Source organism: Heteronotia binoei, chromosome 3 (assembly GCF_032191835.1).
Source record: "Heteronotia binoei isolate CCM8104 ecotype False Entrance Well chromosome 3, APGP_CSIRO_Hbin_v1, whole genome shotgun sequence".
Taxonomy (NCBI): domain Eukaryota; kingdom Metazoa; phylum Chordata; class Lepidosauria; order Squamata; family Gekkonidae; genus Heteronotia; species Heteronotia binoei.
In genome coordinates this window covers 155,920,389-155,992,477 of record NC_083225.1, presented here as the reverse complement: position 1 = coordinate 155,992,477, position 72,089 = coordinate 155,920,389, and the positions used below count along the sequence as shown (strand labels likewise).

At 44.3% G+C, this 72,089-nt stretch overlaps 1 protein-coding gene across 1 annotated transcript; it reads left to right on the top strand.

Annotated features, from left to right (window-relative positions):
- The first annotated feature begins 30,614 nt into the window (after positions 1-30,614).
- On the top strand, positions 30,615-60,855 carry SERTM1 (serine rich and transmembrane domain containing 1). The gene is made up of 2 exons (XM_060235169.1): positions 30,615-30,684; positions 60,240-60,855. The coding sequence occupies exon 2, from the start codon at positions 60,395-60,397 to the stop codon at positions 60,716-60,718; it is 324 nt and encodes a 107-aa protein (XP_060091152.1). The 5' UTR covers positions 30,615-30,684; positions 60,240-60,394; the 3' UTR covers positions 60,719-60,855.
- Positions 60,856-72,089: the final 11,234 nt, after the last annotated feature.

The following is a 72,089-nucleotide window of genomic DNA, read 5'->3' as shown; positions in this document are numbered from 1 at the left end:
TCTAAAATATAATTACAACAAATTACAATTAGTTATCTTCATTCGTTTTCCTATGATTAGCAGCAAGCTTCTTTTCTGGCAAATCTATTGTGTGCAATGCTTTCAGATCCTTTAAGTGATGGATGGTTTCCCTGGGAGATGTTACATTTGACAAAGATATATAGATTGGCGGCAGGGATGTTGCAACAGTCACTGAAACAGTGAACAAACCAGAATGTTGAAGTCTCATTTTTGTTTCTCTTCCACTTCTGTGATTTTTACAAGGCTCACACCACAAAGTAATGTTTGTTCAAATTCATCTTCCTGGAAGCAAGTGCCGCTTCACACTGTACCTGACAACTATGTTTGCTGTGGCTACAGTGGTGCTGGGAGGGAAGGTGTTGTGGTATAGCCCAATTCTGTCAGATCACAGATGGGTCAGCATCTGGAAGGGAGACCACCAAGGAGGCCCCTGCAGAGGAAGCACCTCTGCTTCTCACTTCCTTTGAAGACCCCTTGTTGGGGTCACCATAAGTCTGTTATGACTTGACAGTGCTTTATACACTCACAGACAGCGAGAGTGAGAGAGAGAAGGAGGGAGGGAGGGAGATAGGGAGAAGTATTGCAGGGATGTGCTCTGCAGCAAAGAGATGAAGTGTGAACAGCTGCAGGACTATACCAGGGATCCACCTGAACTCCCTAGTTCATCATGTCTGTGCAAAGAGAAACTCACAAAAAACAGCATCATTCATTTTTTGTTACTGAGCACCAGGAACTCCTTTGCATATTAGGCCACACCCTCTTGATGTAGCCAATCCTCCAAGAACTTACAGTAGGCCCTATACAAAGAGCCCTCTAAGTTCCTGGAGGATTGGCTACATCAGGGGCGTGTGGCTTAATATGCAAACGAGTTCCTGCTACAAAAAAAGCTCTGCTGAGCACAGTTAGAGTGTGAGGTCCAATCCCCCCAGCATTCCTCAGATGTTACTGCTACAAATTTAATGGCAGGGTTCAGGCTGCTGGGGTGGGGTAGGGGCTAGGGGAATAAGGTTCCAGGGGCCCAGGTCTCTCTCCACGGGGCCTCTCAGAATTAGGTAAGGTGCTGCTGTAGAACTGTAGCAGCATGTGTGTGTTCTAATCAAGCATCCTGTCTGTGTTCTTCTGGCTGGGGATGATGTGAAGAAAGGCTCAGGGCGAACCCTTATTTAGGGGCCCTTAGCGGCTCTCCACAGCCCTAGCAAGGGACTGGATCAGTGCATGACTGCTCCTTTTCCTTTGCTGAAGCATTTAGAAGGTCATACTAAAAAAAGTCACTTGTACAGCAGTTAGTGCATTATTCTTGTGGCAAGCTTAGAAATGTTTACAGAAGCCCTGGTGCAGGTAAACATAGTCATGAATAAGTCCAATTGAAATAAATGCAGAAGGGAAAGGAAGGGAGGCTTAAGTTAAATTTATGTAGGAAATTTATATGCTGCCTCACCAGCCCTGCTGAAGGCAGCACACAACAATAAAACAAAACCCCAATCAATACCACAAAGGAATTCAGTAAAACAGATCACACAACAACACAAGTCCATCTAACAGCCAACCCAGTAGAATGAATGAATAAATAAAAGCAGATAAATACAAACATGCTGATAAAAACAGGCCACGGCAGTGAAAAGAGCAAGACCATAAAAGCACATGAAACAAATAGAGCAGTCTAAAGCAACATTAACAGGCTAGGCTAGGAGCAGACCACAAGGTAACTAAAACAAAAACAAACCCTTGATTAAAGCCTGGGTGAAGACAACTGCTTTGGCCGGGGGTCTAAAGTAAAGTAAGGTAGGCTCCAGGCAAGTCTCAAAGGGAGGGCATTCCAAAGGTGAGATGTTACTATCAAAAAAGCTGTCTCTGGCCATCACCCACCTTCTCTATGCAGGTGGGCACCCAGAGAGCACAACTTGGGAAAATAATCATTAATTGGTGAGAGACAGTCCCTCAAGTACCCTGGCCCAGGGCTTTTTTTGTAGCAGGAATTCCTTTGAATATCAGACAGCACACTCCTGATGATACAGGACTCTTACAGGGCCTACTGTAAGCTCTTGGAGGATTTGCTACATCAGGGGGGTTTGGCCTAATATGCAAATGAGTTCCTGCTACACAAACAGCCTGCCCTGGCCCAACTGGACTTAGAAGAATTAAATTTTAGGATGGCATTGCAAGCTAGTTGTGACTTATGAATGACTTTTTCCAGGATCCTGGCCCACGTGTATGGAATCTGCTGCTATATCAGTAGCATTGCTAGCTCTGGTTTGGAAAATTCCTGGAAATTTGGAGACAGAATCTGGGGAAGGCAGGTTTTGTGGAGGGGAGGGACCTCATCAGAGTATGATGCCATAGAGTCCACCCTATAAAGCATTCATTTTCTCCAAGGGAACTGATCTTTGTAGTCTGGAGATCTGTTGTAATTCCAGGAGATCTCCAGCTCCCACCTGGAGGTTGGTAACCTTATGACCAGCCTACAGCTCTCCATTTGTCTTGAAGTAAAACATGAGACATTGCAGGCTTCAATTCTGAAGCCTCTGTTGGTTGCTCTTGGATCTGGTTTTATGCACATAAACACGCTGTGATCGGTTGGATACTAAACACTGTGAAAATACTTACGTAAACGCAAAAAGAATAATTTACTGATTCAATGCATTACAGCACTGGATATTTTATACTGATGTACATATGTACTGTGAGTGATGGATCCTGCCATCTCTATGAGTGTGTGAATTTATATAATATAATTGACATTGCCGTGCTTTTTGGTGGGCTCTTGTTGAGACACGTTGCATCTCCGGAGCTTACTCTGGAAGGGAAGATTCTTCAGTGAATTAACAGGAAGTATGGTTGGACCAAAAGAACTCTGAAAGAACTAATCCAAAAAAATGCCTGCAGATAAACACCAGATAATTAAAATGTGTTGGGAGGCTGGGCTTAGTCCTAATATGCAAGCCTGCAAGTACAGAGTAAATGTCATTTAGAATCTGCAGGTTGGGTTTGTGATCAAACAACAGCAAGACTGGACATTAGCTTCTAATCCCTTCACTAAGTGTTTCAAGAAGGGAGTATAAATGGGCAGTTTTCACAGTGGACAGTGGTAAGCAGTGGGATACCACATGGCTTGGTACTAGGTCTGGTGCTTTCTATCTTGTTAATTAATGATTTGGAGTTGGGAGTAAGCAGTGAAGTGGCTAAGTCTGTGAATGACACTATGTTGTTCAGGGCGGTGAGAAGCAGGGAAGACTGTGAGGTGCTCCAAAGGGTCGGCCCTGTCACTAAGCAAACTAGGTGATTGCCTAGAGCACTGGCCTTCTGGGGGCATCCAATTGGGCACCCCCATGTTGACTCAGTGACATTATCAGTGCGGGGGGGGGGGGGTTGCCAGAAGTTAGCCTTGCATAGGGTGCCAGACAGTCTAGGGGCCAGCCCTACTGTCAAGGCTGGATGAGGGGTATCAATGTGGCAAATGAGATTCAACATGGGCAAGTGCAAAGTAATGCACATTGAAGCTAGAAATCCTAACTATAAATATACATTGATGGGGTCTGAGCTGGTGGTAACTGACTAGGAAGGAGATCTTGGAGTCATGGTAGCTAACTCCCTGAAGATGTTGATTCAGTGTGTGACTGCAGTTCTTAAAAGGTAAATGCTCTCCTGGGGATTATTGGGAAAGGGATTGAAAGCAAATCAGCCAGATGTCGGAACTGGCAGAAATGGCTAAACTTACTTTTTTGATTAAAGAGAAGATATTATCTACCTCTATTGCTAACTTTGAAGCCCCTTATTGACTTTCCGTATGCAAATGAAAAAAGTGAACTGATGATTTGTGGATTTGATGAGTAAAGAGAACTTTACATTTTAGAAAACTAAGATAATTGGTGAATTGGTTACAAGTGATTATTTATTGTAAATGTAGCAATAAGTGATTGTATTTGGCTTTGTCATCAAGAAACTTTGAAATTTTGGAATCTTTAAGATATCTCTGTGATTTTCTTCCTTTTTTCTTTCTCTTATTGTTTGTTTTTGTCTTTCTATTTTTCTGCTGTATTGTTTTTATAAATAAAAAAATCCTCAATAACTTTTTTTTAAAAAAAGAAAGAAAACAAATCAGCCAATATCATAATGCCCTGAATAAATTGATGGTGCAACCTCATTTGGAACATTGTGTACAGTTCTGGTCACCTCACCTCAAAAAGATATAGCATTGGAAGCGGTTAAGAAAAGGGCAATTGAAATGATAAAGGGGATGAAACATCTTTCCTATGAAGAAAAAGTTAAGAGGTTAGGGTTCTTTAGCTTGGGGAAATGATGACTGACATGACAGAGGTTTATAAAAGTATGCATGGGATAGAATAGGTAGAGGAAGAAGTACTTTTCTCCCTTTTTCACAATACAAAAATCTGTGGGGACTCAATGAAATTAATTAGCAGTAAACTAAAACAGATCAAAGGAAGTATTTCTTCATCCAAAGAGTAATTAACACATGAAATTCACTAGAAGAAGAAGAAGAGGAAGAAGAAGAAGAAGAAGAAATTGAATTTATATCTCATCCTATACTCTGAATCTCAGAGCGGTCACAATCTCCTTTACCTCCCTGCCCCCACAACAGACACCCTGTGAGGTAGGTGAAGTTCAGAGAGCTCTTACAGCAGCTGCCCTTTCAAGGACAACTCCTATGAGAGCTATGGCTGACCCAAGGCTGTTTCAGCAGCTGCAAGTGGAGGAGTGGGGGATCAAATCCAGTTCTCCCAGATAAGAGTCCATGCACTTAACCACTACAACTAAACTGGTAGCAGCAGCTACAAGCACAGACAGCTTCAAGAGAGGATTGGATAAATATATGAAGCAGAAGTCCATCAGGTATGGAATAGATAGAATACTATGTCTGGAGCAGCGATGCTTTATATTCTTGGGGCTTGTGGGGTAACAGTGGAAGGGCTTTTGGAGTCTGACCCCACTGGTGGACCTTCTGATGGCACCTGGTTTTTGGCCACTGTGTGACACAGAGTGTTGGACTGGATGGGCCATTGGCCTGATCCAACATGGCTTCTCTTCAGTTCTTGTTACCATGTATTATTTACAATTTGTTTGCACCTTGTTACAGTAGATAAGTATGTTGCATGTCAAAGGAAGCCTTGTGTGTATTCACCTACAAAATGAGTAGCATGCACCAAATATGTTCAGTGAGTGTGGTTCATCCTATAGAACAGCAATATCCAACCCTTTTGGTACAGTCACCCACCAGTCCTAATTACTTGGTATGGTGACCAATCCAGGGCTGGTGTAAGGATTTAGGGGGTTTTTTGCCCTAGGCAAGCTATGACGACACCCATCTAGTTCAGCATTCCATTTTCTAGAGTGGCTAACCGATGTTTTTGAAAAACCAACAGATACTGCAGAAAGAGCACAGCTGCCCCTATGAACCTCAAGTGAGTGGCATTCCAACATACACAGCTTTTGCATATGGAGGTTACAGGGCAGATTGTGGTTTAAAAAATACAAAAGAGAGTAATGGGAAGGGCCATTAGGGAGGCTTGGCCTGTGACTCACTTTCAGAGCCTTATGCAACCTACTTTTAGGTCCTCCTGATCCACAGATCAGGAAACACTGCTATAGAATGTAATGTTGAGAGGGGTGGTAGGCTTGCCCTCATGGAAGTCTTCAGGCAGAGGCAGTTTGTTGGTGGTACGCTATGTTGAATTTCTTACATTAAGCAGTGGAGTTGAACTAGAAGGTCTATAAGACCCCTTTCAGCTCTACAAAATGCCACATTGGGTGGGATCACACTGGGAATTTGGTGTGGCAGTACCCTGGCTTTGAAAAAAATGGTGCTCCTTGATGCATGCTGCTGCAATTACACAGCCCCTGCCCTGCCGATAGGAGAGGCATGGGCCACACATGCATAAGAGGAGCATTCAGAATGTTCCTGTGTCTGTGGGGCATGTGCATTGGGCACCCTAGTAATTCAGACAGCTGGGAAACATGCCCTTCATGTGCCTTAGAGAAGCCCCAGCAGCCAATCCAAAGCATGCATTTGTAAAATTGCAAATGCATGCTTTGCAGGGCTGTTGTGTAGTTAATGGCTGGGCTAATCCCCCAGCCATCAGCAACATTGTTGTTCTTTTGTTTACTTGGGTATCCAAGTAAACACTGTTCTCTGGCCAATCACAGAGCAGTGGTATTTTTTGAAACTGCTCTGTGTAGGGCCAGAGAACTTTTTAAAGAAGTCTGCCTGGCTGGACTCCATTCCATTGTGTTGGTGATGGTGTGTGAGAAAGATTATACCACACTGGCCTTGGCCTCAGCTGCTGCTGCTCTCTCTCAGCCTTGCCTGACCTGCCTGGAGAAGAGAAGACATCTAAGGTAGGACAGTTTTGGGGGTCTTGTTTTTATTTTAGTTAGGATAAAAGTAAAAGGACTTTTTAAGGCTCAGAATTCCTTTTCTTATCCAGATTTGGGTGGGTGGGTACTGGGTAGCTTATTTGGGGCTAGGGTTAGGGGGTTCTGCTGGGGCTGGGGGCCTGGGGTGGGGGGATTGCCAATTTGCCTATATCCTCTCTCAAGTTATAGGGGACACCTGATTTCTAGTTTGCAAGGAAATCCGGTTTGTCTCAGGATCTAGTTAGGAGAAGTTTAACTAGGAGAATATAACAAGGATTGCCTTAATCTCAAGGTAGCCTTTTAAAAACTGTAGCCAGGTAGAGGCAGGATCATCTAGTCTCCTAAACTTTACCAGACTACTACTACCGCAACCCAAAGAAGGACAGGTTAGGGACCAAAAAAACAAACAAGTTTTGGTAGGAGGATTTTTAAAAAGAAGTCAGGGCACCTGTTGGTTCAGGGTACAGTGTAGTGAGTTAGGTTCGCAAAAAAACCCAGTTCAGGTTGTGTGAGACTGGCCAAGGGTGACATGAGTGACAGGCAACAGAAGAGGGGCCCTGGGGGCAAGGTCAAGGAGAAGACTAGAGGGGTGGAGGGGAGAGGGAGGACCCAGTCCCCCCCCACACCTGTGTGTAGGGCCACTCCAAATCCACCTTCCAGCACTCCGACCTCTGGCTGGAGTGTGATGAAGAAGGCCCACCTTGGGCCTTTCATTGAGGCTGCTACTGGGGCGCCCCCAGCAGAGGTGCCATTAGGTGCTGGCACTGAGCAGGGGTCTGCTGCTAAGGCAGTCTCTCCTCCAGCTGATGTTGCTTGGTCTCAGCAGCTGGAAGAGGGGCAGCAAGAACAGCCCTCCTTGGTGATGAGCTTTCGGGACAGTTTTTTGTCCAAAACCATCACCCCAAGGAGGGTGCAGAGTGTCGTGCAGGAGCTGGAGGAGAAGCTGTTTGAGGAGGACCAGCCCCCTTCTTTGGTTCCTTCAGGCACCAGCAGTCCTTCAGGGGATGGCCAGGAGGGGAGGCCATATGGGGTGGAGGGGGAAGAAATGGAGACACACAAGGTGCCTCCAACTCTGCCCACTTCCCCCCCGGCGGCCAGCCCCTCCTGCCACCCCAAGACACGATGTGTCTGCCCCGAGCACCTCACAGGAGGGGGCTCCGGAGAGCCAAGCTGCCGGTCAGCTTGGGTATCCATACACCTCCAAAGTCTGGAAGCATTTTCAACTTACGGAGGATCCATGCTATGCGCAGTGCCAGCTGTGAAGGGCCCAGATCAGTCGTGGTTGGGACCCTACCCACCTGACTACGGGGGGGATGCGGAACCACCTGCAGAAGCACCACCAGGTGGTGCTTCTTAAGGGGGAGAAGCAGGCTGGTGCTGGGGTGCCCAAGCGGCCAACACCACCCAGCCAGGAGGTCCGTCCCACCGCGACAACCTCCAGAGCTCCCCAAGAGAGTTCCGCAACAGGGCAGGGATGCCAGGCATCTCTGCCTGAGATGTTTGGTGGGGGTGGCACCTGTGTGCCAAGAGGGGGAATCAGGTACAGCAGGAGGATGATTGCCTGGAACCTTGCCAGGTCGGTCACCCATGGGCTTCCATTTTCAGTGGTTGAGAATCCTGGGGTGCTAGGTTTGCTCGAGTGCCTGGTGCCCTGGTACAAAGTTCACCATTAGCAGGACCATTGTGCCATCTGTTTTCAGGGCAATCAGATCTGCGGTGAAGGAGCATTTGTCCCGTGCTGCCAGGGGGACTGTTCATTTCACCTCAGATATCTGGAGCTCCCAACATGCATTCAAGGGGTATCTCTCCCTGACTGCACATTGGTGGCAACCCAGTGAGCTGCAGGGTGGGTGTGACAGGCAGGGTCAGGGCCCCCAGGGCAGCTATTGCTGGGCCTTGCTGCACGCCGAAGCAGTTGACGCGCTGCACATGACGGACACTCTCGGAGCCATCCTCTCATGGCAGTTTGAGGGCTGGGTAGTCAGCAGGGACGTCACCACGGGCTTCGTGGTGACTGATGGTGGCTCCAACATCAAGACGGCTGTTCAGCGTCAGAGCCTAAAACGCCTTCCTTGCATGGCCCACCTTCTCCACCTCATGGTTAAGGATGCATTGGGCCAGACGAAAAGCCAGGATCAACGGTATCTAGACACGACCCATGAGTACCAACTTCTATTCCAGAAGTGTCGGCACATCACAGGTCACTTCTCACGCAGCAATACAGACTCGTATCTGCTGCGTGAGAAACAGACACTGACAGATCGGTGATGTCAGCACACGCTGGAACTCCACCTGTGCCATGCTGGAACACATGGTGGAGCAGAGAGCAGCCCTGGATGCCTTTGTCTCTGAGACAAGGGTCTTTCAGGATGAGAACCGTCTCACCCAAGAGGATTGGGTGGTCATTTCTCAGACTGTGGAGGTTTTCGGCCCTTCAAGACCCACACAGAAATGCTCTTGTCTGACATGGTGAGCATCACACTGGTCGTCCCCATGGTCCACATGGCCCGTGAGGACCTGACCATGTTTCTAATGCCAGCTCAAGGCCATGCAGATGTTCTTTCCTGGTTGTTAGGCTGCAGGAAGGGCTTGAGGCTCGCTTTCAGACTTTCACCCAGGATAAGGTCTACATGATGGCGACCATGTTAGACCCGCGCCTTAAGGGCATGATCACCAAGCGGGCCAACGAGTTCTATCACTAGCGAGACGAGCTCTCCCAGAAGGTCAAGCGCTGCAGAGTCAGGGTGGGCCCAGTGCCGGTAGCTGAGGAGGAGGGGGGTGGAAGCAGCTCATCTGCCACTTCCATTGCTGTTCATCCCCAACCTCCCCGGCTAGGCAGTGTTTCCCACCAGACTCTTGCCAAGAAGAGTGCCGAGATGACATTCATCGTGTGGCTCATTGGCCCCTCTGGGAGTGGTAGGCCCCTGAGAGCAGAGACGGGTGATGTGATGGCGAGGGACTATCTTTTGGAGCCCAACGAGTCACAGGAAACATCTCCTTTGGACTACTGGGTCGCGAAAGAGGGGGTCTGGCTGGCCCTCTCCTCCATGGCCAAGGTGTTCCTCTCATTCCCACCAACGAGCGTGCAGAGTGAGCACATCTTTTCACATATGGGCAACGTTCTCTGCCCACATCGCAGTTGCCTGCAACCCTGGACAGTTGAACAGTTGGTCTTCCTGAAGGTCAACTTGCCTCTGTTTGACTCCGTGAACGTCAACTTTGAGAGTGAATGAAGTGAGCACCTACTTGTGCCTGCATCCTCTCTTGGTCCACGCTTGGAAGGTGGTTGTAAAACGCTCTCCCACTAAACATAGACTAGAGTCCAAAGACAGCCCAAAAACTCACTCACAAATTGATTGGCAGTGCACCCCCCAACCCTCATCCATCCCCAAACCAAAAGTGAATGCTGATTTAAAATCTGCAAAGCAATCCAAATTTCTCCAGTCCCCATCCACACATGCCTAATAATACTGAAAGGGCCATTGCAGCCTCCAACTATAACCGACAGCACCCACAGGCCCAGCCAGGATAACCCAGTTTTTTTTTTCATGGGCAGGAGGAAGAAAGAGGGAGGTGCCAGTGATGATGACAGGCAGTCAGCGGCCATACCAATGCTGAAGTCCCTCTAATGGGACAGTGATAGCTGGTGTGTTGCTGCTGAGCTGAGAGAGAAGGAACGGTTCCCTTCCTCTCACACAATCTGAGGCCCTCCCAGTGATCTTCCTCATTTGGGGTGCAACTCTGGCTCGCCTCCTCATGGTGCACCCTGGGTAACACAAAAGAGCCTGGACTAGCCAACCATCCGTCACTCAAGGTAAGTCTAAATGCTTCTTGCTTTGTGTCAGATACAGAATGATGTGGAGCTAGGTGTGGTCCACCGCTTCTCTTGTTTGAGAGTTGTGTTGTTTGGGGCAGGGCTGGAGAGCTGGCATCTGTAGATTGTGTGTTCTGTGGCAGGGAAGCTGGCATCTGGGTGAGAGACCCAGAACCAGCATGCTTGTTGTGCTTGGCCAGCTCCCCCGCGTTGTTTGGGGCAGGGCTGGAGAGCTGGCACCTGTAGATTGCACATTCTGTGGCAGGGAAGCTGGTATCTGGATGAGAGACCCAGAACCAGCATGCCTGTTGTGCTTGGCTAGCTCTCCCCGTGTTGTTTGGGGCAGGGCTGGAGAGCTGGCATCTAGGTTTGCTGCAGCTGGAGACCTTGAGCAGATTGTGTTTTGTGTGGCAGTGATGTTGGCAACTGAGTTTATATTGGTTTCAGGCCAGCAGGGTTCATAGAGTAGATAGATGGATGTAGAGCAATTGGGATAGAGATTCTCTGGTGTGAAGTTAGGCTTGGCTTTGGGTGCCCCAGGAATTGGACCCCCTGATCCAATTTTTTTTTTTTTGGCCTTGCGGGTTTTGTGTGTGAGACAGTGCCCTGAAGCTGCACAGCAGTTTGGGGGGCTCTCCTCAAAACCCCCTGCTCCCCAGAGCCACTTTTCCCACGATAATTACAGTGGGGGATGTCTCTCTAATTGGTTTTTTCTCATCATTGGGAACAGTGTTCCTTTTGGGGTGCCTACAGATGGGTGCAGTCTTTCTGGGCCAGGGAGGTTGCATGTGGAGGAGTCCCCTGAAGCTGCCCTGCAGTTTTGGGGCCTCTCCCTCAAACCCTCCTCTGGCCAGAACTACTTTCCTCAAAGCAATTATAGTGGAGGAAATGGCTAATTGGGCTTTCCCCAGCATTGGTGGCAATGGGCCTTTTGGGGAGCCCAAAGAAAGAGACCTCCTGGCCCAATCTTTTTGGGACTTGGGGGTTTTGTAGGGGAGAGTCCCCTGCGGGTTCCCTGCAGTTTTGAGGGATCTCCCTCAATCCCCCTGCCCCCCCCCCAGTAGCCTCTGATTATGCCCTATGTTGCTATTGATTTCAATGGCCCGTAGTGTATAATGGTGGGATAGGGGCACCCTCTTTGGGTGCCCCTGGAATGGGAACCCCTGGTCCAATCTTTTTGGGACTTGGGAGGTTCGTAGGGGAGAGTCCCTTGCAGGTCCCCTGCAAATTTGGGGGCTCTCCTTCAAACTCCCTCCCTTCCAGGTGGCTTCCAATATACCCTATTTTGCCCATAGGATATAATGGGGCCGTATATTTAGAAATAGCTGTACATTTATCATATATACAGCTATTCCAATTACCGGTATTCGGAAATATACGGTATTCTGAATATTTTGGCCCCATATATTTCCGAATCCGATTATTTCCGTTTGTTTGTTTTTTTTGCACACCCCTACTGGGAAGTTCCTGGGCTGTCCTAAGACAAGGTAAGGACAGGTGGAACACAGGAGTAGATGTGTGTGTGTGATCACGCACATTAAATCCAGAGGGGCACCATGGCAAGGTTGGGCCAAATCTCTCGTGCAATCACACACATTGTCTTGTTGCTGTAAGGGTCATGTAGATCATCATCCATATGGTTAAGAATCTGATAGGATTATGATTTTGTGCTTCCTGGAGTAGTATAAAATTCCTTGAACAGCTGCTCTTGGGTCTGTTTTCTTGTGAAGAGAGACGACTGTTGACTTATGGTGTTTTTGTAACATCTGTTTATTTACAAATGCACAGCTGAACATAGAGAAAAGGCACCCTGACCATGCTCATCTGTCAGCATTAGCTCCCCCCAGAGCTAAAGACATCCCTTCCTCTGCCAGCTGCAAAAACTCAGACTTCTGTCTCCTTTGCTGGCTCCACTCCAGCTCCAGCCTGTTTCTCCCCAGTCTACAGCCAAGAAAAAGGGATTTGATATAGATCGTAAGCACCATCCAATTAGAGATGATTAGACTAGCACCTTCCACTAGCTCAGGCCATCCACATATATAAACGTTCTCTTCACTTAGCACAACACAGTAGTGTTTCCATTTTTTAAAAACCCTCTCATGTTGCTTTGTGTGGTTTATGACAAGGAATTGGGAGAGTTAAGGTACAAACCTATTAAGGAATTGGGAGAGTTAAGTCCCACCAAAATGGTAAAGACCATTAGTTTAGTTTATTTTTTTATATCAGTTTAACAGATCCTGGCTCATGGAGCTATCAAGAATTAATCCTTAACTCCATAATCACTCCTCCACATAGTGACCTATTGAGTGCTCATTACTAGGACAGCAAACTAGGACCACACAGACAACCCATTTCTATACACAAGAGAGTCCTTGGGCATACATGAAATTCAATTATACTGATTTTTTTTAAAGAACTGTTTCCCCTCACAACCAAATTCCTACTGAGAAGAAGAGATTGGATTTATACCCTGTGGTTCACTAGGAGTCTCCACCTACCCTGTGAGGTAGGTGGAGCTGAGAGATTTCTCACTGCTCTTGAGAGAACAACTCTGTTGAGAACTTGTGGCTGTTCCAAGGTCACACCAGCAGCTGCATGTGGAGAGTGGGGAATCAAGCCCTGTTCTCTCAGATAAGAGTTTGAGCACTTAACCATTACATCAAACTGAGGCAAGTTGTGGATCATATAAAATGGGAGGGGGAACATAAAGGGACAGGGAAATTGGCTTGCTTGATCCTCAAAAGACAGAATGCTGGAGGTTGTAAGGCATGCATCCTTCCACATATAAAAAAAGTTTCTCACAGTACATAGTTAGAGAGTAAAGGTTTCACTCAGGTTCAGGGCTGGCTCATGCTCTCCTAGACCCTAATGTAATCAGTACAGGGCAAATGCCCCTCAGTTCAGTAGTCTCCGGTCATGGAATTGCCTGTTGATCCCCCCATCCCTGTTCCCTGCAGTCCTTTTCTAACGTATTTCCTCTAATATCTAAGTTGATGGCTGAGTGCCTGCCTATCAGACAGGCAGCAAAACTGGGCTGCTCACCGATAAGGGGAACATCTCAGGTATGTAGGAAAAATGCTTTGTTAAAAAAAAAAGACCCTTCCCCACAAAAAATATGACCATGAGTCTCCTTTGGGCATATGGCACATTCAGCCTGATCAGGGAGATACAAAATATTGAGGGAAACCAAGAACAACTTAAATGAAAAATAGAGGGGAAAGGGAAATTGGCCTAACAGAGCCCATAACATCTGAAATTTTCCTTAAGGGTAAGATTTGGGCCAGGTGATGTGAAGTGTGCATTTTCTAGGTCTATTTAATTACCACTCCCAGTCTGGGTTATAATATACTATTAGGGTGGTTGATATAAGACAACCTCTATAAAGAACTGTGATAGAAAGAATAATTAGTATATGAGTAAAGGGAGTCTTCTCATCCTAAATAACTGGACCCTACAAGGATTCTTGAACCCCTAACAATATCCTGACAAGAGTAAAAGTAGGGCTGGGCCACATACACCATGAGATACACAATGTTGGACCCTTCTTCTCCCCCTTCCCCAATTATCCAGTGCAACATGAGAAAAGAGAAGCAAAAATATCCCCACAGTCTACTGCCCAGATTGAGGGGCAAAATAAAGCAACCAGGACAACTGCACTAGATTGTTGAGGTAAAAGCCAGGGCCGGGTGAGGAGGAAACTTTTTATCTAGTCCTATAGCTCAGCATAGTCCATGCTTTGTGCCACTGAGGCAGGGGTTCTTAACTGCTTAGTCCTTTCTTGGTTCCTGTGGACCCCATCTTGCTATATTTTATAGCTAAATGAAGCAATACATCTGAGTCCCAAATGGAGAAGGCAATCACCTTATGAACTGTTTGTGAATTGCCAGAGGCATCTGGTTTTAGAAACAGAATGGCAGTCTACAGTAGCAGTCTTCAGCCCATAGGTCAGGACACTGGGTTGGTTGAGTCATACGGGATATGCACCCCTACAAAGCTGCCATCTCCCACTGCTGTTGGAAGGACCTGCTTGTAGAAAGCAAGGGTGCCACCCTTCCTGCCTCTCTTTGTATGTATACTGAGAAAAGCAGCAGGACAGCAAGGTGAAATAGCTTAGTGGTAAAGAAAGTCCATGGATGTGACCCTTGGCTTATCCCTCAATATAGTACACCTTCTGGTGCCTGGCTTGCATTTCCTGCACCTAGATTCAATTCCCAGCATCTCCAGTTAAAAGGATCAGGTTACTAGGTGAGTAGGAAAGACATCCACCAAAGACCCTGTACAAAAACTGGCAGTCTGAGTAGATCAGGGTTCTCTAATGTGGTGCCCGGGAATAGCATGGTCCTTGCCAACACCTTTCCTGGTGCCCACAAAGTGTTTTTACAAAGTATCTGGGGCTAAGTGGGCCTTGTGCCCAGCAAGGCTTCTGATTAGCTGTGCAGATTAGAAGGCATTCCGTTAAACAGGGTTTCTGCCTGAAATGTTGAAGTTATTGTTAGAGTTATATGTAACTTCACTCCCTGACATTTTGTGATTCGCCCCTGCTCCTGTGGCAGCCATTTTGTGGCAGAGTTCTAAAGGTGCCTGCAAGGACTGAAAAGTCTGGTCAACCCTGGAGTAGACAATACTGATCTTGATAGACCAATGATCTGAATCAGTATAAGGCAACTTCATGTGTTCATATTCGTGTCATGTGTCTTCTTGGTCTGTGTTTGTTGGTCAGAGGATCCCACAACCGGAAAGACCGAAGATCACTTAATTGGATGGATCCTGGTTTGAAAAAGCAAGGAAGTTCTCAATCACACCAATTAAAATTGGCCTTCTTCAGGTAAATACAGATTTAGTTGATCAGACTGCCCAATAAAACTTGCAGCTCTACTGGCATTAACTTACTGGACATTTTCAAGTCTCACTGGCTGAAGGGGGATGCAATTTGTATAAAGGAGAGTCCTGAAATGTCCATGCTGGGTGTGATCATACTATGCTGGATACTCAAGACACATATAAAAGGTGTGGAGTGGGGAATGACAGAAGGGAAAGCATTTTCTGCAGGGTTCTGGTGCATTCTATTACAGGCTCTGCATGAAGAATTGACATGTTGACCAGGCTTGACAGAGAGAGTCATTCTCTTCCTAACAGCTCTTCTGCCACTGCGATGGTTTGTGTCACTGAGGAATTCACAGCCAATAAGCAGCTTATATAAAAACCAGCCGCATGGCAACAGTGATGAACTCCAGTCAGGGTGTGTGATTTCAGGGGATCATTACCTAGAAAACAGTGTTTAGGGTAACCTTTTAGGGTACAGCCTCAAAATGTGTTTTCATTGCTGAGTCTCAGCACTGAGGCAAGTTTAGTCTCAGAGTACATCAAGTAATAATGAAGAATATGACCTCTAAGAATATAGAGTGCCTTTCAACCTGTGAGTTTTCACAATCTGACCCAGCAAAATGCCAACCCATGAGTGGTATATTAATTTGTTTAAATTGTTTTATTATTTGATATTTATTGCAATTGTTTTTATAGTTTTAACATTGACAAGAACCTCTCTGAACCCATTCACAGGAAGGATGGGATATAAAACTAAATACATCTAAGCCAGGGGCCCTCTCTTGTGGCAGTAAGTTCCACAAAACAAACTATGCACTATATGGAGTACTTTTGACAACTGATCCTGAATCAAGTTCTGCACAAGTGTGCTCCAAATGTGAATCAATTGGCTTTGCAGTAGTGATTGCTCTCTAAGAAGCAATCTAGTGAATTCAATCTGAGGATGGTTACATTTGTAAGTAGAGTTCCCCACCTCCAGATAGAGCCTAGAGATCTCCCACTATCACCACTGCACTTCAGATGACAGAGATCAGTTCCCTTGGAGAAAATGGCTGCTTTGGAAGGTGGACTCTACAGCATTTTACCCTGCTGCGGTCCCTTCCCTTCCTAAATTCTACCTTCCCCAGGTTCCACCCCCAAAAATATCCAGGTATTTCCCCACCTAGAGTTGGCAACTCTATTTGTAAAGCCAGTCTGAGCTTTTAAAATATGAAAAGCAGAGTTTCTCTGAGCATACACACAAAAATCTGGATTTTATATTTTAACCAGAATTCTGTTCTTCCTCTCAGAAGGTCCAAGATACAACCTGGTTCCAACTCCACTCAGCACCATTTTATCTATTCAAACTGGCCTGGGATTTTACCTGGAATGCAAACCAGAGGCTTTAAGATCATAGCTGAATCCCCCTCCCCCGCCCCAGTTCTTAATTCCTGATTGGAGAGTTTGCATTGAAGAGTTTGCATGCTGTGTTGTGTTAGTCATATATCAGAGACAGCAAAGATTTTATATCTAAAATTGAAGGTTTGAATGTTCCACAAGATGCATGCATAGTCACCATGGCTGTCACGTCCCTTTACATGTCCATCCCTTTGAATGAGGCAAGAGTAATAGTGGAAGAGCACTTGTTGGCCAGACAGGATCAAACCCTTGCAACATACTTCCTAATGGAACTGGTAGACATAATATTTGAAAAGAACTTTTTTAGGTTCTGTGATGATTTTTATTTACAAGTTCGAGGAGTAGCCATGGAAAGCAGCCTGGCTCCCTCAGTTGCCAATTTGTTCATGGCTTGCCTTGAGAAACAACACATTTGTAATTCTAGCAATCCTTTTTTTGACAGCATATTAATATATTTTCTATTCATTGATTATTTATTTTTAATTGTGAGTAATCAACAAGTGGTGGCTCCACTGTTAGCTTGAATGAATGAGCTGCACACTACAATTAAGTTTACAGGCAAGAGTGATATTTCTGAATTGCCCTTTTTGGATGTTACTGTATATAAAACGCCTAAAAACCAATTGGCTGTACGACTTTACAGGAAACCTTCTGATAGAAGTTCCTTTCTTCATTATCATTCCTTTCACCCTTTACATTTACGAAGGAGTCTTCCTTAGAGCCAGATGTTGAGAATTAAACGCAACTCAACAGAATCAGGAGATTATAGAAGGGATAGTAGAGATCGAGCTCAGGATTTCATAAAATGGGGTTTTCCAGCCCTAGTAGTAAAAGAAGCCATTGATAAGGTGGACTCTATTGACAGAGCATTTCAAAACTGTGAGGACAAATGGGGAGAACAATTAACGTTTGCTTTTGATCACATTCCCCTTTCTAATAAGATTCGGTCTATCATTAATAAACACTGGCATCTCAAGTGGCATCACAACACTGGCATCACAACAAGTGATGTGCCAGGGTGTAGGAATATACCTTATATGGGACTTCAAAGAACTTACAGTATAAAGGACCTGGTTGTACATTCTGACATGCAAACTCAAGATTTAACAAACACAGAACCAGATATTGGGAATTTTCCTTGTGGCAGGCGCAAAGTCTGCCCCCTAGCGATACAGACTAAAGAGTTTGTGCATCCTGTGAATGATATTAAGATTAAAATTAGGCATTTCAGCTCCTGTTTGTCAAAAAATTTGGTGTACACAGTCCTGTGCAGCTGTCCAAGGATCTACATAGGCAACACAACTAGATAAGTAAGGGTCCGGATCCTGCAGCACCAATCTCGCTTTCATCATAAAAACACGGAGGCTCCTCTTATGGAACACTATGTGTCTAAAAATCATACAGAGAAGGACATGAGGTTTTGTGTTTTGTATAATATCAAGGGACTAACAAAAAGTGAAATTCAAAAAATACTGCTTAGGGAGGAGGCTGCTCTTATTTTTAAAATGGATGCGTTAGAACCCATGGGTTTAAATTCAGCGCTAGATTTGTCATGCTTTCTATAATGTTATTCAATTTTGCTTTTGAAATGGTGCAGGGCTTCCAGCTCTTTTTTTCTATTTCCGTTTGGTTAAATGTTACTTTAAATGTCACTTTAAATTTTTACCAGTTTTTAATTGTGACAAAATAAGCTAGAATGTGTGGGAAAACCCTTTGAGAGTTTTCTCCAGAGCTAGTGCTACAAGAAGTGCTTTCTTTGTGTGTTGGTAAGTTGTTATCTGACTTGGCTACATTGGATTAATTATTGGTAACATATGCTGGACTGATGTATGTCTGATTGCAAATGAGTGAGAAATGTCTCATAGATGAAGGAAAGTGAAACAGTATTACAGGCAGCTTTACTGTTAGAGGCTGTGAAAACCCAATGAATTTAAAATTGCTTTAAAAAGATGGAAGTTTTAATAGAGCACCTGCAACAGAAGAAACATCTTTGAAAAACTAAAATTATCTTGAAATCTGGTTGGCACTGGCACTTTATTCTTCCCATGGAGCCGGAGCCGGGTGAATAGTCATTGAGCGCTTGAAGTCTGAAACTGACATGAGGAACTGAAAGAACCTGTAAACTTGTTCTCTTGCACATTTACCTTGTTTTTTGGAATTTATGATGATTATTAATATTAATAATAACATTAATGATGATATTGTTTAAGTAGTTGACTAATCACATATATTTTTGAAATAATTTTCAGTCTTTTTCATTATTTTTCCACAGTTTTTTGCAGCTTTATATTACGCGTTGTGTTAGTTTGGCTGGTCTTAGTAAAAGGTATTACAAGACTTTTGTTCTTGGATTTTGCTTAGGATCAGTGTTGCTATCTGAAACCTCTTTCCTCCATCACTGGCTTGGATAGGGAGCATAATGCGATGGCGATGAGGTGAAGTGACTACCATTTCAGGCTGCAGGGGTGAGATGCCACAATTCAAAGGTTCCCTACCTTAATAAATCTCTGCAAGTGGAAAACTGACTCAGCATGTGATAGGCTACGCTAAACCCTTTCTCCATGATGTCTGAATATTTATTTGCATGGGAACTTTAAAAGTGTGGCTCTTCTCACTTGCAGTCTGCAGGATTGTAATACATTCTACTACTTCAGGGTTCCACCACAATAAAACAGGATGCCCGATGCAACTTGAAGATATTTATTCCAACATCTGTGCTGACAACTAACTTTTATTCATAAGCATTCATGAAGACATTTTGGAATGTGTGATGTTAGTCTTTAAGAATTCACTGGATTCTTGTTTTATTTTGCTGCTACAGACTAACATTATCTGGAAGATTCTACCAGCTGCATTCTTCTGCAGGCCTGGGTGGCCATTCCCTTAAGGGTTATCTGCCTGAGACCAAGGCTTTTGGGAAGTGGGGTTTTTCCTACTTTCCCACAGCATTGTGGGGCATTTATGTACCTTCTCCTGGGGTTTTCCTACATTTTCTGCAAAGTTTCTCAAACCTGCTCTGAAGTTTTAGCAAAAGAGCAAACATTTTGGGTGGCTGATTGGTATTCCCACCCACATGGTAGCCATTTTTCCCCTAACCCTGTCTCTGTAGAGGCCATTTCTGCCTTTTTTATTTTTTGAAAATGGCAATGGAATATCATTATATAACAAATTATAACAACATTAAAAAAACAACCTAAGTATCAGGGTCTCTAAACTCCCAGCTTTCATTTCAAGTATTTAGCCCCTTTCATTGTAGATACGTGCCTTTCCCTTTATATCTCTGAAATGAAACAGGATACTTAAAAAAAAAAAAAGATGGAAGCTGGACATTCATATATCTATAGAATATTATATTATTTTAACAATATTCTACTTCAATCTTTTACAAAAAAAACATACAACCCTGCAAAATTTCTTATGACCAAGGCAGCTGACTACTGCTGAGGGCTTGTGGAAGTCAAACCAAAGATACCACAGGGAATCGCCCTCTGATGTTGTGCTTTATCAGCAGCCACACCAGCAATAGGAAAACTGTACAAGCATACCTGCATCTTCATCCGACAACAATTAAAGTTAAACGTCCCCAACCCGCAACTCACTTGTGGTAACCTGTCAAGGGGGCTTCAAGGCCAGAGAGGAGCAGAGGTGGCTTGTCATTGCCTTCCTCTGCACAGCAACCCCAATCTCCCATTCAAATGTTGCCCGCCATGGCTATTCTTCTTATGCACCTGAGATTTAAGGGCCAAGGATCAAGCAGGCTGAAGTCCTGGTAACTGTTTTTCCTGAAATCAATCCAAACTCCTGTTACACTTTAAAAGCCAAAATCCTCTTTTGAGGGATGAAGAGTTATTCTCAGTCGGGAGTGCGGCCCAGACAGGAGGAAATACACGAAGTTCGTCAACAGGGGGTTCAACAAAACAGCTCCACCAAAGGCGCGCAAGACTCCAGCGAGGCGGGGGGGAGGAGAGGCGCAGAGGCGAGGGGACGGGATTCGTGTCCAATTTAGGGCTGGAGGCGGTTGGTGATTGGACAGCGGCGGCCTCTCTCCTCCCCTGGAAGGCTCGGCGGCTCAGCCCCGCCCTTCAGGCTATTGGCAGCGCTCGGCTGTGGAGTGCGTTGCGGCTGTGTTGGTGCTTGGGGAGTAGCACAGAAGAGATCAAATCTGAGTTGGACTGGTGCTAGTCCCTTCCCATGTAGCCTCTCCCGGAGACAGCGGGACGTTCCCTCCGATCAGGTCAGTGAGCTTGCCGCCGCCTCCCTCGACTGGTTTCCCCCTTCCCTATCGCTCCGGATCCTTCTCCCTTTGCTTGCTTCTGCTCGAGGCAGTTTTTAAGCCTTGCAATCAGCTACAGCATCTCCCCAGGAAGCCCCGGGAACAGCTTGCAGAACGGTTGTGCGAACCTTGGTCCGAAAGAAAATTTATACTGAAGGAAGCGCCGTTCGAACTTATTTCGAGCGGTTTAGGGTTTGTAGCCGGGCCGCCAGGTCGTGTGTGTTTTACTCAGAAGTCTCACTGGGTTCGACAGGATTTACTTCCAAGTAACGTGTACAGAAGGTGTGAGAAATCGGATCTTGGGTTTGTTTTCAAAAGTGGAGAAGGTGGGGTGCTGTGTGTCACTGTGTGTATTGAGGCAGGGTTTTCTTGCATTGGGGAAGGGGTTGGTACTGCAAGTTTTAGGGAGGCTGTAAATCCTGTAGGGGTCTAGCTTTCAAGAACATCCAACATGGTCACTACTATTGACCCAGGTTGTAATTGCATCACATGTCATTCTGGAACCCCAACTGCTTCCTCCTGTTGAAGAGCAAAGCTCTTCACAGTTATAATAGTTTGCCCTCTGGCTGGTGTCTAGAGGGCAAAGAGTTCTGGCCACTATGTTTTTGTACCAGCTGCATCATGCACATGTTAGGGACCTATGCACATCTGACTGCCAGGTCTGTCTCCTTCAGTTGCCCAAACACAAAATAATCCAACTGCTGACCTGCATAGGGGGGGATTTTTTGGGGGGGGGGGGGGGGGTTGTGTTAGTCTGGTGTGCCAAACCTGCCTTAGCATGAATCAGCCATCATAATGCATTACATTGGGCAGCGGATGAGTTAACGTTTTCACATTCTCGTCTGGAATGCTAGGAGTGACTCTCCAACATTCAGATTACTGTAGGTTCATTTTCTTAAAGTTCTGATTTTCATATATTTTCATAAAGTTCATATATTTCCGAATCCGATTATTTCCGTTTGTTTGTTTTTTTTGCACACCCCTACTGGGAAGTTCCTGGGCTGTCCTAAGACAAGGTAAGGACAGGTGGAACACAGGAGTAGATGTGTGTGTGTGATCACGCACATTAAATCCAGAGGGGCACCATGGCAAGGTTGGGCCAAATCTCTCGTGCAATCACACACATTGTCTTGTTGCTGTAAGGGTCATGTAGATCATCATCCATATGGTTAAGAATCTGATAGGATTATGATTTTGTGCTTCCTGGAGTAGTATAAAATTCCTTGAACAGCTGCTCTTGGGTCTGTTTTCTTGTGAAGAGAGACGACTGTTGACTTATGGTGTTTTTGTAACATCTGTTTATTTACAAATGCACAGCTGAACATAGAGAAAAGGCACCCTGACCATGCTCATCTGTCAGCATTAGCTCCCCCCAGAGCTAAAGACATCCCTTCCTCTGCCAGCTGCAAAAACTCAGACTTCTGTCTCCTTTGCTGGCTCCACTCCAGCTCCAGCCTGTTTCTCCCCAGTCTACAGCCAAGAAAAAGGGATTTGATATAGATCGTAAGCACCATCCAATTAGAGATGATTAGACTAGCACCTTCCACTAGCTCAGGCCATCCACATATATAAACGTTCTCTTCACTTAGCACAACACAGTAGTGTTTCCATTTTTTAAAAACCCTCTCATGTTGCTTTGTGTGGTTTATGACAAGGAATTGGGAGAGTTAAGGTACAAACCTATTAAGGAATTGGGAGAGTTAAGTCCCACCAAAATGGTAAAGACCATTAGTTTAGTTTATTTTTTTATATCAGTTTAACAGATCCTGGCTCATGGAGCTATCAAGAATTAATCCTTAACTCCATAATCACTCCTCCACATAGTGACCTATTGAGTGCTCATTACTAGGACAGCAAACTAGGACCACACAGACAACCCATTTCTATACACAAGAGAGTCCTTGGGCATACATGAAATTCAATTATACTGATTTTTTTTAAAGAACTGTTTCCCCTCACAACCAAATTCCTACTGAGAAGAAGAGATTGGATTTATACCCTGTGGTTCACTAGGAGTCTCCACCTACCCTGTGAGGTAGGTGGAGCTGAGAGATTTCTCACTGCTCTTGAGAGAACAACTCTGTTGAGAACTTGTGGCTGTTCCAAGGTCACACCAGCAGCTGCATGTGGAGAGTGGGGAATCAAGCCCTGTTCTCTCAGATAAGAGTTTGAGCACTTAACCATTACATCAAACTGAGGCAAGTTGTGGATCATATAAAATGGGAGGGGGAACATAAAGGGACAGGGAAATTGGCTTGCTTGATCCTCAAAAGACAGAATGCTGGAGGTTGTAAGGCATGCATCCTTCCACATATAAAAAAAGTTTCTCACAGTACATAGTTAGAGAGTAAAGGTTTCACTCAGGTTCAGGGCTGGCTCATGCTCTCCTAGACCCTAATGTAATCAGTACAGGGCAAATGCCCCTCAGTTCAGTAGTCTCCGGTCATGGAATTGCCTGTTGATCCCCCCATCCCTGTTCCCTGCAGTCCTTTTCTAACGTATTTCCTCTAATATCTAAGTTGATGGCTGAGTGCCTGCCTATCAGACAGGCAGCAAAACTGGGCTGCTCACCGATAAGGGGAACATCTCAGGTATGTAGGAAAAATGCTTTGTTAAAAAAAAAAGACCCTTCCCCACAAAAAATATGACCATGAGTCTCCTTTGGGCATATGGCACATTCAGCCTGATCAGGGAGATACAAAATATTGAGGGAAACCAAGAACAACTTAAATGAAAAATAGAGGGGAAAGGGAAATTGGCCTAACAGAGCCCATAACATCTGAAATTTTCCTTAAGGGTAAGATTTGGGCCAGGTGATGTGAAGTGTGCATTTTCTAGGTCTATTTAATTACCACTCCCAGTCTGGGTTATAATATACTATTAGGGTGGTTGATATAAGACAACCTCTATAAAGAACTGTGATAGAAAGAATAATTAGTATATGAGTAAAGGGAGTCTTCTCATCCTAAATAACTGGACCCTACAAGGATTCTTGAACCCCTAACAATATCCTGACAAGAGTAAAAGTAGGGCTGGGCCACATACACCATGAGATACACAATGTTGGACCCTTCTTCTCCCCCTTCCCCAATTATCCAGTGCAACATGAGAAAAGAGAAGCAAAAATATCCCCACAGTCTACTGCCCAGATTGAGGGGCAAAATAAAGCAACCAGGACAACTGCACTAGATTGTTGAGGTAAAAGCCAGGGCCGGGTGAGGAGGAAACTTTTTATCTAGTCCTATAGCTCAGCATAGTCCATGCTTTGTGCCACTGAGGCAGGGGTTCTTAACTGCTTAGTCCTTTCTTGGTTCCTGTGGACCCCATCTTGCTATATTTTATAGCTAAATGAAGCAATACATCTGAGTCCCAAATGGAGAAGGCAATCACCTTATGAACTGTTTGTGAATTGCCAGAGGCATCTGGTTTTAGAAACAGAATGGCAGTCTACAGTAGCAGTCTTCAGCCCATAGGTCAGGACACTGGGTTGGTTGAGTCATACGGGATATGCACCCCTACAAAGCTGCCATCTCCCACTGCTGTTGGAAGGACCTGCTTGTAGAAAGCAAGGGTGCCACCCTTCCTGCCTCTCTTTGTATGTATACTGAGAAAAGCAGCAGGACAGCAAGGTGAAATAGCTTAGTGGTAAAGAAAGTCCATGGATGTGACCCTTGGCTTATCCCTCAATATAGTACACCTTCTGGTGCCTGGCTTGCATTTCCTGCACCTAGATTCAATTCCCAGCATCTCCAGTTAAAAGGATCAGGTTACTAGGTGAGTAGGAAAGACATCCACCAAAGACCCTGTACAAAAACTGGCAGTCTGAGTAGATCAGGGTTCTCTAATGTGGTGCCCGGGAATAGCATGGTCCTTGCCAACACCTTTCCTGGTGCCCACAAAGTGTTTTTACAAAGTATCTGGGGCTAAGTGGGCCTTGTGCCCAGCAAGGCTTCTGATTAGCTGTGCAGATTAGAAGGCATTCCGTTAAACAGGGTTTCTGCCTGAAATGTTGAAGTTATTGTTAGAGTTATATGTAACTTCACTCCCTGACATTTTGTGATTCGCCCCTGCTCCTGTGGCAGCCATTTTGTGGCAGAGTTCTAAAGGTGCCTGCAAGGACTGAAAAGTCTGGTCAACCCTGGAGTAGACAATACTGATCTTGATAGACCAATGATCTGAATCAGTATAAGGCAACTTCATGTGTTCATATTCGTGTCATGTGTCTTCTTGGTCTGTGTTTGTTGGTCAGAGGATCCCACAACCGGAAAGACCGAAGATCACTTAATTGGATGGATCCTGGTTTGAAAAAGCAAGGAAGTTCTCAATCACACCAATTAAAATTGGCCTTCTTCAGGTAAATACAGATTTAGTTGATCAGACTGCCCAATAAAACTTGCAGCTCTACTGGCATTAACTTACTGGACATTTTCAAGTCTCACTGGCTGAAGGGGGATGCAATTTGTATAAAGGAGAGTCCTGAAATGTCCATGCTGGGTGTGATCATACTATGCTGGATACTCAAGACACATATAAAAGGTGTGGAGTGGGGAATGACAGAAGGGAAAGCATTTTCTGCAGGGTTCTGGTGCATTCTATTACAGGCTCTGCATGAAGAATTGACATGTTGACCAGGCTTGACAGAGAGAGTCATTCTCTTCCTAACAGCTCTTCTGCCACTGCGATGGTTTGTGTCACTGAGGAATTCACAGCCAATAAGCAGCTTATATAAAAACCAGCCGCATGGCAACAGTGATGAACTCCAGTCAGGGTGTGTGATTTCAGGGGATCATTACCTAGAAAACAGTGTTTAGGGTAACCTTTTAGGGTACAGCCTCAAAATGTGTTTTCATTGCTGAGTCTCAGCACTGAGGCAAGTTTAGTCTCAGAGTACATCAAGTAATAATGAAGAATATGACCTCTAAGAATATAGAGTGCCTTTCAACCTGTGAGTTTTCACAATCTGACCCAGCAAAATGCCAACCCATGAGTGGTATATTAATTTGTTTAAATTGTTTTATTATTTGATATTTATTGCAATTGTTTTTATAGTTTTAACATTGACAAGAACCTCTCTGAACCCATTCACAGGAAGGATGGGATATAAAACTAAATACATCTAAGCCAGGGGCCCTCTCTTGTGGCAGTAAGTTCCACAAAACAAACTATGCACTATATGGAGTACTTTTGACAACTGATCCTGAATCAAGTTCTGCACAAGTGTGCTCCAAATGTGAATCAATTGGCTTTGCAGTAGTGATTGCTCTCTAAGAAGCAATCTAGTGAATTCAATCTGAGGATGGTTACATTTGTAAGTAGAGTTCCCCACCTCCAGATAGAGCCTAGAGATCTCCCACTATCACCACTGCACTTCAGATGACAGAGATCAGTTCCCTTGGAGAAAATGGCTGCTTTGGAAGGTGGACTCTACAGCATTTTACCCTGCTGCGGTCCCTTCCCTTCCTAAATTCTACCTTCCCCAGGTTCCACCCCCAAAAATATCCAGGTATTTCCCCACCTAGAGTTGGCAACTCTATTTGTAAAGCCAGTCTGAGCTTTTAAAATATGAAAAGCAGAGTTTCTCTGAGCATACACACAAAAATCTGGATTTTATATTTTAACCAGAATTCTGTTCTTCCTCTCAGAAGGTCCAAGATACAACCTGGTTCCAACTCCACTCAGCACCATTTTATCTATTCAAACTGGCCTGGGATTTTACCTGGAATGCAAACCAGAGGCTTTAAGATCATAGCTGAATCCCCCTCCCCCGCCCCAGTTCTTAATTCCTGATTGGAGAGTTTGCATTGAAGAGTTTGCATGCTGTGTTGTGTTAGTCATATATCAGAGACAGCAAAGATTTTATATCTAAAATTGAAGGTTTGAATGTTCCACAAGATGCATGCATAGTCACCATGGCTGTCACGTCCCTTTACATGTCCATCCCTTTGAATGAGGCAAGAGTAATAGTGGAAGAGCACTTGTTGGCCAGACAGGATCAAACCCTTGCAACATACTTCCTAATGGAACTGGTAGACATAATATTTGAAAAGAACTTTTTTAGGTTCTGTGATGATTTTTATTTACAAGTTCGAGGAGTAGCCATGGAAAGCAGCCTGGCTCCCTCAGTTGCCAATTTGTTCATGGCTTGCCTTGAGAAACAACACATTTGTAATTCTAGCAATCCTTTTTTTGACAGCATATTAATATATTTTCTATTCATTGATTATTTATTTTTAATTGTGAGTAATCAACAAGTGGTGGCTCCACTGTTAGCTTGAATGAATGAGCTGCACACTACAATTAAGTTTACAGGCAAGAGTGATATTTCTGAATTGCCCTTTTTGGATGTTACTGTATATAAAACGCCTAAAAACCAATTGGCTGTACGACTTTACAGGAAACCTTCTGATAGAAGTTCCTTTCTTCATTATCATTCCTTTCACCCTTTACATTTACGAAGGAGTCTTCCTTAGAGCCAGATGTTGAGAATTAAACGCAACTCAACAGAATCAGGAGATTATAGAAGGGATAGTAGAGATCGAGCTCAGGATTTCATAAAATGGGGTTTTCCAGCCCTAGTAGTAAAAGAAGCCATTGATAAGGTGGACTCTATTGACAGAGCATTTCAAAACTGTGAGGACAAATGGGGAGAACAATTAACGTTTGCTTTTGATCACATTCCCCTTTCTAATAAGATTCGGTCTATCATTAATAAACACTGGCATCTCAAGTGGCATCACAACACTGGCATCACAACAAGTGATGTGCCAGGGTGTAGGAATATACCTTATATGGGACTTCAAAGAACTTACAGTATAAAGGACCTGGTTGTACATTCTGACATGCAAACTCAAGATTTAACAAACACAGAACCAGATATTGGGAATTTTCCTTGTGGCAGGCGCAAAGTCTGCCCCCTAGCGATACAGACTAAAGAGTTTGTGCATCCTGTGAATGATATTAAGATTAAAATTAGGCATTTCAGCTCCTGTTTGTCAAAAAATTTGGTGTACACAGTCCTGTGCAGCTGTCCAAGGATCTACATAGGCAACACAACTAGATAAGTAAGGGTCCGGATCCTGCAGCACCAATCTCGCTTTCATCATAAAAACACGGAGGCTCCTCTTATGGAACACTATGTGTCTAAAAATCATACAGAGAAGGACATGAGGTTTTGTGTTTTGTATAATATCAAGGGACTAACAAAAAGTGAAATTCAAAAAATACTGCTTAGGGAGGAGGCTGCTCTTATTTTTAAAATGGATGCGTTAGAACCCATGGGTTTAAATTCAGCGCTAGATTTGTCATGCTTTCTATAATGTTATTCAATTTTGCTTTTGAAATGGTGCAGGGCTTCCAGCTCTTTTTTTCTATTTCCGTTTGGTTAAATGTTACTTTAAATGTCACTTTAAATTTTTACCAGTTTTTAATTGTGACAAAATAAGCTAGAATGTGTGGGAAAACCCTTTGAGAGTTTTCTCCAGAGCTAGTGCTACAAGAAGTGCTTTCTTTGTGTGTTGGTAAGTTGTTATCTGACTTGGCTACATTGGATTAATTATTGGTAACATATGCTGGACTGATGTATGTCTGATTGCAAATGAGTGAGAAATGTCTCATAGATGAAGGAAAGTGAAACAGTATTACAGGCAGCTTTACTGTTAGAGGCTGTGAAAACCCAATGAATTTAAAATTGCTTTAAAAAGATGGAAGTTTTAATAGAGCACCTGCAACAGAAGAAACATCTTTGAAAAACTAAAATTATCTTGAAATCTGGTTGGCACTGGCACTTTATTCTTCCCATGGAGCCGGAGCCGGGTGAATAGTCATTGAGCGCTTGAAGTCTGAAACTGACATGAGGAACTGAAAGAACCTGTAAACTTGTTCTCTTGCACATTTACCTTGTTTTTTGGAATTTATGATGATTATTAATATTAATAATAACATTAATGATGATATTGTTTAAGTAGTTGACTAATCACATATATTTTTGAAATAATTTTCAGTCTTTTTCATTATTTTTCCACAGTTTTTTGCAGCTTTATATTACGCGTTGTGTTAGTTTGGCTGGTCTTAGTAAAAGGTATTACAAGACTTTTGTTCTTGGATTTTGCTTAGGATCAGTGTTGCTATCTGAAACCTCTTTCCTCCATCACTGGCTTGGATAGGGAGCATAATGCGATGGCGATGAGGTGAAGTGACTACCATTTCAGGCTGCAGGGGTGAGATGCCACAATTCAAAGGTTCCCTACCTTAATAAATCTCTGCAAGTGGAAAACTGACTCAGCATGTGATAGGCTACGCTAAACCCTTTCTCCATGATGTCTGAATATTTATTTGCATGGGAACTTTAAAAGTGTGGCTCTTCTCACTTGCAGTCTGCAGGATTGTAATACATTCTACTACTTCAGGGTTCCACCACAATAAAACAGGATGCCCGATGCAACTTGAAGATATTTATTCCAACATCTGTGCTGACAACTAACTTTTATTCATAAGCATTCATGAAGACATTTTGGAATGTGTGATGTTAGTCTTTAAGAATTCACTGGATTCTTGTTTTATTTTGCTGCTACAGACTAACATTATCTGGAAGATTCTACCAGCTGCATTCTTCTGCAGGCCTGGGTGGCCATTCCCTTAAGGGTTATCTGCCTGAGACCAAGGCTTTTGGGAAGTGGGGTTTTTCCTACTTTCCCACAGCATTGTGGGGCATTTATGTACCTTCTCCTGGGGTTTTCCTACATTTTCTGCAAAGTTTCTCAAACCTGCTCTGAAGTTTTAGCAAAAGAGCAAACATTTTGGGTGGCTGATTGGTATTCCCACCCACATGGTAGCCATTTTTCCCCTAACCCTGTCTCTGTAGAGGCCATTTCTGCCTTTTTTATTTTTTGAAAATGGCAATGGAATATCATTATATAACAAATTATAACAACATTAAAAAAACAACCTAAGTATCAGGGTCTCTAAACTCCCAGCTTTCATTTCAAGTATTTAGCCCCTTTCATTGTAGATACGTGCCTTTCCCTTTATATCTCTGAAATGAAACAGGATACTTAAAAAAAAAAAAAGATGGAAGCTGGACATTCATATATCTATAGAATATTATATTATTTTAACAATATTCTACTTCAATCTTTTACAAAAAAAACATACAACCCTGCAAAATTTCTTATGACCAAGGCAGCTGACTACTGCTGAGGGCTTGTGGAAGTCAAACCAAAGATACCACAGGGAATCGCCCTCTGATGTTGTGCTTTATCAGCAGCCACACCAGCAATAGGAAAACTGTACAAGCATACCTGCATCTTCATCCGACAACAATTAAAGTTAAACGTCCCCAACCCGCAACTCACTTGTGGTAACCTGTCAAGGGGGCTTCAAGGCCAGAGAGGAGCAGAGGTGGCTTGTCATTGCCTTCCTCTGCACAGCAACCCCAATCTCCCATTCAAATGTTGCCCGCCATGGCTATTCTTCTTATGCACCTGAGATTTAAGGGCCAAGGATCAAGCAGGCTGAAGTCCTGGTAACTGTTTTTCCTGAAATCAATCCAAACTCCTGTTACACTTTAAAAGCCAAAATCCTCTTTTGAGGGATGAAGAGTTATTCTCAGTCGGGAGTGCGGCCCAGACAGGAGGAAATACACGAAGTTCGTCAACAGGGGGTTCAACAAAACAGCTCCACCAAAGGCGCGCAAGACTCCAGCGAGGCGGGGGGGAGGAGAGGCGCAGAGGCGAGGGGACGGGATTCGTGTCCAATTTAGGGCTGGAGGCGGTTGGTGATTGGACAGCGGCGGCCTCTCTCCTCCCCTGGAAGGCTCGGCGGCTCAGCCCCGCCCTTCAGGCTATTGGCAGCGCTCGGCTGTGGAGTGCGTTGCGGCTGTGTTGGTGCTTGGGGAGTAGCACAGAAGAGATCAAATCTGAGTTGGACTGGTGCTAGTCCCTTCCCATGTAGCCTCTCCCGGAGACAGCGGGACGTTCCCTCCGATCAGGTCAGTGAGCTTGCCGCCGCCTCCCTCGACTGGTTTCCCCCTTCCCTATCGCTCCGGATCCTTCTCCCTTTGCTTGCTTCTGCTCGAGGCAGTTTTTAAGCCTTGCAATCAGCTACAGCATCTCCCCAGGAAGCCCCGGGAACAGCTTGCAGAACGGTTGTGCGAACCTTGGTCCGAAAGAAAATTTATACTGAAGGAAGCGCCGTTCGAACTTATTTCGAGCGGTTTAGGGTTTGTAGCCGGGCCGCCAGGTCGTGTGTGTTTTACTCAGAAGTCTCACTGGGTTCGACAGGATTTACTTCCAAGTAACGTGTACAGAAGGTGTGAGAAATCGGATCTTGGGTTTGTTTTCAAAAGTGGAGAAGGTGGGGTGCTGTGTGTCACTGTGTGTATTGAGGCAGGGTTTTCTTGCATTGGGGAAGGGGTTGGTACTGCAAGTTTTAGGGAGGCTGTAAATCCTGTAGGGGTCTAGCTTTCAAGAACATCCAACATGGTCACTACTATTGACCCAGGTTGTAATTGCATCACATGTCATTCTGGAACCCCAACTGCTTCCTCCTGTTGAAGAGCAAAGCTCTTCACAGTTATAATAGTTTGCCCTCTGGCTGGTGTCTAGAGGGCAAAGAGTTCTGGCCACTATGTTTTTGTACCAGCTGCATCATGCACATGTTAGGGACCTATGCACATCTGACTGCCAGGTCTGTCTCCTTCAGTTGCCCAAACACAAAATAATCCAACTGCTGACCTGCATAGGGGGGGATTTTTTGGGGGGGGGGGGGGGGTTGTGTTAGTCTGGTGTGCCAAACCTGCCTTAGCATGAATCAGCCATCATAATGCATTACATTGGGCAGCGGATGAGTTAACGTTTTCACATTCTCGTCTGGAATGCTAGGAGTGACTCTCCAACATTCAGATTACTGTAGGTTCATTTTCTTAAAGTTCTGATTTTATGTAGGGATGATGTGAGAGAAAAGGCTAAATGGATCTGTGGCTGGCAGATTTCCTCCTAATTTCCTGAGACAGAAGTTTAAAGGCTGGCTCACACATGCCTGTGTGCCTCTCTGGAGGTTTGTAGCCATTTCTGGGTGTGGATTGCATCCATGTAAAAAAAAAGTACTGCATTTGAGGGGATGTCAGGTGGTAGGAAAACAGAATCTGCTCTGCTGAACTCTATGAGTGTGTTTCCCACAGCCTAGTGTCCCTTTTATGCTGCAGATTCAAGGTGCTGCCATGCATGTCTGAACTCAGCCCAAGTGTGGCTTCCCGTGAACTGTTGTGAGCAGCAGAGAAGTCCCTTTGGACAGCAGCTTAAATAGAACACAAAAGAGAATATTGCTCTCTACATGAAAAATATCTGGGTTGTTTTAATTTTTCAGCTGCGTTCTCTCATCAAGAGCATTTGATGTAGATCTGGCTAGAAAGGCCTCTGAAGTAGAACATTTGGTAGCTCCTGATGGTTATTTTATTCCTTCCTTGATTTTTTTTCTGAAAATGCTTCCTTATCTGCATTTGCACATGCAACATTTAACTTAAAATTGGGAGGGGGGATACTGTTCAAGCATTTAGACCCAGATCTGCTATATATATAGGAAGACTGGAATTCAGAAGAACAGAAGTGAGTAATACTTATAGTGGAATGCGAATTATTCAGAATAACAGCAGGTTTTCTATCCTGTGCCATGAAAACAACGTTTTGGTTTTCATTGATGACCTCCATTGTCAACATTCTTTTATGGTCAGCTTGCTGCTGGCAGTTATCTCAGTTACTGCACAGAGCATACGTCACCAGTGTATCACTGGGGCATAAGGTCAGTCTTTGAACAAATTGTATCAAAAGAAATTGCAACAGGCTTTTGGAAAGCTTGACATTAACAAAAAGGATGGAAATCTCTTGCCCTTTCTCATAGGGAATATGCTCCAAGTTTCTTGGTTGCCCTACTTTCTGCTTGTTAGTGTTGCATTATGTTGCAGGATACTCCTGCAGATATTTTGTACAACCAAGATTTAATACATAAGGTGGCCCCAGACTTCCTGTCCACACATTATTACTCTTCCAGGAGGTGGGGAAATTTGGTCAGTCCATTTGAATTAATGGTAAACTTTCAACAGCCATAGGTTAGTGGCAGAACACATGATGCTTTGCATTTACAAAGTTCCACCTTCAGTCCCAGGTATCATTGGTTAAAAGGATCTTAGATGACAGCTGGAAAAAGACTGTTTGCACGAGTCTCTGGAGAGACTCTGTCAGTCAAAGAAAACAAGGAAGCTTGGAATAACAGCAGTCTGGTTTTGTATATGGCTGCTTGATATGTTTATGGCCCCATGTATTGTGTAGTGCAGTGGTGAAAATATCCCTTTTCTCTTGACGAGCTTAGAGTGACATCCATTGTTTCCCCTTACATCCTATCTGTGAGGTAAGATTCAGGTGGGTAGCAGTGTCAGTCTGAAGCAATAGAACAAAGTTCTGAAGATATCTGATAAAGAAGTGTGCAGCACACAAAAGCTTATACCCAGAATTAAACTTTGTTGGTCTTAAAGGTACTACTGGACTCAGACTTTATTCCTGTGAGGTAAGTTAGAGCGAGGGATAATGATTGACCCAGGGCTATCTGCAGGAGTTTTTTGTAGCAGGAACTCCTTTGCACACACCCCTTGATGTAGCCAATCCTTCAAGAGCTTACAGTAATCCCTGTAACAAGAGCCCTGTAAACTGTTGGGGGATTGGCTACATCAGGGGTGTATGGTCTAATATGCAAAGGAGTTCCTGCTACCAAAAAAAGCCCTGGTCTGTGAACATTGAGGCTAGCTGAGGATTTGAAGCTCAGTCCTCTAGAGTCTGGAATTATGACCACTACATCTTCCTCCCCCCCCACTTTTTCTCTCTCTCCAGATAGCATGTGTTGTGGCACTGATGATGTAATATATTTAAACTCAGACCTCAAATTAGAAGGCTATAGAATAGGTTGCCCACTAGCCTTGCTTTCTGAAAGAGTATGCACTTTGCCAGTAAAAACTAACAATTTGCATTTAAAAAACCCATCTCATTGATGTTCTGTTACATTAGAGCATTCATCTGTCGTGCCAGCATGGTGTAGTGGTTAGTGTGTTGGACTAGGATCTGGGAGACCCAGGTTCAAATCCCTACTCTGCTAGGGAAGCTTGCTGGTTGACCTTGGGCCAGTCATACATTCTTTCAGCCCTGCCTGGCTCACTGGGTTATTGCAAAGATACGATATAAGAGAGGCGAGCTGCTTTGGGACTTCATTGGGGAGAAAGGTGGGATATAAATGAAGAAAAGAGAAGAAATCAGAATAATACAAAAATATAAAATGCTGTATACTGCGCCACAGCATTATGTGCAGTTCTGTTTTATTATAAGTTCATTGTAAAATAACAGATGCATTACAGAAGAATTTCACCTGTCAACAGAAAATTCAGTGCTATTTATTATTAAATTAGGGCAGAGCCTGAGCTACGTATGTGGAGAATTGTGTTCATGTTGTCTTGTGCTGGAAGAGATAGCGGGTATGAGGCAACCCCGGAGGTATCGTTAGTTGTTCCCTGCAAGACTGGCATGCAGTTGTGGCAGCAGGAGATCGTTTTAATTTCAGGATAACTGGAGTCAAGTTCAAATTTCTTGTTCAACCATTGGGCCATTACTATGCATAAGGACCAAATTACAGGCATTTAGACATGAACAAATATTCTCAAACAAAATTGGTAATTTGAAATACAAGTGAAATCAAATATTAATAGCACATCGCAGTTACAGATAACAAATTACTAAACCTGCATCCACGAGGACTGACCATAAAGAATAGTTACCTTTGCAGTCAGTGGCAGAAGAGAAGATGCATTCACTGCCACTGTGGACTTTTCAGTTTAAAGTAGTTATGAAAGGAAATCTCTCACTTAATACAGTAGCTAAGATATAATTGGTAGTTTTCTTTTTCTTTGTTGTATTTTTGTATTTGTGGGTATATGTGTGTGTGTGTGCACCTGGAAGTCACGGTGACCTCTGGTGACTGACCCCTACTGGGAGCCTGAAGGATATTCAGAGAGGTAGCTGAAAAAAGCCTGTCCCTATCCTCATGACTGCTGGCATTCCAAGGAGGTCTCCCATCCAAGTACTTGCTGGACCCTGCTTAGCTTCTGAGATCTGATGAGATCGGGCTTGCCTGGGCTATTCAGGTCAGGGCTAACTGGTAGTTTTCGTGTGTTCATATCCAACAAGAAAACCACATTTTTGGATAGAATAATAAGGATATAATCTACTATTATGATTTGTACCTGGACAACTCGTGTGGTGTAGAAGTCAGAGTTTTGAACAAGACCAGGAAGACCCAAGTTCAGATTTGTACACAGCAATGCAGCTTAATGTATGATTCTGTGAGTCTCTCTTTCAGCCTAACTTAGCTCCCAGTGTTGTTCTGGAAATAAATGGAAGGGGAATTATGCATACCACTCGTGGAGGTGGGGTGGGATAAAGATGGATAAATAGATCCATAGTTTGTAAGAACCCTGAAGAAAAGGACTTCCTTAATTTAAAAATAGGTATAAGATACGATATAAGAGAGGCGAGCTGCTTTGGGACTTCATTGGGGAGAAAGGTGGGATATAAATGAAGAAAAGAGCAGAAATCAGAATAATACAAAAATATAAAATGCTGTATACTGCGCCACAGCATTATGTGCAGTTTTATTTTATTATATGTTCACTGTAAAATAACAGATGCATTACAGAAGAATTTCACCTGTCAACAGAAAATTCAGTGCTGTTTATTATATTATATGGCAGAAATCTGACCTGGATGACCAGTCTCATCATATCTTGGTGGCTATGCAGGGTCAGCCCTTGTTAGTGCTTGAATGGGAGACCACCAGGGAAATCCAGGATTGCAGACATAGGCCGTGGCAAACCACCTCTGTTTGACTTTGAAAACCCTACAAGGCACCATAAATTGGCTGCAATTTGACAGCACTTTCCACTACCAGTTGGAAATCTTACATTTTTGAACATAGTCTAATCTTCTCTGAACTTTGTCTGGGGCAATTTCCAATAATTCCAGCCTGTGAGTTGGATCCTCTTTCACAGATTTCTAGGGTTTATAGTTGAGAAAAACTGGCCATTTGCTTAAAACAAAAGGTAGAACCTTCCACTATGATAATCCCAAGTCATTTCACATCTTTATATTTTATAGTACAAAGATGCTGATGTTTCTAGTTGGATAAAAAAGGTGGAATCAACAAAAGTGACCTTTAAACGTTATGCTGAACCTTCTCTGTTCTTTGAACTTGGACTATATGAAAACTGTCCAGTAGGTTGATACCTTTCTTCCATTGGAGGTTCATAAGAGCCTGGGAACTTTTCACGACTGAGCCCTGGACATAATTGACTAGACAGTTCCAGCTTCATGTGAAAAGGGAAAAAGGGATCTATATAAAGGACACATTTAAAGGATCTAAGTTATTGATCTGGAATACTGTCCTATGTCCATTTGTATTGAATACTGGTGTGCCAAGACCATTGTTTTAATTTTCTGATTATATATTATAATCCAATCTTAAAAATAAAGAGAATTTGCAAACATGGTAGTCCTTTTGACGTTCATGAAAATAAGGATCATGTCATCACTGCTGATGAGAGCAGAGATCTCCATTCCCAGGTCTGGAGAGGAATAAAATCAGTCATGTAGTAATATTTTTGATGGTTCATGTATATACAGATTGAATAAGAAAGGAATGAACATCCATCCCTCTCTGTAATCTTTGAGAAAGAACCTACTGTGTTGTGTCCTGCATTTCAGTCCTGAAATTACAACACAGCGGACGCTACGGAGGTGACCAGTGGAAGTCCACTGGTCCCCGGATGTAGCTCCGCAAATACGCTCCGCCAATCAAGATCTGTGGCGGGAAGTTTAACTGGCCAGGATTGGACCTGGCCAAGCTGAGGATTGTTCGGGGGTATGTATATAATCAGGACCCGGCCCGCATTGCCTTGCTTTGTGATGTACTCAGTAATAAAGCATGTTGCCTTCAACACGTCTCGTCACTCAGTACATTACAGTGGTGATGAGGATGGGATTCTAGCCAGGTAACTCCCCAAGTGGGACTTTGCTGACCTGGCCGGAGACGAGGAAGGCACGCATTCGAGGGAGACGGAAGCGTCCGCCGCCACCGCCATGGCTAACCCAAGTGGGACGATGGGCCACCTTGCAGAGTTCGACCCCGCCAACCCCGATAGGTAGGAGACCTACACAGAGCGGGTCGACTGCTACCTACGAGCGAACATGATTACAGACAACAGCTGTGAGAGAGACGTGCTCCTGAGTGTCTGCGGGGAGGCCACATTCGAGATCACAAAGGGTCTCTCGGCCCCTGCGAAGATCACGGAGAAAACGTACGAGGAGATAGTCAGACTCCTGACTGGGCACTTCTTGCCCCAGCCTTCCATCATCGCCCGCCGATTCCTCTTCCACAAGAGGGATCAAGGGGCAAGAGAGACAGCCGCCGTCTACCTGGCCGCCCTCCACCAAATCACAGGGAACTGCAGCTTCAACAAGCTAGAGGAAGCCCTGAGAGATCGCTTCGTCTGGGGCCTCTGAGACGAAAGACTGCAGCAAAAGCTCTTCGCAAAGGAAAAGCTTACCCTCCAACTTGCCTTCAACGAAGCCACTGTCACATCACGTCCTGCGGTGGAACCAGTTCCTCAACTCGTACACATATGCCCTGGTCCACCGCCCCGGCAAAGCTATGGGACACACAGACGCCCTCAGCTGCCTGCCGCTGCCATGGACCTGGATCCCACCCCCGCCCACCATGTGATGCTTATAGAGACTGTACCAGAGAGGCCCCTCCACGCCGCTGAGGTAGCTAGGGCCACGGGTAGAGACCGCATCCTTGCACGCGTTTTAGACTGGGTGGGAAGTGGGTGGCCCATGGGCAAACTGGACGCAGAATTCAGGGCATTCGCATCACGCAGAGAAGAACTGTCCAGGCACAAGGGGTGCCTTCTCTGGGGTAGCAGGGTGGTGATTCCCCCCCTCCATCGTGGAAGCAAGTGCTGGAAGCCCTACACAAAACACACCCAGGGACAGTGCGCATGAAGGCCCTGGCACGTAGCTATGTATGGTGGCCGGGGATGGACGAGGAGATAGAAGGGTGGGTTCGAAGGTACCAACCCTGCCAAGAGTCCCGACCTGATCCTCCCCTTTCCAGGGGATCCGGTATACGCAAAAAACTTTGCAAGCGGGCGCCGGGGTGGTTAGCCGCCCGAGTGCTGCAGGTCACCGGGTCCTGCTCCTATGAGGTCTCGTCGGAGGGGAGCCAGATCCTAAGGAGGCATATTGACCAGCTGCGCCATCGCACATTGCCGGAAGAACCAACAGCGATCGGGGGAGTACTAACAGCAACACCCCTGGAAGCTGCCCAGCCTATGCCAGCCACTCCGACTATGCGGGCGGAAGAGCACCACAGCAGAGGGAGCACCCTCCCCGCCCCGAGAGGAGATTCTGGAACAGCAACAGGCAACGGACAGCCCTTTTCCGGCATCACCCCACCACGAGGAACCAGCCACCCCGCCAGCCACGGCGACCTTTCCAACTCCCCAAATAACACCAAGGAGGTAGACCCGGGAACGCAGGGTGCCAGCCTACTTGAAAGACTTCGTGTCTTGAACTAGGGGGGGAGGAGTGTTGTGTCTTGCATTTCAGTCCTGAAATTACAACACATCGGATGCTACGGAGGTGACCAGTGGAAGTCCACTGGTCCCCGGATGTAGCTCCGCAAATATGCTCCGCCAATCAAGATCTGTGGTGGGAAGTTTAACTGGCCAGGATTGGACCTGGCCAGACTGAGGGTTGTTCCGGGGTATGTATATAATCGGGACCCGGCCCGCGTTGCCTTGCTTTGTGATGTACTTGCTAATAAAGCATGTTGCCTTCAACACGTCTCGTCACTCAGTACATTACATACTGGGTCTTTTAAAACACTCTTCAGGTTTGTTCTTTCCCAACAGGACTCTAAATTAATAAATGGAAGCATCTCTCCATATTCACTAAACCCAGTTACAGCTAAGGTATATCTCACATTATAAAGTCAGGAGCTTACGATATAACTGTAATGTGGCATACAAACATTGACACTTGAATCTTCAAATACCTAAGCAAAAGATGGTTCAAGATACAACAAAAAGCAGGTACATCCACACTACACTAAATAATGTGTTTTGCAACTGGATTTTTGCTACACAGTAAAAATCCAGTTGCAAAACACATTATTTAGTGTAGTGTGAATGCACCCAGTTTGTGGCAAAGCCAGTTTGTTTGTCTACCAGTATATCATGCAAGAGCAACCCATGGTTCTAACATACCTGGTGAATGTAACCCTTTGCAGTGGCAGGAGTCCACAATATAGTGCACAGATGCATTGAAGAGTGCATTTAAAAAAATCCCACAAGATCTTCTGCCCTTTTCCTGAGGCTGTGGTGGGCAGGCCAAGCAAGTGGCAACCTTTCAGATCTCATACAGAGCTTGTAAAAAGCTCTTGAAGCTGTGACATGTCCCTCTGCTTTCTGAGTAGTTTCAAGGCTCCCTCTAACTGAGCTGAGTCCTCAGCTCCGCAGCTAGAGCCAGTTCAAGGTATTTTGTTGCCCCATAAAAAAAAAAAAAAGATAGACCTACCCTCTCTTGGGCCTACACCACTGCTAGCCAGGTAAAGCGAAGACTTGGAGAGACAAGCCCAGCCAGTGAGACAGACCTGACAGGGTCTTGTCATCTCCTCTGCTGCTGATGGATGGGGGAGCAAGTCAATCCTCAGTGAAGCTTTGACACCCTGTGCCACCTCACCCAGTCACTTGGGTGGCTCACAGTAAGCAAAGTTACACTCTATGATGTCAAAGGACTTAGAAGGGCATAACCCTGTTTAGAAGTAGAAGAGTTGGTTACCCCACTTTTCTCTACCTCAAGGAATCTCAAAACGGCTTACAACCACCTCTCCTTTCTCTCCCCACAACAGTTACTTTGTGAGGTAGGTGGGGCTGAGAGTTTTTTGAGAGGCCTGTGATTGGCCCAAGGTCACCTAGCAGGCTTCATGTGGAGGAGTGAAGAATCAAACCCGGTTCTCCAGGTTAGAGTCTGCCTGTCTTAACCACTATACCACATGGTTTAGGACTGTACCGTTGGCTAGTGACCTTTCAGTAGTAGTGTCTAAAGTTCATGTAATGCAACAGCGAAGAGCCTGCCCCTTCTTGGGGGAAGGACATTGTTGATCATGAGCACAAATGTTGCCAGGCTGTGTGCTCTCTTTCTTGCTACTTGTACACAAATGAAGCTACCTTATATTGAATCAGACCATCTCCAGAATCTCAGGCAAAAGTCTTTCATATCACCTACTATCTGGTCCTTTTATCCGAAGATGCTGGGACCCTCTGCATGCCAAGCGGATGCTCTTCTACTGAGCCACAGCTCCCTCTTCTTGGAGAAGAGACAGTGCTGAACAATAAGGTTTCCCTATATATTACTGCATGTAAATTTCCACTGCTGCAAACTCTTACAGAAAGAGATAGTTGCATGCCAATAAGTTCTGTTTCCCTAGGGTTCTCTGTTGTGCTTCCTATGAGAAATAAGGGTTTAGAGGTCAATAGAAATAACAGGAAGCAAACAGAATGTCTGCCCTTTATGAATAACACATATTCATTATTAAAAGTACAGAACTGGGGCTGGAACCTAGTGGAGTTCTAGGGTATATACAGAAGTGAGTCACAGGAGGCAAAGAACTGCAAGCTGAAACCTGAACTGAGATGTGTTTGATGAGAGTAGTGGAGGTCAGCAGGTAGAAGAACAAAAAGTTAAAATATACAGCTGTTAACAACCCAAATAATAAGTGATCTTAAAAATCGATATTAATAAAACAGCAACAGGAATTTTAAAAACTCCATAGGCTTGCAGTTTCCAGGAGGGCATTTTTAATATGCTAACCAGATCTTGGAAGCTAAGCACAATTGGCTTTGGCTAGTATTTGGATGGAAGACCAACAAGGAATACCAGGGTTGTGACAACAGAGGCAGGCAATAGCAAACCACCTCTGAATATCTCTTGCCTTGAAAACCCCATGGGATTGCCATAAATCAGCTTTGGCTTCATGGCACTTTCCTCTACCACCACCATTTTTAATAGCCTCCTACAAATTCTGAGGTTTCCAGAGGGTATCTCTTCAGCAAGAGTTCTACTGGTTTGGTGCCACCATTTAAAAGGCTCTGCTTCATGTGACCATCAAGCTGATCTATGTCAAAGTAAACACATAGAGCAAACTACTTTTGGAAAGGAAAGAGACTATGCTGTTTGTGGAGATTGTCTGCTGCCAAACTGATTATCATGAATACCAGAAAATAACAAGGTCCAATATGTACATCGGATCTTCACAACATGGGTGAAGTGCAGTAGCTATGATTGCAAGCCTGAATGTGGATGCACTCATCAGGGAGTTATGATTGGGTGCAGTCCCTTGCCTTAATCACAGCTTTCTGTTGAGTGTGTTCTTTGGTGTAATGTGCAAGCTAGCCCTTAGTGGGTTACTTCTCAGAGCCTTATTCTCAAAGTGTGCTGTAGTCAATGCAATCAAACAAAAGAGCTTTATGCCGGGACAAGCCTTTATTTCTTTTTGTTGTTGTTGCAGATGCAGTGTGTTGAGTTACTTGAGGATTCTGTAGGAATTCTCACCTCAGCTGTGATTGAGAACCACTGTGCGGCACACAGTCCAGGGAAGAAATAATCAAATGTAGTGTAGTCTGTGAAAAGAATTTGCTGAAGGACCTCCTAGGGCCATGAGAAAGGATTGGGGCAGAATTGTAATCATTTATATTTGTCTCATTTGAAGAATAGCACACACCCATGCTCATCCTTTCCAGAAATCCCCCCCCCCCGAGAAATGTAAGAACAGCAGACAATCAGCTGGGGGGGGTCACCTCGCAGTGTTTGAGAAGCAGGCTGTGTATTGAGAAGTGTGTAGAGTTGCTTATAACTTCACATTTAGTTTGGTTTCTGGAATGATACATCAGTGTGTAATCAGTCCAGTTCCTCAAGAGAGGGTGTGGTTCATTTCCATTATCTTTGTTTTTTGGCACTGAACCCTAGAGTAATAAATGTAATCACAAAACTTGGATGCTAACACTGTCCTTGAAAGCAGTATTAGTTGCATTAGATAATTTTCTGTATTGCATTTGGATAGATTTCGAGGAAGAGTGATTCTGCGATAGCAGGGATGAAAGCAACATAATAAGGGATTCACATCCAATGCAAAAAAAGCTGTTTATCTAATGTAGTTCAGTCTAAGCAAGCTCCGAAGTGCAGCAGTGAAGCATTCAAAGGCTGTATCTTGTCTGTCTCTTTGGAAGAAACATTTTGTAAGCAAATTTTGTTCTTTCTTAAATAAGCATTGTCCAGAACTCCTGTCTACCTTGAGCCATTCTATCTATGCATGAGATCAAAGCCATCCCACACATTACAGAATAGCAAAGCAGGGTTTGCAGCTAACGTGCCATCCAAAGCAGAGCTACGACCTTCTAAGTCTACTGAAGTCAATGGGCTGAGAAAGGTTTTACGTTGCTTAGGATGGCAAAATCAGTATTCTGCATGTTAGTTCACTCTCCTACTCCTTATTATGTAACTACAAGAACTTTAAGATGGGCTTCCAGGGAATGTGTACCTTTCAAACAATCAGCCAAGGTTGGTGGAGTTGTGTAGTTCTCACTCAAGGTTGGGGATGTGTTGGATTCCTCAGTACAGGGGTCCAGCAAGTTCTGATGGATCTTGGTAGATATGAAAGGTCTTCTTAATATTAATAGCCAGGGCTTTTTTGGTAGAAAAAGCCCAGCAGGGACTCATATGCATATTAAGCCACACCCCTGACATCACCATTGTTTCACATAGCTTGATATGCAAATAAGTTCCTGCTGGGCTTTTTCTACAAAAAAAGCCCAGCAGGAATTTATTTGCATATCAAGCCACACCCCCTAATGCTAAACCAGCTGGAACTGCGTTCCTGTGCATTCCTGCTCAAATAAAGCCCTGTTAACAGCTATGCTATTTTGTAGGTATAACTGTAAACCACCAATTGATTCCATTTTTTACTGGAATGGGCTGGCATGAATCTCAGGAAGGTGGAGTTAACTCACATGTTGATGGAGACCAGCAGAGAAAGAAATGGTGGCTCCCTGCAGTTGAACCTGTGTCTGAAGCATGCTCTGGAGGTTCAGGAATGAGAGACTTTGCAAAGAGACATTACAATTGGACCGAGGCAGTGCGGCAATACTGATGTTACTAGATCTGTCGGCTGCATTTGATACAGTCGACCATCAGTTGCTGATCCACCGCCTCGCCGACATAGGGGTTGAGGGGCTGGCCCTACAATGGCTTTCCTCCTTCCTCATGGGTCGGGGACAGAGGGTGGCGATTGGGGGTGAGCGATCCCAGAGGCGCACACTTGATTGTGGTGTGCCCCAGGGAGCAGTTCTCTCCCCGATGTTATTCAACATCTATATGCGCCCCCTCGCCCAGATTGCCTGGAGATTTGGGCTGGGTTGCCATCAATATGCAGATGACACCCAGCTCTATCTACTAATGGACGGCCGGCCCGCCTCCGTCCCGGGGAACCTGGATCAGGCTTTGCGGGCTGTTGCAACGTGGCTTAGACTGAGTGGGCTGAAGTTAAATCCAGCGAAGACAGAGGTTCTCCATGTGGGTCGTGGCACTCTGGGGAAGGATATATTCCTCCCGGCCTTTGACGGGGTGCCGCTGAAGACGGCGCAGCGGGTAAAGAGCCTGGGTGTTTTACTGGAGCCTTCATTATCAATGGAGGCCCAGATAACAGCCACTGCCAAGTCAGCATTCTTCCACCTGAGGCGGGCGAGGCAGTTGGCCCCTTTCCTAGAGCATCGGGACCTAGCAATGGTGATCCATGCGACGGTCACCTCAAGACTGGACTACTGTAACGCTCTCTACATGGGGCCGCCTCTGTACCGGACCCGGGAGCTGCAGCTAGTGCAGAATGCGGCGGCCAGGCTGTTACTTGGTCTCACAAGATGGGAGCATATACGGCCAGGGCTGCGCGGACTGCACTGGCTGCCGATCGTATACCGGATCCAGTACAAAGTGCTGGTCATAACCTTTAAAGCCCTGTATGGCCAAGGACCAACCTACCTGAGGGACCGTCTCTTCCCATATGAGCCCCAGAGAGCACTGAGGTCAGTGGGAAAAAATAGACTGAATATCCCTGGGCCAAAAGAAGTTAAACTTCAAAGCACCCGCACACGGGCCTTTTCCGCTGCGGCCCCACAACTCTGGAACCAGCTCCCAGAGGAGGTGCGGGCCCTGCGGAACTTAGATCAGTTCCGCAGGGCCTGCAAGACCATCCTCTTTAAACAGGCGTTCACCAATGACCAAATTAATGTTTACCGCCAGATTAATAATGTTTACCGCCAGATTAATAATGTTTACCGCCAGATTAATAATGTTTACCGCCAGTATCAGATCTAGGAATGTTTTAATCATTGATTGGTTTTAATGTGAATTTAATATGAATTTATTGTTTTATTATTGTGTTGTTCACCTTAAATGTTGTTAGCCGCCCTGAGCCTGCTTCAGCGGGGGAGGGCGGGATACAAATAAAATTTTACATTACATTACAATTTTGCTCAGTCCTCAAGTTCACAGGATTGACTGCCATCCGTAGACCCTGAGATTGTCTTGTAGGACTACAGAGCACAGGTTTAGCAAAATGTGGAGGCTGTAAACTTCTGTATACTGTTAGGAGGCCATATCAGCGAAGGTGTTAGTCTCTGTGTCCCGTTTGTTGTCCTTCTAGTGTAACTGGCTGGCCACATGTGAAGCATGATGCTGCACTAAAAGTTCACTAGTCTGATCCAGCTGGGCTTTTCTTATATAAGACATTATGATCTGTCTCATGCAGAATTTACATTTTCTAAGTGATGCCTTACAAAAATGTTCTTTTCTCAGTTGCAAGAACAGAAGTTGTTGCTATAGATATTGTCTAGTTTTAAATGACTTGCACTTAATTTAGACTTTTTATTTATGCTTGAGCAAGTGAAAGATGACCAAGAGAAATGTCTGTTCAGAAGCTGTTCTGAATTTATTTCTATTTATTTTATTTAAAACTTTCCTATGCTGCCTTGCTATCTACATAGTCCCCGAAGTGGTGTACATGAAAAACTGAAATATTAAATATTTAATTTCAGCATTAAAACATTTAAGACATTTTTAAAGTGTTTAAGGTACAGTATATATAAAATATTTGAACATCAATAAAAAACATATAAACACACAACACACTAAGCAGGGTCAAGGAAGAGGGCCAGTAACAGTTATTGGGGGCATGCCAGACAAAACCAAAAAGTCTTCACCCACTTGCTGAGGACCACAATTGAGGAGGCAGACAAATCACCCGGGAAGGGAGTTCTAAAGTTTCTGCCCTGTGACTAAGAAGGACCGTACTCAAGTTTCCACTCATCAAGCCTCATCCAGCAGGGCACCCAAAGCAGAACCTCTGAAGATGACCTGAGTGGACTGCTAAATTCATATGGGAGAAGGAGGTCCTTCAGGTATGCTGTCTCCAAGCAATATAGAGCATTAAAGGTCAACACAAGCACCTTGAATTGAGACCAGAAGCAAATTGGGAGCCAGCGTAGATGGAACAAGACTGGAGTGATATAGTGCCTACAACCCAGACAGCATTCTGGCTGCAGCTTTCTATTGTAGCTTCCAGACTTCAAGGGCAGCCCCATGCAGCATGTATTGCACTAATATAATCTGGATATTACCAGGGCATTCACCACAGCAGCAAGATCTTTCCAGCCTTCAAAAGCTCATCCCTGGCAACTGCTACTACCTGTTTATCCAACAGGAGGTCTAGGTTCAGGAGTACCCCCAAGCTACAAACTTGCTCTTTTAGGGGGAATGCAACCCCATTCAAAACAGGAGATATCCCAGTTTTGGCCAAACCTCCCTCTCTACCACCAGTAGCTCTTCAATTTTGTTTGGATTAAGTCTCAGTGTGTTAATCCTCATCTGTCCCAAAACTATCTCCAGGCAGGGGTGGAATTCTAGCAGGAGCTCCTTTGCATATTAGGTCACACACCCCTGATGTAGCCAACTGTCCAAGAGCTTACAAAAAAGCTCTCGGAGGATTGGCTACATCAGGGGTGTGTGGCCTAATATGCAAAGGAGCTCCTGCTAGAATTCCACCCCTGCCTCCAGGTACCTGTTAATAGTTTCCACAGGGAGCAGAACTGTTTCATTCAGAAATCCCTGAAGTTGCCCAGCAATGACAGCTAGATATTTGCCATTAGATGTGCTGTAAAGAAATGATGGAAGGAATAATAGTGTAGTCTTTGTTCAGACATCCTAGTTTTCAGACAGAGCCATCTGTCAGTCTTTGGCGCATTTAAAAATCTTGAGTGACACTAGAAGATCTCTTTGTTTTCACCACCCAAGAAGATCAGAAAGAAACAAGAAACCAAAGGGCTTGTTGTGAAAGCAGGCCTGTTCAATTTGTGACTATCAATCTAAACCATCTATGAACACATAAAGCTGCCTCATACTGAGTCAGACCATTGGTTTATCAAGCTCAACAGAGTATTCTCTGATTGGCAGTGGCTCTCCAGTATTTCTGAGAGAGGTCTTTTGGCATTACCTATTTTCTTACAGTTGTAGCTGAAGATAGATCCAGGTGGGCAGCCATGTTGGTCTGAAGAAATAGGATAAAGTTAGAGTCCGCCTTGTAGCAGAAGCTTCTGGAAATTGCACCTGGACCCTTCTGCATGCAAAAGCAGATGTTCTGCCACTGAGCCATACCCCTGCCTATCATCAGTCCAAGGAGGCAGCAAAACCATAAGGTAGACCTGCCAGCAGCTGATGCTTCACAAGTTAGGCTGCCCTGCCTTAGAAGAATACTTCAAAACCAGACAGATTTGGAAGTAATAAGTCCAGAATGCCCTCCCCAAAAGTGGATCCTGTCCTTATCACCATACTTAGGTTGTTCTACCCCAGAGCCAGCAGCACAAAAAAGTTATTCTGCATGGACAAGGGTGGAAGGTTAGCCCCACAGTGTGGGAATCAGGAACAGCAATGCTGCAGCTTGCAATATTTTGCTTCTACACAGTGTTAAATAAGTGCTTCAGCCCTGGTTCTGTCTAGGATGGGAGTGCTTTGTCATTAAGGGAATTTGAAATATGGTGGAACAAAGGGAAGGAGTGGCAGACTTGTTTCTTCTCAGACTTTGTTTTTAGTGTTCATTCTGAATGCTGTGATAGCACAACAAGCATTAATCCCTTTTGAAAGAAGTGGTCATTAAACAAAAGACTTTATGAAATGGTGTGAGAAGTGTCACCATCACAAAGAACAGTCAAAAGATTAAATTGCAGCAAAATAAAACTCTCTCTCTCATGCATCGCCTTTTTTTTCCCCCTGTGCAACAGCACCAGTCGTTTCCAACTCTGGGGTGACATCGCATAATGATGTTTTCACGGCAGACTTTTGATTGGGTGGCTTACCATTGCCTTCCCCAGTCATCTACACTTTTCCCCCAGCAAGCTGGGTACTCATTTTACCGACCTCGGAAGGATGGAAGGCTGAGTCAACCTCAAGCCAGCTACCTGAACCCAGCTTCCACCGGAATTGAACTCAGTTTCGTGAGCGGAGAGTTTGACTGTGGTACTGCAGCTTTACCACTCTGTGCCATGGGGCTCTTTTCCCTTTATTACTCTCTCTAAATGGTACTTCTGCTAATGAAGAATTGCATTGCCCCAACACATCCAGTGCTGGGAAGAGCCTGGCAAAATAAATTCAGCCTCAAGCAAAATAAATTCAGCCTCAAAATAAATTCAGCCTCAAGACAGTGTAATGAGTGCAAGTTTATCTATTTATTAGGGTTTTTTTAAGTTGCTGCTCACCAAAAGGATTTTGTGGCAACTTACAACATTAAAATCATGCAAATAAGATAAAAACAATATAAAAACAAATAGTACAAAAATATTAAAGCTATTAAAATATGTGGCTACTACCATATCACTAATAAAAAATATCCCAAACATGTGGATCACCCTCCAAAGGCCAACCTAAACAATTCAGCCTTGCATGCCCTGTGGAAACTAAATAAGCCTGGCAGGGCATGGGTGTCATCTGAGAGTGCATTTCCACAGGAGAGGGGCCACAACTGAGAAGGCTTTTCCCCTGGTAATAGTTAACTGAGCTATTCTGGGGCCAGACACCTGCAAGAGGCCCATAGACAATGAATGAAGAGAGCAGGGGTATTGTAATGGTTCTGCTGCTGGTTATAAAGGGCCCTAAGTTCTTGGGTGTCTTTGGTACAGCTTGCAGGTACCTAAGAAACTCCAATAAAGCCTCTGCCATTGTACTTAGGCTGAGAAACAGAATCAAGAAAAGTATAGAGAGGAACCACAAGCAATGAAAATGAAAATGAATTTAAACCACTGCAACCATGGCTATCTGAAAGAGCACTCAATTTACTGCAGTATGTAGAGCTGAGATTGCTGTGATCTCATCAGAAGCCTGCATCAGTCTGCTTTCTGGGACTCTGTCTGGCTCTTAAATGCCACTCATCTTCTCTAGTTCTATTAGTGTCAGGAAAGGGGATTAATCTACATTATTTGAAACATTTCATTGATAAATAGACACTTAGAGGGATAAATAGACACTTAGAGGGATGCTATTCCAGGGATGAGAAAGAAATGAGGATGAGAAAAGACAAATTTCCAGTACTGTTACCAACTATGATGGTTTCTCGATTTTCAAAATTTAATTATGTGCAACCATCACCATCAGCAAATGTGAGGGTTTACAGAGTACAAGCCCCTGCCCCAAGAAGCTTACATACTATCCTTTGGTACAAGGGAGAAAACAAAAGAAAGGGCAGGGAAGCAGAGGTAAACAAGGGGGGGAAATTGTGTTCATTCCTGTTATAGGTGGTCTGGCTTATTTTCAGCTGGAAAGGAGGTCTAAAAGGACATACCAAACACATCTTATTAAAGTGGAAGACCAGTTAAAAAGATGAGGAACATATTAATTGGCTTCCTCAGTGTACATGCTTGAAACTGGGACTATTCTCTTTCCCAATGCAGCTGTTTTCCAGGTTCTAAAACTGAAAAGTACCTAAGGATTGAACTGCACTTCACTCATAACACTATGAACTCTAGAGAGAAAATTTGCAGTTTGTTCTTTTTTGTTTTTGTTTTTCCTCCATCCTACAATGTTAAGATTTGGGAGTTTCCTAGGGTACTGAGCTAGGAGCAGGGAGCACATAATTAGCTCTGTGAAATTCACAGCTGCAAAACATGGTGATGACCACCGGCTTAGATGGAATATTTTAAACAGATAAATTCATGAAAGATGAGGGGTGGGGTATCTGTTAATGGCTATTAATGGTAATCTTCATGTATGGAGGCAAATATCCTTTAATGTAACTGGTACTAGGAACAAAGCACTCATCTCTTTATGAGCTTCCAGACATCCTTGCTGGCTCATGCTGGAAACAGAATTTTGGACTAGATGAATGTTAGTCTGATCCAGAACCTTATTTAAAAAAAAAAACACAGCAGGAAAGAAAGAGTGGGGTATAGAAACAACTTCAGAAACTGAGGATGGATTTGGACTTGATCTCACATGGTGGTGTGCTGGAATCACAAGGGAGTGACAAAGAAAAGTTTTGAGATATAGGTTGATGGCCAGAAGACAATGCAGAAGACAATACATACACTAGCGTAGTGTAGGGAGTAAGAGAATGAGGTGTGGTCTGGGAATCACTGGTTCAGATCTTGCCTCTGCCACAAACTCAACTGGTGCTGGAGAGCAAGCATTGCCACTGTGTACTCCTGGAGCAGAGTTAACCCCTGAAGAACCAATCCAAAAGTATATGAAAATATTTCCAATAGTTTTTATTAATTTGTTCAGAGTGACTCACATTGACCAAAAGGGTATAGAAAAATTCTTCAGTGTCAAAAATTAATTTCTTCAAGGGAATGAAGCTGACAGGCAAAATCGGCCTATTTCACTGTAGACTTTATCTGAACCATTGCTTATTCGATTTATGATGCAACTTCCACTCTCAAATAACGTCTCATTCTAACACTGGAACAAATTAATAAAAACTATTGGAAATATTTTCATATACTTTTGGATTGGTTCTTCAAGGGTTAACTCTGCTACAGGAGTCAGTGGTACACGGTGCCAACACTTGCTCTCCAGCTCCACATCCCGTGTGACTCTCTCTCTGGTTGCACAAACTCAACTGGGGGCTTAGGCAAGCCATTCTTAGACAAATAAACAGAGAGAGACCTGCAATATGGGGATAATAATACTGCTGTACTTTATGGAGTTCTTATAATGTGAAGTGCTTTGAACACTGGAAGTTCTATAAATGTGTTACTGAAGTATTCATGACTTTTTTAAAAAGAAAAACCAAGTCAGTAAGAATTGCCTTGTGCAGTTCAGTAAAGGAAATGTGTGCACACAAGTAGAAGCCTGTGTCCATTTTGCCGCAATAAGCACAAATCAGATGAGCACTGGGATGTGCATCCGTGGGTGGGGGCCTCTGCATTGCTTTGTGAGATGTGTAATCAAACGCACATCCCTACTATCTTCTAAAATAGGGTTGCCAAGTTCCCCTCAGCTACTCATGGGGATGGGATGGTAGTAGGGTTGCCAGATCCAAGTTTGCAAACTCCTGGAGATTTGGGAATGGAGCCTGGGGAGGACAGGGATCTCAGTGGGGTACAATGTCACAGAGTCCACCCCCTGCCCCAAACAACCATTCTTTCTAGGAAAAATTGATCTCCATAGTCTGGAGATGAGATGTAATTCCAGGAGATCCCCAGGTCCACCTAGAGGCTGGCATCTCTAAAACAACCACTCACATAATTCCACACCATCCTCTATACGACAGCTCTTCAAGTACTTGAAGATGGTGATCATATCACCTCTCAGCCGTCTCCTCTCCAGGCTAAACATCCCCAGCTCCTTCAGCCTTTCCTCACAGGACTTGGTCTCCAGACCCCTCACCATCTTCGTGGCACTCCTCTGGACTCATTCTAGCTTGTCTATATCCTTAAAATGTGGTTGCCCAAAACTGAACACAATACTCCAGGTGAGGTCTTACCAGAGCAGAGTAAAGCGATACAATCACATCACATGATCTGGACACTATACTTCTATTGATACAGCTCAAAATTGCATTTGCCTTTTTAGCCACCGCATCACACTGTTGACTCATGTTCAGTGTATGATCCACTAAGACCCCTAGATCCTTTTCGCACATACTACTGCTAAGACAAGTCTCCCCCATCCTATATCCATGCATTGGATTTTTCCTACCTGAATGCAGAACTTTACATTTATCCCCGTTAAAATTAATTTTATTGATTTTAGCCCAGTTTTCCAGCCTGTCAAGGTCATCCTGTTTCTGTCTCCTTCTGTGTTTGCAACCCCTCCCAATTTACTATCATCTGCAAATTTAATAAGCATTCCCTCTATTCCTTCATTCAAATCATTGATAAAGATGTTGAACAAAACAGGTCCCAGGACAGATCCTTGAGGCACTCCACTTGTCACTCCTCTCCAAGAGGATGAGGAACCATTCACAAACACTCTTTGGGTGCGATCTGTCAACCAGTTACAGATCCCCCTAATGGTAACAGAATCCAAACCACATTTTACCATCTTGTCAACAAGGATAGTATGAGGAACCTTATCAAAAGCCTTACTGAAATCATGATAAATGATGTCTACAGCATTCCCCTGATCCATCAAGGTAGTCACTTTCTCAAAAAAAGAGATCAGGTTAGTCTGACATGAGTTGTTCTTGAGAAAACCATGCTGGCTCTTAGTAATCACATCCATGTTCCAGGACCGACTGTTTGATGATTTGTTCTAAAACCTTTCCAGGTATAGACGTCAAACTGATGGGTCGGTAGTTACCAGGATCATCTTTTTTCCCCTTCTTGAAGATGGGGACAACATTCGCCTGCCTCCAATCTTCCGGCACCTCTCCTGTTCTCCAAGAATTCTCAAAAATAATAGCCAGAGGCTCAGAAATTGCATCCGCAAGCTCTTTTAAAACCCTTGGATGCAATTCATCTGGTCCTGAGGACTTCGTTTCATTTAAAGAAACTAGGTGTTTATGTACTACCCCTATGCTGATCCTAGCTTGGAACTTCTTTATATGTTCTATTTTTGCCATGTTGAGCACCGTTTCCCTCAGAAGAGAAGAAGGAAAAGTAGGAATTGAGCAGTTCCGCCCTCTCTTCATTACCCATTACAATTTCACTTCCTTGCCCTCGCAATGGGCCCACCATGTCCTTGCTCTTTTTCTTGCTCTGAACATAAGAAAAGAATCCTTTTTTGTTGTTTTTAGCATCTTTGGCCAGCCTAAGCTCATACTGAGCTTTAGCTTTCCTAACTTTTTCTCTACAAGCACTGGTGATTTGTTTAAATTTATCCTTGGTTATAAGGCCCTCCTTCCAATTCCTAAAGGAGACTTTTTTATTTCTCAAGTCTTTAGAGAGCTGTTTATGGAGCCACTTTGGCATCTTTAGGCTTTTTCCATTTTTTCTTCTCGTAGGAATCATCTGTGATTGCGCTTTCAGTATTTCACTTTTAAGAAACTCCCACCCCTCCTGAACCCCCTTCCGCCTAAGTATTTCTGACCATGGGATTTTACCAAGCATAGTTCTAAATTTATCAAAGTTTGCCTATCTGAAGTTCAACCTATAAGTCTGACTGCGTATGGCTTTTCCCTTCCCTAAGACTGTAAATTCCAAAATCACATGGTCACTACTGCCCAGGGCGCCCACTATTTCCACTTCTTCAATCAATTCTTCCTTGTTGGGGAGAATCGAATCCAAGGTAGCAAATCCCCTTGTTTCCTTCTTCACTTTCTGGAAAAGGAAGTTGTCAGCAAGACAAGTCAGGAATCTATTTGACTTTTCATTTTTAGCAGAGTTGGACTTCCAACAGATGTCCAGGTAATTGAAATCTCCCATGATCACGGTACTCTTCTCTTGGAGAACTTTGCAGTCTGCTGTAGAAGTATCTCATCCAAGTCCTCTGCCTGACTTGGTGGTCTATAGCAGACCCCCACAATAATATCACTGTTATTTCTTACTCCTTTTATTTTTACCCAGAGACTCTCATGGCAGCTCAGATTCACATATTTCCTCACAAGTATATACCTCCTTCACATATACTGCTACGCCTCCACCCTTTCTCATTTGCATGTCCCTTTTAAATAAGTTGTACCCCTGAATCCTAATATTCCAGTTGTGAGTGTCATCCCACCAAGTTTCAGTAAGGCCTATTATGTCATAGTCTCCTTCCTTTATTAGGACTTCCAGTTCCTCCTGTTTGTTTCCCATACTCTGTGCATTAGTGTAGAGACATCGGAATCCACGTTTTATGCATCCCGAGGGTTTAGTTTCATACAAGCCTGCAAGTTAATATTACCTAGCATATGCGCCACTCTTTGCAAATCTTTAATGTTCTTATCCCAGTTTCTGGCATCATACGAGGCTTTGAATTATTGTCTCGCTCCCCCATACAATTTAGTTTAAAGCCCTCCTTATTAGGTTAGCAAGGCTGTTACCAAACACCCTTTCTCCTACCGCTGTAAGGTGCAAACCATCTCCCAACAGAAGATCGCCATCTCGAAAGTGTAAGCCATGGTCCAAAAATCCAAATCTTTCCTGATGACGCCATCAATGTAGCCAGTCGTTTATTTGAAGTATTCTTCTTTCTCGTCCTAAGCCACGGCCTTCAACAGGAAGCACTGATGAGAACACAACCTATGTGCCCAGTTCCTTCACCTTCTGACCCAGAACCACATAGTCTTTTCTAATATGTTCAGGGCTATGACAGGCAGTATCGTTTATTCCCTTGGAAACTGTTGGCATCTTGAAGGAAGAAGTCCTTAATTATCTTAGAGGAACTGACAGGAAATCAAAGTGTTGAGCGATAATGATAAGGTAGGGTACTACAGATAATAATGTTGATGCACCTTCATGGAAGCAGATAAAGATTGTTTTAACTTCAACATAACATCCCTCTTCAAAAGGATCCCATACTTACTGGGTCCAAAGCTGCCATTTCTAAAACTGTTTGATGGTTGCTGGGTAGTGGAGTGCAATTGAAATAAATGCCGTGCTTCTGTAAGAGAATGCTACTTGATTGGCACCATAGCAATTCTCTCACAATATTACACTCTCATTCAATGAGACTGGTGGTATTTGAAGCCTTTCCCGGTATATCCAGGGACAGGACAGAAAAGAAAACTGGGGCTAGACTGTGCGCTGCATGGGCAGAATGGGCCAACTGGATTGTGTCAGAAGGAGAATATGTTGTGGTGGGTAGAACTGCCAGCCTTCTGGCAGGGCTGGAGATCTGCTGGGGTTACAAATGACCTCCAGACTACATAAATCACTTGCTAATTATTTATTGAAAACATTTATTCCACTTCCCTGGTGAAAATAACTGCTTTGGAAGGTGGACTAGATTGCATTATACTTGACCCAAGTCTCTCCTCTCTCTCCCAGGCTGCAACCCCAAATCTCCAGGTATTTGTGAACCCTGGTGTTGGCATGCTTAAGGCACTGATGATGTAGTCTTCCCACACACCTGCCTGCCCTCTTGAGCTTGCACAGCTGCTTGGTCTCCAGCTTAGAACACCAGGGGCAAAAACACACTTTAAATGCTTTGTGGTGCCAGTCATGCATTTGTCTGCTTTTTTAAAAAAGCTTTGGTTGCATTCCTCAAAGAAGCTCAGGAAGGCATACATGGTTTTTCTCCCTTCTCCTCTGTTTTGAAGACATCTCTGTGCATTAGGATCTGATGAGAGAGTGTGACTAGCCCAAGGGCAACACATGAGCTTTGTGGCAGGGTTGTGAATTTAATAATGCAACCTTAAGCAGAATTATACTTTGTTAAATGTTTTGAGCCCTGGACTGGATAGCCCAATCTTCTCAGATCTTAAAAGCTCAGTAGAGTCAGCCCTGGTCAGCGTATGGATGGGAGACCTCCAAGGAAATCCAGGGTCACTCTGCAGAGAAATACAATGGCAAACTATCTCTGAAAATCCTTTGCCTTGAAAACCCCATGGGGTTGCCATAAGTTGGTTGCAAAGTAATGACAAAAATAAATAAATGTTGGCTTCTACAGACTTAAACAGTGTACCTCTGTTTATGATAGCACAGACAGAGCAATTTGTCTAGGGGTTAAACAGATTCTGATTTTAAGGTATTTCAGATTATGAGTCCATTCTATATTTTATGTTCCTCCAGTGAGCTCAGGGATGAGTACATTATTTTCTCATCCCCCAAATCAGGCTGGGGGAATCTTCATAGGGTTGCTTTAACACAGCTCATTCCACGATGACTATCCCCCATAAAACATGGCTATGTAAACTTCCAGTTAGGTTTTTTAATGAGAATATAGCTGATGCTGGAATTTTGTCCAGAAAGATTAATATTTTGCATTTTGACTGTGGATGTGCAGTTAGATGAATGTAGCACACAGCTTTTACAAATGCAAATAAATCCTGGCTCTCTTTATTTCCCAGAAAATAGTAGTTACAAAAGCTGTGCATAGTGACAGTGGATTTATTATCCATCTTCTTGCAAATGAACCTTGCTTATGGCTTACAGGCTTATCACTTGAAAGGGAATTTTTCATTCCTTCCTTAGATTTTGTCTAAAATCAAAAGACATTTTAAGTTCTCTTTCAGAAATATCAGGCACTGTGTTTTCCCTAACTAGTATATTAATCATTGTTCCCCAGACCCTGCATTTTGAAGGAATTCCCTAATTGGAAGGAGCTTTGTGAGATGTTTAATATCAAGGTTGGACAAGACACAGCCAGGCAAAGCAATGGAGTCAGACTGCACATGACAAGACTAGGGCTCTCAATGAATTTTTGGCCCCTCAAAAACAGCTGCCAAGGCGAGGGGTTGATATGGATTGGGACCATACCACTAGTGAAAGGGGGATGGCCTCCCCTGTGCCATTTTTCCAAATGAAAATGTGCACACAGGGCTGCTGTTTACCTCAATAAGGAAAAAGAAACACAACGCAGAAACCTGCCTTTTCCCATACTGGATCTAAGAGTAGTTGGGAACATTTTTTAATTAGGAAACAGCATAGTGGAAAGTTAATCCCCCTTCCTCAGCACTGCTGCTCTTATCCATATTGGGGCCAACTAGTGCTGAATTTTGAGTCAAAAATACATTTCAGGAGTTCAAGTCACTAGGGTTACCAACCTCAAGGTGGGGCCTGGAGTTCTCCTGGAATTACGACTGATGTCCAGACTACAGAGATCAGTTCCCTTGGAAGAAATAGCAGCTTTGAATGGGTATGCCAGAAGGACTAGGAAAAACAGACATCCTAGAGTGACACCACACCATCACTGTGCTCCATCTTCTCCCTAAACTGCCTTTCCCAGGTATTGCCCACAAATCTCCAGAAATTTCTCAAGCTAGAGCTGGCAGCCCTACAAGGACTGCATGTAGTATGAACAAAAGAGAACAGAAGCAATGGGGTTGCCAGGTCTGTATTGGAAAATATCTGGAGCCTTTGGGGGTGGATCTGGGAGAGGGTGGGGCTTGCAGAGGGAAGGGGCTTCAATGCTGTACTACAGTACAATGCTGTAGAACCCTCCCTTCAAAGCAGCCATTTTCTCCAGGGGAGCTGATATATGCCAGCTGGAGATCAGTTGTAAAAGCAGGAGATCTCCAGGTCTCACCTGAAGCCTGCCAATCTTAAGAAGCAGATGAAAATCTTACAGGCTCTGAACTAGCCAAATGGCTTCCCACAGTGAATCGTTGCTCAGATCAAAGAGTGACTGCAGGCCAGCGTTTTGTAGCTTGGGGCAGCAAGGTGAATGCACAAGGCAGGATTCTTTACAAATTATTTTATTCTTCTGTCCCTTCTCTGCTGAAAATGGAAGGCTGTGCCTTCTTTTATAGAGTCAAGCAGGGGCAGTGTAGCTAGCAAGATTGCACGCATCACTTCCTTTATTTTTTGCTTAGTTGCCTCTGCCGCTGTCCCTTCATGGCTACTTCTTTCCCCTCTTTTTAATCACTCAGGCTGCCAAGCCTTTTGCTATGGCAGGAAGTCTCTTGCCAGCAGCCCTGGTTGCCCACCAATGCTCCAAAAGGTAGCACACCCTCACTGTCACTTTTGGGGGCGGAGGGGGGGAGAGACAGGTAAAACCTCAGAGTTTCTGGTAATTCCTAGAACTACCCTACCTAACTTTCTGGTTTTCCCCAGAAGTGATGTTAAAATGCACCTGACATCACACTCCTCATCCCCCAACTCCCAACCCTCCCAATGGTTGCCAGGCTCTACTTTTCATATCCAGTATGTTCTTTCATTACAAAGGACTTCTGGTTTTTCCAAGCAACAACCCTCAGGATTTATCTCCAAAAGCAGCAACTCCATTCTACAGTGCAAACCAAGCTCTAAGTTATGCTGTATTTTCTCCACCTTCCTTTTTCTCCTCCATCTCAGTCTATAGGGCTCTAGTCTGCTGAGCTGGAAACAGCTGCCTCCCTAATGGAACAGACTTCTAAACTGTATGCCTCTTGGCCTGTTTTTATTTTGATAACTGTTCATTGTAGTATCCTCTGGGGTCAGGTGGGCCTGAGTAAGCTTGCTTATCCAAGTTGTCAGCACACAGGAGACTCTGGCAGCTTCAGTAACAGACTTCCTTATTGTTTCCAGTGGAGAAAACAATTTTACAACCAACAACACTACCTGAACTAGACTTAAGTAAGACCCGTTCATACTGATCTTGAAGGTAAGGTTGCCAACCTCTGGGTGGGGCCTGAAGATCTCTTGAAATTCTAACAGATCTCAGTTCCCCTTGAGAAAATGGCTGCTTTAGAGGGTGGACTCTATGACATTATACCCAACTGAAGCCCCTCTCAAACTCTGCCCTCCACAGGCAGAGTCCCCAAAATCTCCATGTATTTCTCAACCCAGAATTGGCAACCCTAGCAGAGATGCAGTCTACGAATTCAGTAATAAGAGATTGGTAGTGAGGTGAAGCCAGGCACATCATCAAGGCCTGCCTGGGGAAGGAAGCAACCCAAGAGGCTGCCGCAGCTGTGTTAGGACTTCAGGACACTTCTGGTTGGTTGAAGGGGTAGCGGGGAGGAGCAAGCCAGGGGAGATGGCAGCCCTGTTATGAGAGGGCAACAGAATCCAGTTTGTGATGGCTCACTTAAATGTATATATGAACATAAACATATGAAGCTGCCTTATACTGAATCAGACCCTTGGTCCATCAAAGTCAGTATTGTCTTCTCAGACTCGTAGAGGCTCTCCAGGGTCTCAAGCTGAGGATTTTCATGCCTACTTGCCTGGACCCTTTTTGGAGATGCCAGGGATTGAACGTGGGACCTTCTGTTTACCAAGCAGATGCTCTACCACTGAGCCACCATCCCTATATGCATGTATACATCATAGTCATAATTTTAAGCAGCCTTCAGCTGGATTCTGTTATGGTGGCATAGAAATTCCTTAAATAAATAAACAGCTCTACTGGAAACAATAAGGAAGCTATTAAAAATACAACACAATCCTCATGGTTGCCAACAGGTCTGTCCCCTTTAATAGAAGGTAAAAGTGCAGGAATGAGCAGCTGTTCAAGACATTGAAGGACTAAAGCCTCTGTTAAAGGGATGGGATTTGCAACTCTATGGGAAAGGACAGAGATAGCCTAACCCTAGCCTCCTCTCCTTTGGCCCACAGCAGCCCCAAAAAGCACTTTGCCACAAGGCAGTACCTGGGAAGCAACATGGCTGGCAGAGGCTTGACTTCCTCTCTCCAGACAGCAGCAAGCCAAATAATACTAGACAGCCCTCTGTGGCTGGACTAGTTTAAAGGACTGTAAGTTGCTCCCCATTCTTTTATTCTCCCATGTGCTATATTACATTCTAACCTGATTTATGGAGGTTTTGTGAGAATGAAGACTGGAGTTCCTGAGCTCATTGGGGGACGGATAGAATTAAAAATATGATAGATAGATGAGAGCTGTCATTTGAACTCTTGCAGTCCTGACTGGGGCTTACCTGGTACCCCTGTTGTCATGGTCTGTAAACCATTTGTTCACTGATGAAACAGCAGACAAATACATGCATGGCTCTTTGTAATCTCTCCCCCAATGTGCAGGAACTTATGCATTTATTGAGCTGCTGCTGATTAGAAAATCAGTCCAGCTCTGACTTGAGGAAGCTGTTACTCTGATACAGGGTTGGCTTCAGTAGATGCAGAAGTACTCCAAGCTTATGTTTTCACTGGACCTGGCAGATTGCTGCCAAGAGTTAAATGGAGAAGTATGTATTTCAAATTAATGCGGGCAAAGTTTTCTCCCATCACTTATCTGTGAAACCCACAGTTGTCATTTTCAAACAAACAAAGCAACTTGAAGTATTGCATCAAATAGAACAACTGAATCAGGGTTGCCAGCTTCCAGGCTGGGCCTGGAGGTCTCCAGGAATTATAACTGATCTCCAGACTATAGAGGTCAGTTTGGATGGAGAAAAATGGCTGCTTGGTAGGTGGACTCTCTGGCATGACATTCTTCTCTGAGCTCCCTCCACTCCGGAAGCTCTGCCCTTCTCAGACTCAACCCCTAAATCTCAAAGAATTTACCCACCCAGAGTTGGCAAACTTAGATCTTACAATCATCCCATATTGACCTGCCCATCAGTTAAGATCCTCTTTTCATTTTTTTTTTAAATATGTAAATTTTATTTTAATAAAATAAATATATTATCCAAACAAATAGATGCACGTTATGGGTAATAACAATATGAAGTGCAGAATTGAAAGATGTGATTAAGAGATAATCAGATTACAGTTGCAGCAAATCTATGGGATATACATGACTTTATCCATTAAAATTTAACAAGAGTAACCAAGTCACTGGAAAATCAGAATTATACTCAGCAATTCCTCTATATTGATTATAGTACAGAAGTGACATAGTGGCACAGATGATGCTGGCATTTTTAAAACAAAGCTGCCAGAGCAGCAACAGGTCCTGCTTTCATGATCCCCACCTGCAGAGGTAAGGGAACAATTACCAGAGAGAGGGTGTTTGTTTATTTTTTAAAATTAGTACTTCATATTTGGAATGTCCACCCCTTTGGGGCTCGTCTGGTGCCTCTAGGCACCAGACCAAACTGTTTCTGTTTCCCCAGGCTTTTAAAGCAGTTTTACAATCTACTTCTTGCCTTAGGGTTGTTCCATCAATATCAGTTTATACTGCTCTGTTTGTTTTATGTGCTTGTAAGGCCTGGCTTGTTTTTTTTCAGTTAACTTTTTTTTTGTTTATTCATTTTATTGCTTCTTTTATTGGCTTACTTTTATTGGTGTGATTAGTTTTATTGACCTGTTTTATTGCTTTGGTTGGTTTTATAAGCCGCTTTGAGCATACAGTAAATAAAATAATCTCTTCTTGGTTTTTTCCCCCCATACAGCCCCAAAAGAAAAGCCAATTCACATTAATCCGGACCTGAGAACAGAAGGGTAACAGTCATCACAAAGTGCCTCAGCATGTCAGCAGCTTTATGGAAACTCACCTTTGCCTGCTAGGTCTTGTTCATTGACTTACACACACATAAAGTCAGTAAACATGTCAGAACTCAACCCTACCTCCGGACTATTAGCAGATATGGAAAATGGGACCTTTCTGGAACTGTATCCCACATCTCTCTCAACATCGATGGATTCATCTTCGGGACGCATGTCTAATGTCTATGTCTATGTCTCAATCTTCCTCAGCCTCTTGGCTTTCCTCTTGTTGCTACTAATCATTGCTCTTCAGAGGCTGAAAAACATCATCTCTTCCAGCTCTTCCTATCCAGAATATACCAGCGATGCTGGGAGTTCCTTCACCAACTTAGAAGTTTGTAGCATTTCTTCCCAGCGGTCTGCTTTTTCGAATCTGTCTTCATGAAAATGAAAGGGAATGTGCTGGAGGATGGAACAGCTTCCTCTGACTCTGGGGTGGAAGTATATGCATGCAAAATTCACCTGGGAAGGCTGTTAGTCATAAAAGAGGTGACTTTTAATGCTCACTTTGATCCCCTTTTCTGTTTTAGTCTCCACCACCCCCCTATTTATGAATGATGCTTTTCAACTCTAAGCACAGAAATGGACTTCCAATGAGAGCTTCCTGTCTGTAGCAATGTGGCAGCTTTGCAGAGGTTTTCCAGCCCGCTCATGAAGATGAGGCAGGTATTTAAGACTAATCTGTGGAAATATCCTGCTTACATGGAGTTGTCAACTCGCATTACAGTGATGGCTTGTGGACTCACACAGCATAAGGACTTTTAATTCAGTCTCTCTCCACACCCAATACTGCCAGATAAACTTAATATGGAAGAGATTCCTTGGCTAGTTGAAAGCTATTTGCTTGGACATTCACATTCTTACTGTACTATAGTTTCAGACTTTTAAGAAAAGAAAACTAACTTAAAGTTTAGGTACAAATTATGTTGATAAGCGTCTTGTATATTATCCTGTGTACTCTTTAACTGACTCATATTGTCTGATATGTTTGTTTTACTTTAACCAAACAGCTAAAATAAATATGTGCACTAGTTCATTTCAAATGGGTTATGATTAGCAAACTTGTTCTATTTTCCTGAAATAGGTAGTGCTACATGATGTTTTAAACAGTGGCATTAGTCTCTGCATTTGAAATATTTTTTCTAAGGGGCCTTACAATTAAAAAACAAAGCCATTTGACATAAGCAACATAACTCCATCCACTACACAAACTTCAGAGCAAATCTCTGAAACAGCTGGAACAATAAATCCCCTAATTAAAAGTCTGGGGTAGCCAGATACATTTTGGCCTGGCACCCAAAAGAGTGCAAAATAGGCTCCCAACAGCCTCAAGGGGAAGAGTGTTCCAAAGGTGGGATGTTAGCACAAATTATGCTATCTCTAGTCATCACCAACTTAGGGGATCTCATTCCCCAATGAGGGTGAGCCATCCCCCACCCCCAGCACCCATTGCCCAGCAATGGTCAGAGCAACGGTGGGAGAAAACTATTAAAAACTGTGATGGCGGCTGTAGTGTCACATCACTTCCAGTTAAAAAATAAAGTAGCTCTAGGAATTGCTGGAAACACTATAGTAAAACCATAATTTTATATCAGAAGTGATGGCGCAGGGCTGCAGTTGGCATCATGACCCCTCCATATCCTTATCCACAGCCTGCCTATTGTGATGTGCTATTCCCCTATCACCTTTGAAAACAAGGTCTCAGAGAGCAGGACTTGAGAAGCAGATTTTAACTAGCGAGCTAGATAGTACAGGAGGAAGTAGTCCTACAGGTATTTTTCTGGAAATAGCTCAATCAGATTTTTATAGTGATGACTTCTGTACTACAGCATCATGAAAGGCAGCTTTTAAATCAAATCTAGTTATCAAAACTTGTTCAGGAAAAAAAATTGTTCAAGCTACCTCCACAGAAGTCTGATTTTTAAGAAGATAGTTTCCTCCTCCGATTGCTGTTAATGGTGCTAATAAAGGGTTAGATCCCTCTGACAGTTATTGCTGATGGAAAGATTTTCATTTGAATACACCTTCCTGCTACGCCCCAAATCTTCCCTGCAATGTTCCTGGGAAAGGGGGATCCCCCCACCCCCAGGAATAGTATAAGGAGAGAATTGGTGAAAAACCCTGCATCTGCAGAAATCCTATGGAGGACGCAATCCAAACAGCATCCAAGCTAGAAATACATTGTGTACTAGTATTTGTGTTAAAATGATCATAAATGGACCATGTGAAAACAGTTCTGAGAATTTAGAATCAGAGGGCTTGATTCAGTTCAGAGCATTTATCCAGTTCAAATCACCATACTGGCTGTCCAAATATCAAGCAAGTATCAACCAACATTGTTCACATTACACTTTTGGTTTACCTAAACCAGAGAAAGTCCTGTCTTGCAGGGCCAGATCTACATATTTTTTGAGTGGGAGCAAAACAAAAAACTGGTGACCCACTCAAAAAATGGGGGGGACTCACTGGGGTGTTTAAACCGGGGGAGGGAAGCCATGGGGCTGCTTTGCTGCCTCTCCACTTTGCGGAGAGGTGACAAAGGCAGGTTCCCCCTCCCCCACATTTAAACACCGTGGTGGGGTGTTTAAATGGGGGGGGGGCTGCGGGGCTGCTTTTGCCACCTCTTTGCCTTGGAGAGAGGTGGCAAAGGCAGGCAATCTGACTCCCCCCCATTTAAGCACCCCACGGGGGGGGGAGGACCACGGGGCTGCCTTTTACCCCTCTCTGCCTTGCAGGGAGGTGGCAAAGGCAGGTGATCTGACTCCCTGCCTATTTAAAGACACAGCTGGCTGGCAAGGTCTTTAAATGGGGGGGGGGGGCTAAGGGACTGCTTTTGCTGCCTCTCTGCAAGGCAGAGAGGTGGCAAAAGTAGCCAATCTTTTTTTTCCCCTCCTGCCCTGGGGGGCACTCAATTTGGCGTCTCCCCAGCAGTGCCCAGGACAAACCCCCCCTCTGCCCTCCCTAGATCCAGCCCTGCTGTCTTGTATGGCCCAGGCTAGCCTGATCTCATCGATCTTGGAAGCTAAGTAGGATTGGCCTGGTTACTATGTGAATGGGAGACCACCAAGGGAGTCCAGGGTCGCTATGCATAGTCAGGCAATGGCAAACCAGCTCTGAATATCTCTTGCCTTGAAGACCCTAAGGGGTTGCTACAAGTTGGCTGTGGTTGATGCCAGTTTTCACCACTAAAGCAGAGAACAGCCTATCCCCAGAGGCTTCTGCAGAACAGATAACGTCAAAGAAATTACAAGAGCAAATTTATCACAAGTGTCTTCTTTTAGTACTTTGGGCCAAGCCAAAGATGTCCGATATCTCCCTGCCATGTAGTACCGTAGTTAAAGGTATCAGAAATCCTTTTCAGAGCAGGAACTAGAAACCATACTATGTGAAGACCTTGGATTCACTTTGCTTTTACAGCTGTGCACAGGGATTCTTGGTGCTTCTGTAAGTGTAAAATATGCCAAGCTATCTTGCTCACTTAGGAAGACAAAAGGGTCTCCCAGATCTGTTTCTGTAGAATGCTCCTAAAGGGGCCTCCTTCTTTCCTGCCAATTTTAGAAGGTGTTTGTTGTTTGTTTATTGCACTTATTTGTTAGCCCATCTGGGAGGCTAAGCACCCTAATTTCCCCTCAAGGGTTAACATGAATATTAGAAGGCCTAGTTCTGCTTGCAGATATTCATGATTTCAGCGTCCCTACAGCCAGCATCCTTATCTCTTTCAAAGCCTGACACAAGAATGTAGTAATTGGGCATATTGTGAGAACCTGTGCTCAGTTGTATAACCAGATGGGAAGGGGGAATTAGGAGCAGTTGCCAACATCCTCTGGAAACTTCCTGGGAAGAAGATCCTTGACTAGACCCAAGGGACATCCTGATGCCACAGGGTAGAAAGCTATAATAAGGGTATAGGACAGAAAGAGTTATGCTAAAGCCATGCTAGTATACTTTGCTATGTTATGCTTCATCATGATGGAATGCTATATAAAGAATTCTCTTATGCTACTGCTTGGTTTTTATGCTGCAAGAGATTTGCCATCTAATATCAAAGTATGCAATATATTAGATGGAAAAGTTAGCTTTCTTATTTCCTTGTTGCTGAACTAAAGAGACTGTATGGCATAGACAATTCTTTTAATAATTTAATAAACCTTTATATACTTTTTTCTGAGGTCTGGTTTTTTTGTATGCCTCCAGCCTCGAGGACCCACAGATCTAGGAAGTAGTTCAGGGCTTGCAAGGAGGGAGCCAGGAGCAACAACCCAAGGGATCCCAATGTGGTCCCTGAGACAACCTGTTGTTTTTAAACAGGTTGGTCAAGTAGTTGTTGAGGATGTCCTGAAAATTATATTGCCAGAAATTAAGCATGCCAGTTTTCATTGTCCTGTTATACTTCAACCATAGTAGATGGGGTTACTAACTCCATTTTAGGAGATTCCTGAGGTTTGGGGAATGGGAGCCTGGTGAGGGAAGAGTTTGAGGAGGGGAGGTAACTGAGCAGGAATGTGATGCCACCATTGTATTAAGTAACTGGGTGAAGATAAAACACTGGATAGAAATATTTTAAGAAAAAGTAACTGAGAGAGTCTGAGAAGAAGGTTAAGATTCATAAACACCTGCTATTTGAGGAAAGAGAAAATTATGGACAGCGGTTAAGGCATTTATAGGAAACAGTGTGCAGAAAATTACAACCATCTGGACATGAGGCAACAAGAAAGGCCTGCATATGGTCATCCCCCCACATGGTTTTATATATCCACTAACCACTAGCACTAGAAGGATTCACCTTTCAGTATGAATTAGGAAGTGCTGCTTTTCCATCCCTTACCAATAAGGCAAGAAAGCCAAATTCTGAGTGTTGTTGCAGATTGTACAAAAGTTACTTGTTTCAGACTGGGGCCATCATTATGGGCTTTTGAAGCACTTTTCTGTAAACTGGCCAAGTCTAGATGCTCATTTATACAGTAGTATGGAAAGCAATGTAAAACAGAACCTATAGGATGGCATGCAACATATGGGTTATTGGTAAAATGACCACAACTGTATTGTTTGTCACATGGTGTCTTCTCCTGAGATAGTTTTTTAATCTCGTAAAAGCTGTAGGTGTCAAAGGAAAGGAAGTTCTGCCTTCTAGATGATCAGGTGATCATCACATGGTGAGGCTTCCTTGCATATTTAACATAACCTGAGTGGCGCAGACTGTGAGAATTCCAGAATGGCAACCGTGTTATTCTGCAGCAGCAAAACAAAAGCAGGAATTCAGTGACACCTCAAAGACTAACAAAATTTATTCCAGCTGCATCTACACATCATTGGATATTTCATTATTGTTGAAATGCAGATATTTGCAAGTGGATTGGCAAGTCTACAAAGGAAGATCCAATTGTGACTGATAACTATAGTGTAACAGTAGCACATAAGGATGCTATCTGACAGCAGGCACCCAGTGGGAGACAGAGGGAGGCATCATTGCTTCAATAGCATGACGTGACTTCCAGTTCAAACCCAGGTGATATCACACTGCTGTAGGATTCAGCGGAAATTCTATGGTCTTATCTGAGTGATATCACTTCTTTTTCTCTCACCCTTTTCTGGCGTGTGGATAGGCAGTAAAGTGAAGGGAAGATCTGGGGACAAATGAGACAGCTCACATGATAGCATCCAATGATAATCTACACAGGTGAAAGGAATCAGTTAATATTCTAGAGCAGGGGTGGCCAATGGTAGCTCTTCAGATGTTTTTTTTGCCTACAACTCCTATCAGCCCCAGCTAGCATGGCCAATGGCTGGGCCTGATGGGCATTGTAGGCAAAAAACATCTGGAGAGCTACCGTTGGCCACCCCTGTTCTAGAGTGAAAGATAAAAATAAATGTTTCCATTGTGTGTTTAAAAATACTGCAATTTTCCACATGTGCTACTTTTTGTTTATACTCAGAGGAAAAGAAATATCACTCAGCTGTGTATAGAAACCAAATGTTCTTTTAGTTAAAATGGCGGGGGGTGGGGGGTGTCAAGCTGTGCTTCTGTGGCGGCTTCCTGGAGCCCTGCCTCTCTTGGGATCCTGAAAGCTCTGGTGGCTCAGTCGGTGCACCTCGATTGCCAGGCAAGTTTCTCATGGCACTGAAGAGAGAGAGCAGGAGGACTCTTTGGAGAGGCAGAGCAAGATGGAATGTTGGTGGCAAAGTGGAAGTCAGAGCTTTCGTTGGGACTGTTGTGAGCTTCTCTGGGGGAGAGTCTTGGTGGCTGGGTATGGCTGAGTCTGGTGGTGCAAGGAAATCTGGGCTTGCTCCCGCTTGTTTTGAGCATGTGGGTGTTCTCAGCGTGGGCTCTCCAGGCCGGGGCCAGGCCCCTTGATGTGGGGGAATGGGTAGAGAGCATCTGGTCTTTTGATGGTGGGGGACTGTCCAAGAAGAGTCCGAGGTCTGCTTGGGCCAGCCTGAGAAGGCCTCGCAGATTGCAGGCTCTCTGGGTCGGCAGCAGACCTTACGGTGAAGGGGGGGGCTCAATTGGCATTCAATTTCGTGCTATGAAGGCACAGTTAGGAATTAAAGATTTTTGTTCTCAGAACCTTAGTGGCTTTTAAGACCAGTTTTGAGTGATCTTGTATGAGTCATAATGATCAAACCTTACGTAATGTTCACTCACAGAATACATGCATCAGTAATGTCTATGCAGTATGAGAAATCCCATTGATTTTTTTAGAGAAGGCCTACATGAAAGTTGCCATTTTGTGGTTTGTTCCTGATTGACAATCTGTTTTGCAAAATTTGAATGGATTTTTCATTTAGACATGTTATCATGGAGGAAAAAGGGGGTGTGTCAGTTCTTAATTCTCTCTCATTATTCTTTGATTGTTTGGCTGCAATCAAACATTAAATAATGTACATTGATCCACTTCCAGTTCACCTTCCAACTGGATTTTACTGTGTGAACTGGCAAAATCCAGTTGGAAAGTGGAGTGAAAGTGCATTATTTAGTGTGTGTTATCGCAGTCTGTTGAATGATTCTGCCCCCCACCCGATTATGGTTTTATTTCACAATGTAGCCATTAGTGATCGGCATGGACCTGAAAAATGGAGGTCCATGGTTCATAAGTTTCGCAAACCATGCTCTTCCTCTGGTAGGGTTGCCAAGTCCAATTCAAGAAATATCTGGGGACTTTGGGGCTGGAGCCAGGAGACATTAGGGGTGGAGCCAAGATCAAGGCTGTGGCAAGCATAATTGAACTCCAATAACAAACTAAGAGGAACGGATCCTCCATGACAATGCACAGACCAGCTTATGCAGGACCCTAAAACAATCAATTACCACCATGCTTGACATTGGGAGGTATGCCAAGTATGCCAAAGCGGTCGCCATCACCTTCCCCCGCCTGAATACGGCCAGCTGTTTCTTGGGGGGGAGGGAGCCCCCTTCACTGTGCAAGGAGTCGCCAGGCCCACAGGCTCGAAGGCGCGGCAAAGCAGCCCTGCGCAAGGCGCCTCTTCCAAGCCCCTGCCGCCTCCCGGCCCAGCAGCCGCCTGCTGCTCCTCCCCACCCCTCCAGGGCCCGGCGGAGCATCCCAGCAGTAGGCCCGGGCGGGTGCCCCAGCAGCAGCAGGCTGCGCAAGGCCCTCCTCCTCCGGGCCGCCGGGCACCTTTGCGCGCCCGGTTGGGAAAGCAGAGCAGCAGCGGCTGCATCATCCCGTCGCCCCCGCGGCCCTGCTCGGCCTCTCCCTGCCTGCCTGCCTGCAAGCTGTAAGTAGCGGGGCGGCACAGACAGAGCGGGTGACAAGGAGGGTGGAGGCAGGCCAGGAGCGTGGCGAGCCGCGAGTCCGGGTCCTAGAAGGACCCAGATTCATGGCTCGCCACGCTCCTGGCCTGCCTCCAGCCTCCCCTTCTCTGATTTTAACATCAGAGGCGGAGCGGGTGACGCCACTGCGCTGCCGCCTCTTCTTCGTAGCTGCTCCTCCGAGATGGGCTCGGCTGAGCCCATCTCAGAGGAGCAGCTACGGAGAAGAGGCGGCAGCCGCGCAGCGGCGTCACCTGCTCCGAGAAGGGGGGGCTCGCCACGCTCCTTGGCGCCATTTCCCCCCTCACCCCGCTTCCATTTTTTTGGGGAGTGGGGGAAGAGGCTGGAAAACCTGGGGTCCCCCGCCAGGGCGGGAGGGTTGGGAAGCCTCTGGCTTTCCTGGTTTATGAACCAGTTTGTCATTTGTTAGGTCCATGATGTGGCATGACCCAGAAGTGGGCTCGGAAAGCATATAATTGCCTCCTGAGCTCACTTGTGTCATGCCGCAGTGGCGGTGCGATCTGGAAATTGGCTCAAAAAGCATTTAAATGCCTCATGAGCTCACGTGCTGCAGTGGTGACATGACTCAAAAGTGGGCTCAGAAGACATTTAAATGCTTCCTGAACTCACAGTGCATCATAGTGGTGGCGCAGCTTCAGAGGGTTCCCTGGGTGCCAGGTTTTTTTGTTTTTGTTTTTTTAAATTATTGACTCTTTAAAAAGTACATAAACATAAAATAAAACATTTGGTCAAATGGAGGGAAAAGCAAATAGCATTGGCACAAAGAATTATTATAAAAATAGAAAAAGAGAGACATTAGAGAAAGGAATAAAAAGAAATGGATAAGAAACATCTAATTAGAATATTAAAAACTCCAGCATGATTGGATTGCTTGGAAGTAAGTTGTGCTCTGTCAGGTAAGTAATATATGCAAGCCATTTGTAGCAAAATGGGAAATAGTAGGAATTGTGGCTCATTGCATTATTCGGTCTATTTTTTTCCATGATATAGGAAACCAAAAACTGTCAAGCATGGTAGAATTTCACTGGTAATTGATTGTTTTAGGGTCCTCCATAAAGCTGGCCTGTGAAATATCATGGAGGACCAAGGTCTATTAACTCTGTTATTCTTTCTCCCTCCCCCTTCTTGCTTTATTGCTTGCGAAGTAGAAGTAGAGAGAAACGAAACTAACTTGAGAAAGAGTAATCAGCACCTTCCCATACATTCCTGTTAGGGAGTGTGGCACATCTGGGGAAAGCAAGGACGGGGTCCTGATAATGCTATGAGAATGTCGACATTTATGATAGTTTATGTGTGAGAGCACATCCCTTGCCCCCAGCTTTTGGAATCCTTTTGAAGTATGCCTTAAAAGTATTGTATCAATGTATCTTTAGCATCACTCTCAAGAATCTGTTACACAGAAAGTATTGGTCTATCAATAAACGTAGTTTTGTATCAAACCTGACTCATCATTGAAACCGCATGCTTGACAAAAACTTGGTTCTCCAGTTGCAAGAGATGGAATTTTGTTGGTTTTCCATTTCCTGGCCAAGGCTGGCTTTGCTGAGGCTAACATGGTAAGTATTAGGTGATGACTAGACGATGGAATATGCACTTGACTTTGGGTTTAATGGGAACTGTGTATCCTGTCATTTTTTGAATTTCAGAATTTGACTACAAAATAGTGGACCAATGGACAGGACCACCAGCAGTGGAAATGTGTGCCCTTTGAGCTGCAGCCTTTCCAGCAAAGACCACCAGGCGAGTTCACAAAATGCTGTAGCTTGACTGGAGTAAGATACCAGTGTGTGTGGGTGCCAGTTTTAAACACAAAAAGTGCATTCTCCTTTTCCAACATATCATGTGACTGTACATTTTAAAAAGTGGGGGGGAAACTATTTCCAACCATATATTTCCAACCATATAGCTGGGCTACATGGGAATACATAAGGCAGGCATGGGCTTCACATATCTATACTTCCTTTGGAAATGAAAGATCCCCTGTGCAAGCACCAGTCGTTTCCGACTCTGGGGTGATGTTGCTTTTTTACAACGTTTTCACGGCAGACTTTTTACGGGGTGGTTTGTCATTGCCTTCCCCAGTCATCTACGCTTTACCCCCAGCAAGCTGGGTACTCATTTTACCGACCTCGGAAGGATGGAAGGCTGAGTCAACCTCAAGCCAGCTACCTGAACCAGCTTTCACTAGGATCGAACTCAGGTCATGAGCAGAGCTTTGGACTGCAGTACTGCAGCTTTAACACTCTGTGCCATGGGGCTCTTACACACTTCCTTTGGGGGGCTGCTTCATGATGCAAATCAGGCATTTAGATGTTGATATGCAGACATATGGAGCAAGATTTTTTTTTTTTTAGATGCTACGGCTTTGGTATGAAGCAAAGCCATGAGAAAAACCTTTGGGGGTATTTGCATTTGGGTGGCAATATTTGACCAGCCTTCTCCTCTGTCAACGGGGAAGACTCTCTTCACCAAGACCCTCTTCAGTTTGTCAAGGCAGGAGAATGTGACCTACTTTATCTTGTAGGTGGACAGAAAAACAGAGCCCGGGATAGCTTGTCTTTGGCCTGTTGTTTTCTTACAATGTGACAGACTAGATACAAATTAAGTTATAAACACTGAACTAGCTATTAAAGTGTGTGGTGGCCTTCAGGGAACTTTTTTTTTTTTTAAAAAAGCTACTTTATATCTGTATCACAGCTAGAACTCCAGCGTGTGCTTATTTATTCAATTTTCAGCCCTTTCCCTCTGACGAGAAGTATTTTTAGAAAATGCTGATTGAGCTTGAGAGGCAGAAAATTGTTTCTTTTGTAAGGCTTCTCATCCTGTGTTTCTGAGAACTAGAAACCTTAAATCAGGCATAATTGGACTGGTGACTATTAGACACTGAGTTGGAGGGAGGGAGCAGGGTAAACTCAAATGCAAAGGGATGGTCTGGGTTTCACTGCAGGACTAGACATAAACAAGTCAGAAACAACTGGTACTTGCACAGGGGACTGCCTTTACCTTTAAGCATTTTTGTGGGATAGGAGGCTGCAGCATATGATCTTGGCAATTGTCTGGGAATGGAAGGGAGAGAGAGGTGGAAAAGAAAGTGTTGTTTAAAATGCTGGCTGTCTTGGCTTGGAGAAGTGTTTTAAAGAGAGAGATACCTTCTCCAAGCTGGCCAATGGAACGGTGCTGGCTTTGAGAGCCACACAATATGGGTGAAAGAGCCACATGTGGCTCCTGAGCCACAGTTTGCACCCCACCCCATGACTCTTCAAAAAGGTTTCTGAGCTTTGAATTAAATTATTGAATTAGGGAAAAGGCCAACAGAAGGGACATATCCATTGCGTTAGTAAGTGAAGGGCAGTTTCCAGCGATAGCCAAATTCATAGTACAGTGTCCCATGGGTTTTTCAGGGTATTGTGGTGTCCCTGCTCTCAGGAAAGACAATCTCAGTTCAGAGGGGTGTTGCCCTTGGGTGTGGGGGGGGGGGAAGTATTTGAACTAGATAACCCAGTGAGTGCTTTCCAATTTAGAATTCTAATCTACTTTTTTTTAAAAAAAAATTCAGCTCAATCTATTCAGGAAAGATGTTTCCAACACCGATAGAAAACTCAAATTCAAGGTAGAGAGATTTATGTATTTATTTCTTTTAGATAGGTAGATAGACATGTGTTTGCACTCCAAGCCAGGATTTCCTGGCTTGGACTGCAGGTGCATGCTGTCTACCCCTCTCCCTCCCTCCTGCAAGACTTAAAGGACCATTCAGCTGATTGGGTGGGATTTGTACTCCCCACAAATCAACTGAAAGATCCTTTAAAAATCTTGCATGAGGGAAGGGAGAAGGGTACCCACCGGCCATGGGGGTGGGGCTTCTCCCTGCTGACCAGCTAGCTGCCGGTGGGTTGGAGCCCCCCAAACTGGGGGAAACCCTGCTAGGACCTGGGGGATGGGAATCCTCATGGACTCTGTGGTATTATAT

Coding starts and splice junctions, on each gene's coding strand:
- SERTM1 (XM_060235169.1), top strand. CDS start 60,395: ATGTCAGAACTCAACCCTACCTCCGGACTATTAGCAGATATGGAAAAT.